The sequence below is a fragment of the Camelus dromedarius genome, chromosome 26 (genome assembly GCF_036321535.1).
Source record: "Camelus dromedarius isolate mCamDro1 chromosome 26, mCamDro1.pat, whole genome shotgun sequence".
Lineage (NCBI taxonomy): Eukaryota > Metazoa > Chordata > Mammalia > Artiodactyla > Camelidae > Camelus > Camelus dromedarius.
In genome coordinates, this window is record NC_087461.1 from 3,212,545 (window position 1) to 3,266,418 (window position 53,874).

General features: G+C 51.9%; 2 protein-coding genes across 7 annotated transcripts; one reads left to right on the forward strand and one right to left on the reverse strand.

Annotated features, from left to right (window-relative positions):
• Positions 1 to 307: 307 nt before the first annotated feature.
• On the reverse strand, positions 308 to 10,934 carry ANKRD16 (ankyrin repeat domain 16). Of its 3 annotated transcripts, XM_064479299.1 has the most exons (8): positions 10,256 to 10,933; positions 7,930 to 8,150; positions 6,484 to 6,526; positions 3,996 to 4,104; positions 3,367 to 3,528; positions 2,129 to 2,225; positions 927 to 1,105; positions 308 to 741 (listed from the first exon to the last, which is right to left on the reverse strand). In XM_064479299.1, exons 1-7 carry the CDS (start codon positions 10,573 to 10,575, stop codon positions 936 to 938), a joined length of 1,122 nt encoding a protein of 373 aa, XP_064335369.1. In that variant the 5' UTR covers positions 10,576 to 10,933; the 3' UTR covers positions 308 to 741; positions 927 to 935. The 3 variants fall into 3 exon arrangements, with proteins under 3 accessions (XP_064335369.1, XP_064335368.1, XP_031300640.2); XM_064479298.1 differs by having other exon boundaries at positions 308 to 1,105; positions 10,256 to 10,934; XM_031444780.2 differs by having other exon boundaries at positions 308 to 1,105; positions 2,129 to 2,207; positions 10,256 to 10,932.
• Positions 10,935 to 11,233: 299 nt separating this feature from the next.
• FBH1 (F-box DNA helicase 1) lies at positions 11,234 to 50,419 on the forward strand. Of its 4 annotated transcripts, XR_004134270.2 has the most exons (23): positions 11,234 to 11,374; positions 20,338 to 20,493; positions 22,426 to 23,027; positions 25,816 to 25,946; positions 26,051 to 26,186; positions 27,645 to 27,835; positions 30,110 to 30,202; positions 30,553 to 30,647; positions 32,221 to 32,389; positions 33,055 to 33,277; positions 33,809 to 33,896; positions 33,977 to 34,063; positions 34,537 to 34,614; positions 34,732 to 34,868; positions 35,800 to 35,899; positions 35,994 to 36,115; positions 37,151 to 37,226; positions 37,794 to 37,991; positions 38,451 to 38,576; positions 39,991 to 40,097; positions 46,957 to 47,088; positions 47,566 to 47,893; positions 48,561 to 50,419. XR_004134270.2 is itself a non-coding variant. In XM_031444772.2 (22 exons), coding segments are annotated over exons 1-22 (3,219 nt in total). In that variant the 5' UTR covers positions 11,234 to 11,373; the 3' UTR covers positions 47,737 to 48,029. The 4 variants fall into 4 exon arrangements, 3 of the variants coding, with proteins under 3 accessions (XP_031300632.2, XP_031300633.2, XP_031300635.2); XM_031444772.2 differs by lacking the exon at positions 48,561 to 50,419 and having other exon boundaries at positions 47,566 to 48,029; XM_031444773.2 differs by lacking the exons at positions 34,537 to 34,614; positions 48,561 to 50,419 and having other exon boundaries at positions 47,566 to 48,029.
• Positions 50,420 to 53,874: the final 3,455 nt, after the last annotated feature.

A 53,874-nucleotide genomic window follows, 5' to 3' on the forward strand; every position in this document is an offset into this window, starting at 1 on the left:
GACACGGCTGTGGGACACCAGCACAGGGGACAGCAGTCAGCGGGGACAGAAGCGCCGACGGGACCAGTCCTGCCAAGGCGCTCAGGACGGACATGGAAACGGAAGGTCAGAAAGGAAAACCCAGAAGTGTGTTGTCAGAAGTGACGGGAAACGAGATTCCAGAAGGTGGGGGTGAGTAATCGAACTGTGAGGGCGACAAGCACATTACTTGATTTGGCAACTTGGTCCCCGGTGACCTGTGGGTTCAAGAACAAACCCTCTTCGTTCTTCAAATGAGGTCATGGAAAAGTTCTGAAAATATCTTAGATGTTTTTAGATGCATTTATTATCCAAAGGGAGCCAATACAGACTTGTCTATCAAAAAAATAATAACCTTAAGTTTAAAACATTTCGGCTTAACTAGCAGTGCTTAGAATAAAGAAATGTTTTCGTTATTCCTTGTAAACGTCTGTCTAAACAGAACATAAGCATTTCCTTCCTGGCTTCAAAATCAAAAGGTAAACCATCGTCAGGGCCAATGAAAAGCCTCTGAAAGAAGCAAGTCAACAGGCTGTTTACGTTTCAGACTCCAGGCAACAGCAGCTTGCGACATTCTCCACGTCGCCATCACTACCTCACCGTAGTGCCAGTGATGAACGTCTCACACCCGTGTACGACTGCATGTTTGCTGCCGTGTTTGCGCGCGTGACGTGCTTCTCCAAGGACCCCAGACACTGACTCATCAACGCCACCCGACTCGGCCTGAAGGCAGAAAGCGCGAGAGAAACTCGGGGGAGCTTGAGATGGCGCCACATGCAGTCGCCTGGCCAGGAAGCCCCCTCTCCTGGGAACGCTCAGCTGCGGTGGGGAGAGCGGAGGTGGGAACGCAGGGTGCGGACCCATTTCCCCGGCCCGAAGCAGCAGGCCAGGAGGGGCCATGGGCTTACCGTCTTCCTCTAGGAACGCCCTCCTGTTGCCCGGCTGTGGTCGAAGCACTGCAGGACGTCCGCACTCCGTGCGAGCTGCTCGGCCAGGGTGCCCGCCTTGTCCGGAGAGTCCCCGAGCCCAGAGCGCAGGAGGAACTCGACGCAAGCCGCGTGCTGCCCGGCGCAGGCCAGGTGCAGGGCTGGGGGGACAGGGTCACACAGCTCGGGGCGCTGCCCACGGCCACACGGACGCAGGAACAGGCTGCCCCCGATACACACACAGACTTTTTCAATTAACCCAGATTTTATATTTCCGTGTTCATCCCTCTCACTTTGCCTGTACGGGATCAAAGCTTTTTTCCTTTTAACCTGACTTGGTCGGAAACGGTTTCCAAAGGAACAAAACCACCTGGAGAGGGTTTAGGAGACGTGTCTAAAGCAGCACAGCAAGCAAACGAGAAGCAGGAGAGCTTGCGTGTAAGCGGTGCGGGAGGCGTCTTCAAAGCTTTGTGAATGCTCTCTGTGTGTAAAAATAGCTCCATGAGTGAGAATGATGCAACAACAACAACAAACCGCTGACAAATCTTCCCTCCCTGGTTGGAAACTGCTGCTGCGGGTTTCTGCTGCACACTGAGCCCAGCGACCCCGAGTCCGGCCCCCCTGACTCTAGGAGCATGTCCGTGCGTGGGATTTTGTGACTTCCCTCTGCTGCTCTGCAGTGAGCACCTGGTTCCCCGTGAGCCCAGCACGATGGCACGCAAACACCAGGGCTTACTCTGGAGTCCAAGCCTACAGATCTGAAACCAGCTTTCTGAGCCCTCAGTCTAAAAAGTTATAGTGGATGAGGTTTTAAAATACATTGCAGAGAGAGATGGCCGGTGAAGAATCTGCGTGGCACCTGGAGAGCTGCAGCCATCAGGGACTGAGACCAAAGGTGCTCTGATCTCACATACGTCGTGTGGCTCAAAATAATAAAAACAACAACAGCAGCAACCGGGGCAGGAAGGAGACAGGCAGCACCGTTGCCACGGAGACAGCAGCAGCCCTGTAAGCGGAGGAGGAGGACCCGGGTGACAGCCTCAGCCCTGCAGCCCTGCAGGCGGAGGGGGAGGTGCTCTGGGGACAGGCCGCTGAGCTAGCAGAGGAACAACGTTCAGACCAGCGTCACTGTTTACACTCAGTTTGCTAACAATTTTCAAAGTGCACGTAAAACGAGGCCGTACCTGATCGATCTCTTTCATCCTTAGAGCTGATGTCGGCGCCCAAGGACAAGAGCGTCTGGACTGTGCTTACATGTCCCTCCTGAGTGTTGAGACAAACCTGTCACCGGTGTATGAGGACAACAGCAGGGCTTAAACACAAACTCTAACGCGTGTTAGGTTCTTCTGAAACCCGCAACTGCTGAGACTGAATTCTCACGTCCAAAGGAAGGCTTGTCCTATTACTCCTGAAATCCAGGATAAATCACTACACACAGATCTAGGGGACGTTCAGTTATTAGAGTGTAGATGATCAGCTTTTTGGCCAAATTATTGGCTGAGATGGTTGGGTTTCCATATTCATGTAAGGAGTGTAAATCCTATGATTTATGCAGAACACACAGTTCCAAGATCTCCCAAGCATACACATTCTTTGCTAAATCTTCAGGGGAGAGAGAAACTAGAGAAGACCGTAGCCTCCCCGGGTGGGGTTCTCAGCACCCCCGGCACTGTCGTCTGTGAAGCCACTGACACACTTGCCCAGCCAGTTAGCCAGTCAGTGAGACTGAACCCAGGGTCGCAGGTTCCACCTGCCACGGGGGACCCACTCGCTTTTAGCTTTGGCCCCAGACCACACTCTTCGCCCACCCGTGACTCCCTAGTCACGTTCTCACAGGGGAACACAGGCAGGGTGTGGTTCACCAGAAAAACATTTATTCCTGTTGCTCGAAGCACCAGCAAAGGTGGGTGGCCAACAGCATTAAGGACGAAGTGCAGAAGGCCCCCAGCATTTGAAACAGGAGGGTGTAAGGAGACACTTTCTCAGCAAAAACTGTTTGCGCATCTTCAATATTTTGTACGCCGGAGAGCCCAGTGCCTGCAACCCCCTTGCCTTAGAGAAAACCGAACCTCTGAAATCCAGTAAAAGAGCAGAGAGCTAGGAATTTTGTACAGTGGATTTTTTATGGCTTCAAATGACATTATTTCTGAAAACCAAAAAGGGTGAGAGGCAACAGAGAGCACGGGCGTTACACGGAGTAAAGGGCTTTTCTCAGTTTTACCCAGAAACAAACAGAGGCAGGTTTCTATTTAAAGGGACACAGGGCTTCAGAAGCATGATCACGTCAAGAGCACGTCAGGGCAATCTCCTTCCACAGGGGTGGAGCCAACCGCCCTGCCGCCAGGGTTATCCCCCCCACCCCGAGCCACTGGGGCCGGGCCGGCCCCCGGGGTCAGGAGCAGCACTCCAAGAAGGAACAAACCTTGGCTGCGAGGTGAAGCGCTGTGAGGTGGGTGGAGGCTGCTCTCACGTCCACATCAACGCCGAGCTCAGAGACCAGGAATCGGATGGCATCATTCTGCCCCGTGACAGCGGCCCGGTGGACAGCCTGAGCCCCCAGGGAATCCTCGGCAGAAACGCAGGCCTAGTAGATTGGGAGAGATCCAAACAGAAGGAAGGGTCAGAGACACCTGGGGCCACAGACCTTCTGACATTTTGGCAAAACTCTGTTGTCTGCAGACATTTTTTTGGGCAGATGACATGTAGCTGTTGTCAGATTCTCATAGGACGCTCTGACCAAAAACATGGTTAAGATGCAGTGCTGCAGGCCAATGTGACAAAATACAGCACATCTACTGATGACTGAATACGTATTCTGCTAACTGCCTTGTGCACGTTGTTACTTAATCCTTAGAGTAACCCTCTGAAGAAGTTAAACTTCTGTTGTACAAATGGAAACACTGGCATTTAAAGAGGTAAAGAGGGTTCCCCAGGGGAACACGGCAGAGTCCAGGTTAGAATCCATGATCTGAGTAACTCTGCTTTCTGTTTATCCTGTGGCCTAAAACTTGTAGGAACCTCCAAAGGAATAAAACCAAACCATTTCTCTACCTTGTGTTTTTGGAGCAGCAGCCTGGCCACGTTGATGTGACCACACTGAATCGCGTCCATAAAGGGCGTGAGGCCACACTTGTCTCTGCCGTCGGGTTCATACTGGCACCTGGAGCCCAAACCCAAAGTCACAGCTGAGAGAAGTCACTGCTTCAAACCCAAAGGACAGCTGACTCTGACCCCCTGTGGCAGACGTCCAGCCTTACAGCTGACTGCGCCTCTGCAACCCCAGTGTCTGAACCGAGCTCTCCAAGGGTCTGCTGGTTTTCCCCAGCAAGTCTGCCCACCTCCAACATCCCAGTTATAAAGGGCCCTTCTCTCTCCAGCTTCTCATGCAGAAGTTAGCCCTTATCCCTCACAGCCAACCTATTACCCAAATCTCTCAATTCTACATCCAAAATATATCAAAACCAAAACAAAACTCTGTATCCTTCTCTCCGAGATCACCTTCACCCCTTAAGACCAACCCAACAGGCAACCACCTTGTAACCATGTTTCTCACTCTGGTTCCTGCCCGGCCACTCCACTCTCACCGCCACCAGAGCAACCTTTCCACCAGGTAATCTGGCCGCGGCCACTCCTGTTTTAACATCTTTACCACCTCCCAACCATACAGGACAAAACCCGAAAACTCAACATGACCTCCCATGGTCAGGATGACGTGGTACCTACTTTCTCCTCTGGGCTCCCCCGGCCCCTCCTCTCTTCTCGGTCCCACGGTCCACCTGCCCTGCCCTCTTCCGTTCCTCCCCTCTTCATGGTCCTACCTGCTTCCAGTCCCGCCTGTCTTCCCTTCTCCCGTTCCTCCCTTCCTGGTCCTACATCCTCCCCGCCCTCCCTTCCTCAGGGTCCTACCTCCTGCGTGCCCTCCCCTCTTCCGTTCCTCACAGTCATGCCTGTGCCCACTTCTGCTCTTCCGGCCGCCCAGCTCCCTGCTGCCTATGCACCTGCTGGTTCCCTCTGTTGGAACGTTGCGTCTCCATCGTGCATTTGGAACTCCAGCTCATCCTTCAAACTGCAGCTTCAACGTGACCTCACAGAGGCCCAGATCTGCAGGGCGCACAGTGCTGAGTACTTGACTTTTGCAGTATGATCACAATTTGTAACTTTATGTTCTTTCTGCGATTGTCTCTACCCGGCTTCCACACCAGCCTATGGGCCGTCGGGGAAAGGACTGTGTTTACTGCTAATTGCTCAGCACCTGACACACAGGAGGCGCCTGAAACATGTTTGCTGAGTGAACGAAGGAGTTTATGAATCTGCAGACAACCAGCATGTCCAACGTGCAGGAGGCGGGTCCTGCACGAGCGATGCTTTCAGGGCGCTCCATCAGGCCTTCTCTCCTTGCTCTCGGCGTCTCCCCAGGCGACCTCTTCCACTCCTACGGATCTGATCATTTCTACTTTGACGGGGCCCACTTTGGGCTTCAGATCTGTGTCTAACTGCCTGCTGGGCATCTCCGCTTGCTTGTCTCACAGCTACAGGCAACTCAACGTGTCCCGAAGCGGGATCGCCATCTTCTCCCCCAAACCCGCACCTCCTCTGGCGTTGTTTATCTCATCTGGCGGCAGCAGCAGCATCATGAGAGAAACCGGGACGTCCTCCTCGACCTCTCCTTCTCCCCAGCTTCCTTCGTTGAGTTACTCACCGAGATCTGGTGATTCTCCTTAAGTACCTCCAGATCCTTCTCTTCACTCGGACAGTCAGCATCTTGGTCCAGCCCCCATGAGTGTCCTATTTAAGTGCAACAGCCCCCCTCCAGTCCGTTCTCTGCTTTGCAACCAGAGGGACTTTGAAAAATGCAAACCTCTTATTCAGTGGTGTCTTAGATGCTTAGAACCAGAATCTGAACTCCTTCAAGTGGTGTCCAGTGTCCCACCTGGTCTGAATCAGGCCTTTCTCTCTGGCCTCCCCGCCACCCTTTAGGACATAGCGCACACAGATCTTCTCTCGGTTTCTTCACTGCACTGTGTCTTCCCTGGCTCTGAGCACTCACGGGGACTGTTACCTCTGCCTGGAATGCCTCCCCACCACCTCTCACCTCCAGCCTCCTTCAGGTAGTAGCTAAAGTGTCCCTGGGGCTGAGACTCCTCACTCCCATGCCAAGTCCTATGCTGCTGGAGGGACCCCGAAATCCCTTGTGACGCGTCTCTGACTCACACGCCTTGGGCAGAGTCTGTCTTCCCTGCCCACCTGAGTTCCGTGATGGGGAAACCACGTTACCTGATTTCTGTAGTAGCCCCTCTGCCAGGTACAGTGAGTGCTGAATGAATATATGAATATTTGTTGAATGAATATGTAAAAGAATGATTTTTCCCCATGTTTGTTACTTATTTTTGTTTTCCCTTCTTTATCTGCTGTGTTCTTTGTTCATTTCCCTGGTGGCAACTTAGGTTCCTTCTGAACAATCTGAGCTCTTTACGGAGCATCGATATCAACTCTGACATAATCAGTGAACATTTTCCTCCATTTGCTGTTTTGTTCTTACCTCTCAAGAAGCACCTTTACTGCCTCTAAACAGCCATGCATTGCTGGGGGAAGAGAGTCAAGAATTAGAGCTTTTTCATGCAAAAATAAAACGCTGCTTTCCTCCGGGCACTGCTGTCTGCCCCACATTTCTACCTGCGCTTTACGGGAAGGAGTGTTAAATTAGGTACGTGGCTACTGCCTCAGAAAAGTAAAAATGTCACTGGTAAGTGGTAAAGAGAGATGTTTTCACTTCACAGGGACGTAGCCAACACTCGATTATCCTCTCTTTATGAGACTCTCACAGCAAACTTTCCATCCTAAGCCTGCCTCCTCACTCGGGTGCTACAAATCCCAAGGGCCTGTCAGTTGTTGCCCAGGACGTGTGAAACATGTTAACAGTAATCTACGACAAAGTAACCAGGAATTCACTCCTTCTGCTAAAAATAACAGTCCTCTGTCCTAAAGATTTGGACTCTCTGTTCTCCACTACTTCGTGTGAGTGACTGGGTGCGGGCGGTTTCTCCAGACGAGTCGGGGAGCTTGTCAAACAACTGGTGGGCAGAGAAAAGTTTTTCCACGATTGTGCAAAGTTTTAAGAAGGATCCTCCAGTCCCTGACGGCCTGCTGTGGCCAGAATAACTGTGCGCGTACCTCCCGAGCCACGTCATGTCGCAGGTACTGATTTCAGAGAAACCAAGAGCCCTGAACTGCAATTCAGCGAACTCCCCAGGAGGCTCAAGAGGATGTTCTAAATGTCTCACTCTGGACTCCTGGGCTGTTTAACGCCCACTTCTCTTTCACGACCACACTTCTGCTTTTCACTAATTGAAGATAAGCCACAAATAGAAATTCAAGGTTAAGGATAATTACTCCAAACAATGAAAACTGCAGCCCAGATTTACCTTATCAATAGGTAGGTCACAGCCACTGACCTACATGAAGGGCCAGGCATATTTAATTATAAGACCTGTATTTATCTAAGCGACCAGCACTGAGGATACAAGGAAATAGTCTCCCTGCCTCCTGCCTTTAATGGTGACAATGTGAAATGGTCATGAAAACAGCAGGCCTGGGTCACTGCATGTCGAGCTCTGTGCTGAGGAGCTCACGTGCTCCTTGAACCCTTCAACAACCTTGTGATTAGGGCACCATCACTACCATTGTTATTCTGGGGTCGTGGGAACCTGCTCAAGAGACTAAGTTCCTCGCCCAAGGTCAAAGACTTAGTAAGGCACGGAACCAGCCTGCCATCTAACTAACTGGGGAGGAGAGGACAGATACACATGGACAGTCACCTAAAGCAAGAAAGGAGAGTGTGTTAAGGGCCCAGTGACGTTAGCTATAGAAACTAAGTGTTTGCCGAAAGACCCCAAAGCTGCTCGTACCCCTTGCCCCCAATTCCCCAATGCCTGCGAGCCCCTGCGGGCGGGCCCCCGACCGCCCCCTGCGCAGCCCTAGCCCACACCTGCCGTGTGCAGCGGGGTCCGCCCGGTCTTGCTCTCCGTCTTCCAGGCAGCTGGGCAAACATCGAGCAGGTACTGGAGGATCAGAGGGTCACCCTCCCGGCTAGCAATGTGGAAACTGTTCCAGCCGTCTTTGTTCTTCAGAAGCGGATTGGCACCATGCTCCACGAGGTCCTGGACCACCTCGAGGTTCCTCCTCGTGCAAGCCATCATCAGAGGGGTCCTAGGGCCAACCAGGACAAGCAGTCAGATGGAAGGGCAGCTGAGATGTCAGAAGCACGCGACCAGGTCCTCAGGAAAATGCACATACTAGGCAGAGACTGAAGACCTAAAGGACGCAGGGATGGGAAGGGGGTGCAGAAAAACTGGTTTGGCTGGGATGGGGGGGGAGTAACAAGGGGAAAGCGACTGTGACGTAGGGGCGGCTATGGGAGAAGAATCCCGAGGCGGCAAAGCTGCTTCTGAGCCGGTTTTCGGTATAGCACTGAAATGGGACAGACGAGACCAAACTGTAATTTGTCCTGAATATCTGCATAAGGGGTATTCCACTGGACTTAATGCCGTTCACATTGACCAGTAACCATTTACTAATTAAACTGTGCTGAAAAGGAGTCAAACAAGAGCATCTGACATAGTGCCTTACCACAGGGAGCCTACACTGGTGAAGCAAAAGAAAACAGCGTGATTACGCTAAGTTTCTGAACTGACGTGTGTCCCCAGCTACGGGGGAGTGAACTACGTTGCTACCAACTCTCCTCCCACGGCCATGATTTTGGGCTTCTTGATAGGAACCGAACAGTCAGGAAAAAGCAGGCAGGGGAACGAGGAATTCAAAATAAAGAACCTGAAAAGACCTTGAAGAAGACCAATAAAATAGATGTTCTGGGGCCCCAGTTTACACCCCTCTTCTTTTTTCCTTCCCACATACAAACAAGGGCTTTCTAGATACAAGTGAGCATGCGCTCGCGAGCTGGAAAAATTCCATGGGGTGGGGTGCATGAAAAAGCCCTTGCAGACACCTGCAGACTCAGCTCGGCTGCTGTCCACTGGGGTCCTGTCCCTCTGTGCTGTCGCTTCAACTAATAAAAACCTGCCATGTGCTGTGACTCAAGTCTCCTGTGATTTCTTTCACTGGGGACCATTGGTCATCGACCCCTTAACCACACACAACACTTCTGCCTTCTAATATGACACGACTCCTGGAAAGCCGAGGCAGGCCTTGTTAATTTTATCTCCTATTCCCGGGCTCTGGGCTGTGGCGGGAGCTTACTGTAACAAGGTGATCCCTAAGGTCTCATCCAGGGTCAGTCCTCTCAGACTGCTTTGATATTTCTTAATCACCAACACTTTTTTAAAATTTTTGATAACATCATAATGAAAGTGAATGAGAGATCCAGAGGGAGAAACCCAGATAAATGAAGGCTGGAATGTTCAAGAAGGACTTCACAGAGAGAATGAATCCTGAACAGGGAAGGAAGGCTGGAGGAGCAGGGAAGAAGGGTTTCAGAAAGCCCAGCAAGGCGAGAACGGGCAAATACGTTTTACTGTAACAGCACTTCCTAAATACAAGATCAAATGAGACCTGCCCTTTTAATGGCTGTTGGGGGGGGCGGGGGTATGGCGGTTTCCTCACCCAGAGAGCTGTTTCGAGAAGTCTGAGAGGTAATACGCCCCCACTGTCCTTAGACCAATTCACTAGGAGCACAAGAAAATCAGCCTTGTGCTTAATCACAGCCAAAGCGCAAACCTCAAAACATAACCAGGCCTCCTCTCCCAGGCCAGCAGGCAAGACGCACTTTATCTAGCTATATGGCTGTCTGATGTGTTCTTTATTTATATCAGATCGGGAATCCCTTGCGGGCAGGAACTTCATTGTTAGGAATCTTCAGATGTTCATAACCTCTAAGAAGGAGGACAGAGGTACCGAGTACTGAAAACCACGTGGATTGAACAAAATTCAATTGCTTTGTGTGAGGGTGACAGGTGAGCATGGTGACTGGAGGTGGCCATGCAAGGCTACAGTGTGATAAAATCACCAAGAACACACACTCAAGTGTATGCATACCCGGTGAAAACTGAGCAAGTATGTCGACTGCGGCGATGTCAGTTTCCTCGTTCTATACCCTTCTCTGCGTTATAATGGGAAGCAGTCTAGAACAGAAGATTGAACAGTTAAGCCCGCAAGGGTAGCAACAATGTTGGCTGGGGTCGTCTGCTCCACTGCGAAAGGTGGAGGAGCTCTGGGCAGACAAGGGCGTGGGAACTTTTGATTCTGCGGGGAAGGGTGGACAGTGGGGCGGGCGTCGCTCCGCAAGTCCCGCCACCTACCAGTCGGCCTTCTTCAGGCAGTCCACCGCGGCTCCTCGGCCCAGCAGGTACCGCACGCAGTCCCGGTGGCCCATGGAGGCAGCCTCGTGCAGAGGCCGCTTGTAGTCCCGGTTGGCGACCTCGATGTCCATGTCCCAGGCCTCGACCAGATAGGCCAGGACGTCCCGACGGCCGTGGCGGGCGGCGTAGTGCAGGAGCGTGTCTCCGGCCGGCCCCGGGCAGCCGGCGCGCCCCGCCGCCCGCAGCTCCTCCCGCAGGGCGCACAGCTGGCCTTCCTGCACCAGCCGGCACAGCCGCCGCGGGTCCGCGGGAGCGGCCATGGGCACCGGCTCCTCCGCGGGGCCGCCCCGGGACCCTCCCGGCCCGCCCTACGCCCGGCGCCGAGGCCTCTCCGGACCACGCGGCCCGCGGTTCGCCGCGAACGGACGCTCGGAGGCTGTCGCGCGCACTGGTTTCACTTTGGGGAGAAACATTAGGTAGTGGGGGCGCCTGCCCCGGGCCCGAGCTCACCCCACCGCCGGGTGACCGGGAGGCCGGCGAGGCACCCGCACCGCTGAGGGCCTGATCCGCGCTGACTGGACAGCAGCCGGGGTCCCGCGCGGACACCGCCGCCGGCCCAGGTCACCAGGCGCAGCCGCATCGCCCACAGGCGCGCCTTCCGCAACCGGCCCCACCCACGGCCCCGCCGACCACAACCGGCCCCGCCCTCGGTCCCGCCCTCGGTCCCGCCCCGCCCGCCTCTGCCCCACCGCGGGTCCCCGAGCTCGCAGGAACTCTGGGAAAGTTTCCACTCGCCTCCTCAGCCTTAGCGGAAGCACGGACGGGGCGGGGCCCGCTGTCGGTGGCCGCCCCTCCATCGGGTTCGCATTCCGATTGTTCAGCGGAGCAGTCCATCAGCGCGCCCCTCCGAACACATGTTCTGATTGGCCGCAGGCTCAGTCCATCAGCGCCGGCGGCGGGCTCTTCCCGCGGCTGCGGCGGGGGCGGAGCTGGCGGAGGAAGTCCGAGGCCTGCTCGGGCTCGCGCTGCCCGGGGGACGCCGGGACTGAGAGGCCGGGCGGCCGGGGCCCTGCGGTGGCGGCGGCGGTGGCGGCAGGACCCCCTGTGCGGAGCGCCATAGTGCGTGAGCCCGGCGACGTGGCGGGGGCCGCGGGCGGGCCCTGCCTGTGGACGCTTCCTCTTGGGGTCCTTAGCGGGGTCCGGCGGAGCGTCCGCGAGGGGCGTGGGGCCCGGGCCGGGTCGGCCGGTCGGCGGGCGCGGTGCAGGGGCGCGGCGGGGCGGCACGCGTGAGGCCCAGGGGCGCCCCGGGCCGCGCGCCGGTGCCCGGTGGTGTGGGGGTCGCGGGGGACGTGGCCTCCGCTACTGGCCGGCCAGCATTTCCTTTCCTTCTGCTCTGGTGTTTTGACCTTGGGCGAGTCATTTAGTTGTATCCTTTTTGCTGCTTTCATTTGCAGTCGCCCTCCCCCTTCCCTGAATATTGAGAAAATGAAGGTGACGTGGAGGGGCCCTGAGCCGGTGGAGGGCACTGACATCTGAGCAGGCAGGTGGGGTGATGGGGGAGCTGAGGGTGGGTGTGGAGTTCTTACAGGTGCTAGTTATTCAGCCCCCTGGTGTTTTCAGTTCCACGGCTCTTGGTGTCCCTTTAGAAATAAAATGGGAGTAGCCACGATTTGCAAGGCCTGGAAACGATTATGCTTAACGTCTTGTATTGCACTCTGGTGTGAAAAGCACTTTACATTAATTATCTGATCTTCGAACAGCCGTGTCAGGCATCGTGATAGGTGGGGAAGTTGAGGCCTAAACAAGTTAGAGATTTTCCCGTGGAAGTGTAGGTAATCATGAATACCACTCTGGAATGAAGAGTGGTAGCACCCAGTGAGGATTTGCGAATGCCTGGCACTCTGCTCAGGTAAATCAAGGGAGATGCAATGAAAAAAGACCTCTGGTGTGGGCACCCGAAAACAAGCCCACTTTCCTAATGAGCAGGTTGAATTTGGTGTACTGGGTAATACAGATAGTCACTGGAGACAAAACCAGGTCCCCATCAGCTTTACCAAAGTTACTGTTGCATTGTATCTTGCCACTTCAGAAAAAAAGAACTACGTAAGTGCTCTGAAGTGCATAAAGTGTTAGAAGGTGCCAGGCAGTGGTCTCACTGCAGCTGTTGGTGTTTGGTGGCAAATGGAAAGTGAGGTATCTGGTAGTTTCACACCTTTTGCTGCTAATCCGCCCCCACCGCATCCTAATTGTCAGTGACCCCACCTTTTCTTATGCCTTCAGTTTCCTTGTTTTTAAAAACAAAACTGGGACATGTGGTTGCACAGTAGTACAGAGTATTTTAAATCCAGGGGATTGATTATTTAAGTGGTGTCCCGAATGTAGTTCTATTCCTCCTGTCATTTTCAGCAACTTAATTTGGTCTGTATCCCCCTTTAGACAACTAGGTGGTAACTTATGTGGCTCTGTCCACAGCCCCTGTGATTCTCTAGGGCGGAAGTTTGGTGTCGAGGGGACAGGTCTTGCCAGTAAGGTAGTGGGTGGAGCTCTCCTGGGGTCTTAACTGGTTTCCTGGTTGGTCTGCTCACCCCTCCTGTGCAGGCGTTTGGAATTTGCAGTGTGCCCTTTAGTGTCTCTTTTCTCATGTGGCGTCTTTGGCGTTTTGATGTGCTACTTGACTGTCCTCTTTCCTTTCTCTCTCACTGTATTTCGGGGTTCCATAGTGTTCAGCGACGGTCTTCAGTGTCCTGATGGTTTGACATGTTTTGTGACCTGTGGGTGTGTGAACACCAAACTATTGGTATTGGACTGAGAAGTCTAATTTCACATTTGTTGACATCATCTTTCTCTGCTTGTCCTCCCTCTGTGTCCTTCCTAGGCTGCGTTTATTTGAAGATGGAATGTGAATCCTGTCTTTGCCCGTCTGTGGAATCACCTGCCCTTAGAGCATCTCACCAAAGCTTCTCAAATCTAATGTCTCCAGCTGTCACTCACATACGTTTTGAGGAGCAGTCTCATAGTTCAAAGTACCTCCTAGAGCTTAACCTGGCTTCCTACAGATAATTTTGAAACAAAACAAACAACTATTTTCAAAGCTGGAAACTTTCATTCTTCCTTCACTCCAGAAAGAAGTGCCTAAAGTGAAAGCACTGTTTTTCTTTTCCTCCTCAGCGAGGTCACTGATGTCACCATTGAGTTCTGGCTGCAAATGTCAGTTACCTGTGTTCTTTCTCTTCCAGTCTCTCCAGTCAGAACAGGCAAGCTGGTCTTCGCTTTCCCCTTCCCCCTGTTCTTGCTGCCGCTGCCCTCAGGCCTCGGCCAGCAACCCTCTCCTGGGCTAGTAAAGCTTCCTGCCTTGTTTTCCTGACAGTCTGCATGTTTACTGATCCTTGATCCTGCCTCCACTTGCAAATTTGATCGTGCATTGACCCTGCTTAAGAAAGCTAGGGGATTCTCTGACTCGCCTACCTAATAAAGTCCAAAATTCTTTAGCTTTATATTTAAGGACCTTTATACTCCATGCTTCCGGATTGTTTATCCACCTTTGTCCCCAATCCGTGAGCCTTTCGTTCCGATGAAACCCGGCTTCTCGCCACACCAGTGCTGTGCTTTTTCTCTGTGTTTTTGCACATATTTCTTTTCCTTCCCAGATCTTACTCATCTGGCAAGGCTGAACTCCTCATAAATCCTTTTTTGTCTTTCCAAACCGTTCACTTTTCTTTGGTCCCACGAGTTTCATATGTGCATTTGTATGACACTTATATTGCATTATGTATAGTAGTTCGTTTGGAGAGCTGCCTTATGGACAGGTGACAGCATTCATTTTTGTATCCTCAGTGACTCAAATAGCACTTGGCACCGGAGAGGCCAAGAGAGGAAGCCCTCATGGTGTTTGTCATGAACCTAGGGCATCATAGGAATGTAAAATTGGCTGTGGGGTGAATTGACAGTAGGAAAAAACCTTTCAAATCTATAAAAATAAATCCTAGCCTGTAAATAGTGATCATTTTCTTGTTTTTCCTTTCTTTCACCATTCCTTCTTTCCCTTGCAAGAAACAGACGTAGGACAGCTCTCTCCATCCTCGTTTGCTGTAATAAGTGAGGGCAGTTCCGAGGGAGGAGCAGGTGTTTGCGGGTGTGAGAGGACCCACGTGAGGCTGAGCCTGTGGGTTTATAGGGGAGCGGCGTGTGGGGCTGGGAGGGACATGGCTCTGCATCAAGAGTGAGTCCTTTCTGTTTGCTGCTTTCAGAGCTCATGGGGACAAAAGATGTTGACGTTTTTCCATTTTGAGTCTGCAGTATTTAGTGATACCTTCCTTTTGTTTTCTGAAAACTTGCTGTTAAGTCTTTGGTAATGATGTTCCACAATGGTTTTTAAAAAGGGACAGAGAAATTAAACCTGGGGTTTTAGAAGGTGCTTTGAACCTTCCTGGATATGGAAGGGAGCCTGTTACAGCAGAAGGAACTCTGGACTCGAGGAGTCAGGAGACCCAAGTTCCATCGCCTACAAGCTATGCTGTGACATCAAGCACGTCTTCACCGAGCCCCGGGTCAGTCATGGCGCCATCGGAGGATTGTGCAAGGATCAAGGGGGATCATGTGCAAGCACTTCAGAAGCTGTGGGGCTCGTCGGAGCTGTGAGACAGGGTGGGGTTTCAGAGCCAGGGAGGAAAGCGGGCTTCTGCAGAGGAGAGTGCTGCATTTGTGCGTTTCTTCGTTTCATTCACTCATTCATTTCGTTCCTGTTTACGGAGCAGTGCGTGTTGGGCATTGGGGCTGAGCCAGTTCCTTGCTCCTCTGCCCAACAGACTCGAGAGCTTTCCTCCAGGGGCGGAAGACAGCAATACACTCTTCAGCAGTTGTTAAGGCTGTGTCAATAAAATATGCTGTATGGTGACAGTAGTTTGTCCATGGCTGGTAGAGATGCGTCGTACGGTAATTGTTGCAGGTATCTGAGAGACACAGGGCGGTTTTATCACTGCGCAGCCCTGCCTGGGTGGAGTGAGTGCTCTCTGCGGCGCTGGATTTGGGGACGAGCACCGTTAACTGTGCTGGCATCGCACTCTTGGGTCTCCCGGGTTGCAGTTAGAGCTGTGAGTTCCTGACCCCTCGTGATAGCGGGCCGCCCCCCCGTGCACCTCTGCCAGCGTCTGCTTGGACTTTGCCAAGCCCCTCTGCCAAGAGCGGGAGGTTTGTGGGGGACGAACCCGATGAGGCTGGGTGGCTCAGGATGTTCCCTGGGTTAGCAAGGGCCTGCTGCCGCTTTTGTTAGGGGCTGGTTCTCCCCCGGGCACCTTGTGCTGCACTTGCCTTGATTTTTTTTTAAGTCACTGTTTCATAATCTTTCCCTCCAGGAGTCGCAGGCACGTATTATCTTCATCTTGTCCACTTAGGTTTGTAACCTGTAAAGTTTGGAGGACATTTTGATATAAATTCTGACTAATGAAAGTAGGGGAAGAAAGAAAGTGACTTGGTATCAATTTCAAATGATCCTGGAATGGTGAGGGCAGGTGTCGCCGCAGGAACAAGCAGATCCACACGTGTAATGCCCTCATGGTCCAAGCTCGCTTCTCAACGCCTTAACTGTCTCAGGTTGTTGGAGTGTGTGCGTGTGTGTGTGTGTTGGTGGGGAAGTGACCCTCTTTAAAGTGATAATCCAAGGTCCCAGACTGCTGGAGGGTCTTCCTGTTTGAACGTGTGGCTTCTAGGTTTCCCTGGGGTTCACCTTCCCATTAACTGGACGTGGAGCGGAGGGTGGAGGAAGGAGCAGGGCCAGGCCTGGAAAAGGCATGTGTCCCTCTTGGACCCAGTCTGGTGGTGGCATCCAGCCCCCAGCAGGACAGGGACACTGGGCTCGCTGTGTGCCAGGAAGAGGAGGAATAGCTGTCTTTGCCTCACAGCCCGGAGCACTCTTCCACTTTGTGTGACTTGTTTTATAAATTGTCTTGCAGTAATTAAGTCTACAGAGTGAAGCTGGGCTGTTGGGAGCAGAATTGAAGAGTCATAGCACATCCTTCTCATTCGCTGAGTGTTGGAGTATGCATTATTTGCAGAGTGCTGTGCTGAGTGCTTTGAGGAATGAAGTGGTGCTCCCTGCCTTTGAGGGGCTGGCAGTCTCCTAGAGGTTCAGTAATAATTATCCCAGGAGGCTGAGAGGAATCTAATCTCCACCCGTGGGCCTGGCTGGGGGAGTGGGGAGTGGGGCCGGGAGGGGACAGGTCGTCCTCAGGGCGAAGAGGTTGGTGATGGCAGAGGGCCGGAAGTTGGGCGCAGGGTGGGAACCTGGGGCGCCCGTGGTCTGCTGAGCTGACTGAGGGGCTCTAGGAGGGGGGCCCAGGAAGGGGGAATCCATCCGGAAAAGCAGCGTGGGAATGGGCAAAACCCTGTTTGGCAGATGGCCTTTATACTTTCCCAGTGCTTTCTGTCCTGACATCGGGGGGGTGTGACCCGTTTCTGTTAGTCACAGTGGTGGGCTCTCCGGCAGGGGTGCAGGGGTGCCCGCTGTGGCGGGGAGATGGTTCAGCCGCATCTCTGGGGCCTCCCATAGTTTGAGAGCCCACAAGTGTAGTGGTTGTCATCCGCCTCCATCTCCTGAACTGTGCACATTCGTCATGGAGCACTTTGCTCCTTAAAGAATCGTGAGCAGTTTCTAGTCATAAGTGCCCTTCGAGAGAGGTGTGAAGGGCACCTGCTCAGCTGCCGCTTGGAGGAGGGAGCAGCACTGTGAGGTCTGGGTGACTCAGAAGGAAGAGGTACCATCTGAGCATCTTCATTCTGATAAAGTTATATTTGAGCTGCTGGTTTGGAAGTACATTAAGAAGAGAATCGTGCTTAGAGTTTTACTGTAGTATTTTACAATAACTTCGCAGAAGCATCGATGCTGTTAAAATACAGGCACCTTCAGGGAGACCCTCAGCTCGGCGTGGTCCACGTGTAATTCTAACGTGTCAGCTGATGGGCTCCGTCCACCTCACTCGGGTTGTTGCTAGGCACTTTCCCCTGTCTTGTCTGGTTTGAACCGCTTGTCTGGGTGTGAACTCCACCTGGGAGCTTATCAAGGTCCCCGCTGTGCTGAGAAGGGAGCCCCAGGTTGTCAGTGATCAGTGCACCCTCCGAGGGAGGAGGCCTTCCAGCTCCGAATCCGAACACCTCACACAGCCTTTGACTTGAATGACTTGTTAACTCCAGAGACGGATGCGAGGCCTCCCGGCTCCCCGTTCCTTGAATCACATGCTTCATCTCAGAGACCCGAGAGGCAGAAGGAAATGCGGTCTGGGCTTCCGACCTCTCGCTGAAGGCACAGAAGTCGGCACAGTGACAGCTAGCTCTGCCTCCCAGGTGGGCGGTCAGGGCTCCGGTGACCACTCCGGACGGACAGCGTAGGCGGCTGCGTTCGTGCCCGAGGCCGCGCGACCCAGTCTAGATGCCCCAGCCCCCTGCTGCTGGCCTCGGCGGCGGCGGTGGCCACGGGCAGGAGCGCCCGGGATGGGCCAGAGCTCTCCCCGCAGGTCTGCGCCGGCACCAGGGGCACAGGAATTTGAGTGCTTTGATATTGTTAGTCTTATTTTTTGGTGATGTTAACTGAAAACTTCTCCTCTCCAGGCCAGTTTAGCCCTAGACTGTCACTTTTGTTAAATAAGATACTCTCTACAGGTAACTTTTCTCAGCTGTCTCCAGCTCTTGCTGTAGACACTGTACGTGCCAGCTCTGGGACACCTGGAGAGGAAGCGCTCCCCAGCTGCACGTCTGGTGTGCATGGGCTGGCTTGGCAGGGTCACCGGCTGGGATTCTTGAGCTGCTCCCGTACTTGAGCCAAGTGAGTTTGGAGCACCTGAAACAGGGGCCAGGGTTTGTCAGTGTAATTGTTCCGAGGTGTCTGCAGGGAACTTGTTCCAGGACCCCCAGTACTAACAGATTTCATCGGGGCTCAGGTCCATTGTTAGAGTCCACCCCACGGACCAGGACTGGCGGGGCCCAGGTGGCGTTCTCCATCCGTGTTTGGCTGAACCCGTGGCTCTGGGAGTCGCAGTCCTGTTCTGCAAGCCCGTTGACAGTGCTGCCTTGTCTCTTGCCGGAGCGACCAGGGGTCCCCATTCAGAGAAGGTGGCAGTTAGGCTGTTGGCTTTGTAATCTGAAAGGTTTTGAGTGGAAGAGGCAAACTTTAGTGTCTTATTTTTAAAAAGAATAATCAGGCTTTAAGCTTATTTTTTTCAATATAGAAAATTTTCAAGATTTTAATTTTGTTAATATAGAAAAATTGCACATTTTTTTTTTTTTTTTTTTAATCTCTGTAAGCAGGACTGAGACTTGGTGTTTAGCGTAGAGGAATGTTTGACAACAAAATAATGAAATTTGTAGAACCATGACAACGGAGGGGATATTTTCTGTTCACAGTAAGTAATTGAGACACATTACTTGGTGATACAGAAAAGGCTGAAGTCGGGGTGCTGGGGTGCTGCATGCCTTACCACTGGGGACATCTTTCTAACTTGGAAGTTATTTCAATGTGTTATGCAAATCAGTCCCTTCTAAGCTTCCTTCAGTAGAATAAGCAGATGGGTGTACTTGTGTCAGGTCTTAGAGTTTGACAACTATTTGGTGTGTGTTTTCTCATTTAATCAGTTTAATGCCCCTGGATCTCAGGGAAGCTAAGCGACCTGGCGTCCCCTGGTGTCTGAGTGGCCGGCTGAGGGCTCACACCCAGCTTTTCTCCCCGTCCAGTCCATGGCCCTGTGCATCCCTGCTTTTGTCCGCCTAGGCATGTTTTTAACACTGCTCCACGGCATCTTAACTCTGAATTCAGGTAGTGGAAAGGTCTCTGGCATCCTTTCAGAGGGTCTTGTAGAACTGATTCTGTGTGTAGGAGGAATTTTTTTAAATTTTTTAAAAGTCTGAAAATATCCATGAGGCTTTTTTAAACTTCTGTTAAACCTTGAAAGAATAAACGGAAATTTGGAGGGATCATTTCTGAAGACGCGAAGGGCCGAGGGGGGTTCATGATTGAGCATGTAGACTGTGCAGGGCATACCCATCGGTGTCTTGGTTTTAGACATTTTCAGTCTTAAGGAAATGTTGAGTGCGATTCTGGCATTTGATACTACAGTTTACTTGAGTGTTTTTAGGACCTGTGAAAATACAGTACGGGCAGAAACTGGTTTCTCTCGACCATCTCCTGTAAAGCATCACTTTAATTCTCTTATATCTGTTCTTGTCCTCTCTTTTTTTTTTTTAAAGTGTAACTGTTCTGTTTTATTGTAGTGTAACTGTCTATTTAATGCCGTAAGGAGATAGTTAGGTCTTACATGCAATAAGATACAGAACGGTGGAGAGTCTCAGTTAAATACGAAAAAGAATTACCTGGCAGAAAGTGACTAACATAAACCCAAATATCTCAGTTCTCTGAGACAGAGTTCTAGGTACAGTTGCTGCTCTTGTGTGTCATTAAGGGAGAAAATGAAACGTCCTCCTCGGAAGATGCTGGGAAGTGGACTCGATTCTCCTCTCCCGGGGGGGGGGGGCTCGTTCCCGTCCACTTACCTCAGTGCCCAGTACTGGGATGCTCGGGGGGGGGGGGCGGGGTGCACGGGGCGGGGCGTACAGGGAGTCTCCATGACTGTTCCATTAGTGTGTTCTGCTTCTGCGACTTGGGGAAGCCGGTATATTCCAGGGATGATGAACAAGTTTATTTCTGGAAAGCTATAGCCAACTCTTAAATATTTATGGGTGTTAGCGGGAATATAAGTGGCCTGGCTAAAGTCAAGGAAAAGAGGCCAACTTGTCCACTAGTGGCAACCTTTTTCTGAATGAGCATTTCAGGATCAGGGCCTCTAGAAAGTTTGACAGGTGAAAAGCAAGGTTATTTTAGGATCTTGTTTTAGGATCTTTTCTAAAATTTTAAGGAAGAAATGCTAAGAAACTATGAAATGACTGAAAGTTGATGGGAGCACAGGGAGGAGGGGAAGGGCTGGCTGGGGTGGCCCACAGTCACTGTGTTCCTGCAGAGTACGTTTAATTTGCCGGCCAGCTTGTAGAATTGGTGATAACTAACAAATGTCCCATTTCTTCTGCCTGTTGGTACAAAACAGTGAGACGGTTTCAGCGGAAGCACCTCACAGCTGTCGACTGCCAGCACCTGGCTCGGAGTCACTTGGCTGCGACGCAGCCCTTCTCTCAAAGATGGACACACAGAGACCCGAACCACGGTCTCTATCCTAGACCCAGAACAAGAACAGGGACTAGGGGTACGTCTTCCAGAAAAGCCCTTGCATTTCAGAACCTGTAGCTTCTGTGGCCTTTGAACATCTCGCAGTGTTTGTAGACGTTGCTGCTGTGGTTTCGGAGTCCAGTTTCGGTAGTTTGTGAGTTTTCTGTGAAAGTTCTGTCCTATCAGAACTTTCAGTCGGTAAAAGCCCCAGGGAAGCGTGGCAGGATGAGTTCCGTTAGCTTAGTTGTAACGTGGTAGGAGACACGGACCAGCATCACCACGATTCCAGTCGAGACCCGTGGTGATCCTTCACTCGCAGTGGCCCTCTGTCCAGTCTGTCGCTAGGCCCACTGGGCCGCTGTTTTTCTCCCCAGTGTCCCCTCATCAGTGCTTTTATGGTAGACTGTGCCCTTGGTCACCTTGAACCTGGGCTGCTGCAGTAAACCGTCTCCTTGCCTTAGACTTTGTTTCTTCTAAATCAGCTGGGACATAGGCCATCAAGGCAGTGTTCCTGGGTACCATTTTCTGCCATGTCGCTGCCACTCCTTTCCTTTAGCGGACCCAGCGCTCAGGCGCCCGCCATTGTTACATGCAGCTTTACCTCTGGCGGTTTGGTTTTCTTAGTACCTGACTGTGCCAAGTGAATGCCCGCTGTTGTGAACACCTGTTGGTATAATCCAGGCTTATTTCCCTGCGATATATGTAATCTCAGAGTCCAGCTCAGATCTGCCCTAGTTGTCTTTCAGTATTGTGGTATGACTGTGGTGTGTGTGCATCACTTAGAACCACTGTGATCAGTTGTATGAGGCAGTTTTAAACTCAGTGATTTTATGTTGTTTGATATTTTGTCTGTTTTGTGTGTACAGGTCAGCTTCTCTTCTGTGTTGTGAGTTCTCTACTGATAAACACTTGTTGGCATGTGTGTGTTTCAGCGTGGAATCCTTGCATCGAACTAGCAGTTGCTCTTTGTAAATGTTAGTGTGATTAATTCCACAGTTAGAAAATATTAGAATTTAACCCAGGCCTATTGACTTCAAAACTTGGACTTTTGTCAAATTGCCCTAGAAGCAGTTGAAAAATTTTTTCTAATATATAAAAAATACTCAATTTTATTTTCTATTAAAGGCTAAACTTTGTTTTGTTCCTCACTTATTTAAACTGAGTTCTTGCTACAACTGTTTCAGGAAGGTACCATGTATTTTGTTGTATATTGATAAGATACTTAAGTACTTCACTGGCATTTTCAAATAATTTATAGGAGTTTAAAAACGCCATGGTAACGTGTGAAGTCACCATTTGGACTCCTCTGAGTGCCTGAGAAGTCTGTGAAGTGAAGGACTATACACACTGTTCTGTTGTACAATTTACATTTGTCTCAGAATCATGGGTGCTTAGTAAATACCTATTGAGTAAATATATAGACTAGGTACCACTGAAATAATATGAAGAGAATTCTGACTTTTATATTTTAAAATAATGTGTCAGTTTCACAGGAGGAAATAAAAATCAAAAGGTTTTAACTCTCGTCAAGTGAGAAGAGTGGGTTTTACTGAATCCTGATAATCTAAAGCATTTTTCTTTCTGTTTGCATAAACTTAGTTTTTTGTTGTTGTCAGAGCAGGCCAGGAGAGGTGAACTTGGTGAGCAGGTGTGTGCATGTGAGTCATCATGTGCTCACTGTCCGTTCAGGTATTCGGTTTGTAGACATCGCAATGTGTGATGTGGTCCTCACACCATCTGCAGGCTGGTGGTCTTTTTCTCTTGCTAGATGTGTGTCTCACTGTACGATAGGGCCCAATATAAATACTTTTTGGATTAGCTATTTATTATAATCAGTTGACCAGTGGGTATATCCTCGTCCCTCTCTTCTATTAAAATAGATCATTGAAAATTAATTTGTCTCATTTGGGTCAACAGTGGGTCGTCTGTCATTCATTTCTCATTGGTTCTGTTTGGGTTCTCTGGGCAGGTCGAGGATGCCCAAGATACGGCCCTGAATTCTTCCTCGCCGGCCAGCAGTGGTGCACCAATGACATGGCCAAGAGCAATCCTGTGGGCCAGGACAGTTCTAAGGACTTGGAAGACGGAATGATCTTTGCCGCGGAGAGCAGTTGTGGCCTCCCTCGGGACAGCGATGGAGAAGCAGGGCTGGGCTCGTTCGGGGCGGCTCTGCCTGCAAGGAAGCGGTCTTGGTCCTTCGAGGACGAGAGGAATCCGGCCACAGGGACCAGTCAGTGGGACGGGGTTTCTAAGAAGACCCCACGGCATCGTTGGTCCCCGTCGTGCCCAAGGCCCCAGGAAGCCAGGCAGGAAGCAGAGGACTCTGTGCCACAGCTCTCTGCGCCGCTTGGAGAATCCAGCCAGGTGGTGGAGGACATCGGTCCTGACCCCATCCCTGACTGTTACTATGGGCTTCTTGGGACCTTGCCTGGCCAGGAGCCCCAGAGCCACATCTGTAGCCTGCCCAGCGAGGTCCTGAGGCACATCTTTGCCTTCCTCCCCGTGGAGGACCTCTACTGGAACCTGAGCCTGGTGTGCCACCTCTGGAGGGAGATCATCAGTGACCCGCTGGTACGGAGAGTGCGCCCATATTGTCACTGGCGTTTCCTCTCAGAGTGCATAGATTCACCTTACTCACAAGAGTGTTTCTTCAGAACCGTTAGTTTCCATTTGCCAAAATCCAATCCACATCCCCCAAAGGCCTCCCATGTTTGTCTCACCTTATTATTCCTGGTCCATTGCTGACTTCTCTTCACCCTGTCCCCGTATTCTGTCCACAACGAGCAGTTTGCTGCATCCCACGTGTAGACTGCATGTGCTTTCCTGATGTTGGTCTAATCTGCCCCTCTCCCAGCTAAAGGGCCCCTCGTATCTGTGCTGAGGCTTCACTCCTAGACTGACTACTCTTTCCCAGTCCCTCCCACTGAAAGCTCTCTCTCCTGGTTCTGTAGCGACTCACACCCCTGTTCGAGCTCATCATGTTCTGAGTTAGGGTTTTAGAGAGCCTTCCTCCTCTCTTGAAATTGATTGACAGAAGGCAGGTTGTCCTGTTTGTTTTTGCATTCTGCACTGTGTCTCACGATATTTTCTACACAGTAGGTGATTAATAATAATAGTGAGGGTTGCGTTGAGTCACCCACGAGGACCTTTCCAGGTTGATACAGCCAGTGGCCGTGCTCCAGTGAAGGATTTCTCTGTGCTGCCGTTACCCTGTGTTGCATGATCATACTTCCCAGGTTCAGGTCTCCAGTAAGCCCGAGGACTTGGAGAACATTCTGCTTAGCTTGTATGTCCCTTAGGCCAGCCAGGGGATAAACCAGCGGTAGGGAGTTTAACTCAGTCTTCAAGTATATTGACGTTTAAAAACTTAACGGTACAGTGCAAGGTGGATATACATATCTTCTAAACACAGAAGATTTCAGAGGAAATTTCCCATCACTCTTGCTTCATTCTTTGCATGGGGTCTTGTCCCCTACTTTCTGAGAAATAGCTTTCTGTTTTTAAATGTGAATTTGGGGTCAGTATTTCTACCCACTTCACTGAGATCTCTCTGATGTGAGCTGAATAGCCCTAGATGAAGACAGTGAGGGTTCCCTTCATTCTGCTTGAAAAGACATGGAGAGATGTCCCAATTTAACCTTCCTTCTTGAAGTGTCAGGATAATGCCCTTTCTGTCATCATCAGCGAGGCCACAATGCGGTTATTTTCAGTGGCCTATCACAGCTCTTGTTTGCCTTTTGTTTCTTAGACCATCTCTGTCTGGCTTTGGCCTAAGGTTATGCTGGCCTCAGAATAAGTTTGGAAGTACTCCTTCCTCTTCAGTTTTTTTGAAGAGTTTTGGAGGATTGATATTAATTCCTGTTTAAATGTTCAGCAGAATTCAGTGAAGCCACCCGGTCCTGGGCTCTTTGTTTTTGGGAGGATGCTAGTGATGATTCAGTCTCCTTAACTCATTATTGGTCTGTTCAGATTTTCTGGGTTTTTTTCATGGTTCAGTCTTCATAGGTGGTGTGTTCGTAGGAATTTATCATTTCTTCTTGGTTGTCCAATTCGTTCATCTCCAGGTGTTCATAGTACTCTTATAACCCTTCTTATTTCTGTGACAGCAGTTGTAATGTCTCCCTTTCATTTCTGATTTCAGTTTTTTGAATCTTTTTTCCTTAATATGCTTAAGGGTTGTCAGTTTTGTTGATTTAAAAAAAAAAAACCCAGCTCTTAGTTTCATTGATTTTTTTTTTTTGTATTTTTATGTTCTCCATTTCATTGATCTCTGCTACGTAGTCTGTATTATTTCCTCCCTTCTGCTAGCTTTGTGTTTAGTTTGTTCTTTTTCTGTTTTCTTTAGGTGTAAAGTTAGGGTGTTGATTTGTGATCTTCTTTTTTGATGTAAGTTTTTATGGCTGTACACTTAACTCTTAGTGCTGCTTGCACTTCATCCTGTGTATTTTGATGTGCTGTGTTTTTGTTTTCGTTTGTCTCAAGGTATTTTCTAATTTCTTTGTCACTTCATTTTTGACCCATTGGTGGTTTTAAGAGTGTTGTTTAATTTCCACATGTTTGTGGGTTTTCCAGTTCTCTTTCTGCTACTGATTCCTAGTTTCATTCTATAGTGATTGAAAAACATACTTTCTATAATTTCAGTCTTTTAAAAAATGTGTTAAGTCTTGTTTTGTGGCCCAGCATGTGATCTATCCCAGGAAATGTTCCATGTGTGCTTGAGAAAAGACTATATTCTGCTGCTGGGTGGATTGTTCAGTGTATGTCTGTTAGGTCCAGCTGGTCTAGTGCTGTTCCTTCTACATGTTCTTGGAAGTGGAGTATTGAAGTCTCCTGTTACGTTGTTGCCATCTATTTCTCCTTTTAATTCTGTCAGTGTTTGCTTTCAAGGTTTAGGAGCTCTGATACTTGGTCCATGTGCGTTTATAATTGTTGTATCTTCTTGATGAATTGACCCTTTTATCGTTATATAATCTCCTTGTTTGTCTCTTCTAATAATTTTTGACTTAGTCTATCTTGTCTGATATTATTGTAGCCACAGCTCTCACATTATTTAATCCTCATTGAAACTCTGAGCCATTAGTTTCCTGACAGAGGCAGGATGCTATTTCAGATAGAGAAATTGAAGCACTAGCATTTCCCAGATTCTGTGACAAGTTAATGTTGGAACCAAAACCAAGGTCCCGTTCTAGTTTCCAGCTAAAGTTTGTGTGATGTTTCTACCCTATTTGCCCAGTGTTTGAATTGTGAGCTATAATTGTTTCTCAGTTGGTAGAAAGTTAGATATCTGTGTCATTGTGGCCTCGTCTGTGCTCTGATCACAATTGCCTGCATGTCATTTTGAGTTTTTTAAACTGCACAGTTCATTCCTTGGAAAAAGCTGTATCACCGATACCTGATGAATGAAGAGCAAGCTGTCAGCAAGGTGGACGGCATCCTGTCCAGCTATGGTATAGAGAAGGAGTCGGACCTCTGTGTGCTGAACCTCATCCGGTGAGTCGCTTTACTCCTGGGAGGAAGTCATTTCCAAAGTCCTTTCCCACGTGTCGGCACGTGCGATCGTCTCTCTCACGGACGCTGCTGTGAATACCTTCCAGCTACACAGCCACCACTAAGTGCTCCCCGAGTGTGGACCCCGGGCGGGCGTTGTGGAGTCTGCGGGATCACCTCCTCCTCCCCGAGGCAGAGGCCTGCGTGCGCCAGCACCTGCCCGATCTCTACGCTGCCCCTGCGGTACGTGAGGGGCCGCGGGGGTGCTTGGGGAGGTGACCCCTTTTCTCACTGGAAGAAAATGTGTTGGTGACCAAGTTTGGCTGAAGGTTATTTTAGATTTATTTTCAAAATCTCCTTTAATCTCTGCTTTGAAGCCTTAATCTTGTCATTGGTCCCGTAGAGAAATAAAAGGCCACGTTGTAGATTCTTTTTTTTTTTTTTTAAAGATTCTTAAATTCTTAAGTAGAAGGAACTTTATTCTTTAAATTTTTTTGGAGGGGGCAGGTAATTAGGTTTATTTATTTCTTTATTTTTAGTGGAAGTGCTGGGGATTGAACCCAGGACCTCATGCATGCTAAGCATGCACTCCTATCACTTGAGCTATACCCTCCCCCGGAAGGAACTTTAAAGAGCGTTTTGTCCGAATTCTTACTCTGTTGAGCGGTGCTCCACAGAGGGGGGTCATCTAGCCTCTGAACACTTTTGATTGTTGAGGATTTCTTTACCGGGCAGCCCAGGGTATTGCAGACCACTTGGGTTACTTGAAAGGACCAGAGAAATGAAGGGTTTTGCTCCAGACACACAATTAGTTAATGAGAAGCTGGAAATAGTCCCGCGCTTCCTGCTTCCAGTCCTGCGGCTCCTCGTCTGGGGCAGGGATTCTCCTTACATTTTGTCTTGGAAGCTGCGGGCCATACCCAGCCTTATTCTGCAGCCAGCAGAGGGTTGGAAGTCCAGCCACATGCATTTCTCTGTCTTCAGTGGAGTGGCTGCTGGTGGTGGAGTGAGATTGCTTTCGCAGACAGTTGCAGTAAGAACTTTCCTGTTGTGGAATGCATTTTTTAACAGAGAGACTTGCAGTAAAGGACGACAGATGCATGTCTGTTATCGATATTTCTGTGGTAGTGAACGTTTTATTAGACATTAATAAATGGAGCATAATGTGTCCATAATAATACACTTTCAGTAATTTATTTAACATTTATTTAACGTTTAATAAGCATTAAATAATGATAACGTGAGGGAAATAGTACATTAGCGTCCTAATGGCAGGGGATTTCACTCTTGATTTCCCCGAGGCTGCCGTCTCCCTTTGTGCTGCCCCCCAGGTGGGCACCCACTTAATACTGAGCTTGTTCGACCCGAGTGTCCGGACTCCAGAGCTCACGCTGACCTTGAGGGGAGGCCAGGGAGGCGGGAGGATCATCTCTGTACAGGGTCCTCTTTCAGGTACTTTAGAAATGTTTTAATCAAAGTAAACTAAGAACTCGGAAGTGATGAGAAGGACAGAGTCCCGGGTAGAAGGAAACGTTCCCACTGTTTCCCAAATGTCACTCGGGAAGTTTGCACTCGGTTGGGATGGCCCGGGAGGCACCCACACCCCGAGCCCAGCTTCCTTTGCCTGCTGTCCCATGTGGTTCTTATCGGTTGCTTTTGGGGTCTTGTCTCCCACCCCGTCCCGTCCGCCTTCCCCTGCAGGGCGTCAACGTGTGGGCCCTGGTAGCGGCCATTGTCCTCCTGTCCAGCAGCGTCCAGGATATCCAGCAGCTGCTCTTCTGCCTCCGGCGGCCCGGCTCCACCGTGACCATGCCGGACGTTGCTGAGACCCTGTACTGCATCGCTGTGCTGCTCTACGCCATGCGGGAGAAGGGCATTAACATCAGCAACCGGTACAGCAGTGCGGGGACAGGCGGGCGCGGCGGGGGCGGGGGGGCCTGGCCTGGCCGCAGGTCCCAGCGCCACCCTGCCCCGCGGTGCTGCTCCACCCGGGTCCCTGTGCAGGGAGGTGTTGTGAGGTCTGAGTGTGCGGCGCAGGTGAGGCTCTGAGAGGGTGCAGTGTGGACGGTTGTGCGCTGTCCTTAGGGCTGTGGTTCCTTCAAGGGAAGTCAGGCCTGGAGTGGAAGGAGCCTTCTGTGTTCATACGTTCCTCAGTTTCCTGGGAAGACATTGGGATTTGGTCCCTCCATTTCTTGCTTTTTTGCGCTAGGCTGTAGGAATCATGGTGAAGCCTTGTTTGCCCTGTCTTAGTGCGGGAAAGGCTGTAGCGTGTGGCTTGCCCGTTCAGAGTGGCCTTGCTGGTTTCAGTCGCCAGCAGGTCTGCAGAGGTCAGTCCGGGGAGGGACTTGTGCATCCCGCATCTTTTTCAGGTCAGGTCGTTTTCCAGGTGCCAGGGATGCCACTGTGGAAGGCGCCCTTGCTCTTGGGGACTGAATGCACGAGTGAGGGAGACGGGTGCTGCACAGATGAGGGTGTCAGACAAGAAAAACCAGGGCGATGGGTGAGGGAGGGGGGCGTGACCTCAGACTGCGTGAGGAAAGCTGCTCTGAGGAAACCTGAACATCAGGGAGGGGCCGGCCGGTTAAGATGTGGGGGAGAGCAGTTTTGCAGAAGGAACAGATCATTTAAGTCCCAAAGAGGGGAATGAGTTTAGTGTCTGCGTGGAACGGAAGGAGCTAGCCTGGCAGGAACGTGGTGACTGGGAGGGCGGCAGGTGCAGGAAGGTGATACGGGCCCCGGAGACACGTCAGGGTGAGCTCCAAGGATCCAGAGTCTGACCAGGAGCTCCTGGAGGCCCGGACGCTGACCTGGAGATGGTCCTGGAGAAGCAGAAGTCCAGAGAGGATTTCCTCTCTCTGGAAGAAGTGAACCCCGGGGGCCCCGGTGAGCCAAAGCCCGGCCTTCCCTGGTGACATTCAGGGATGGAGCGTTCATCCTCCAGAAATGGCAGAGTATTTGCTCAGTGTCTCTGAGATAAGTTTCAGTTCATCGAGGCTGGTTTGCGTTGTGTCCCAGTCCGCGGCACGGAGGCACGGCGCACGGAGCTTTCTGCTGTCGTCGAACGAGATGGTGCCCAGATGGTGAATGACTCCTTAGGTGCAGATACGAGCCCACAAATGATCTGCACGTTGACGTGGATGTGGGTGAGGAAGGGGAGGTGTGTGTTGAGGTTACTGTGTTTGGATATTTCTTCCTGCTTTACCTGGGAGACAATTGTAACGTGCCCAGAGGCTGAAACGCATTCATGAAGGTATTTGTCGCATTAGAAAGGCTGATGCTCAGAGACCGCCCCTTCTCACTCTGGGGGTGAGAGACAGCACCCTGGGTTGTGGGCGACGGGTCACAGAGGGAGAGGAACTTGGGTTCAGTGTGAACGTGGGGGTCTGGGCTGGACGTGGCGGCCGTCTGGCCTTGTCCCGTGCTTCTGGCGGGCGTGCTGCGTCCCCGGTGCCCCTCCTGGTGACCTGGAGGCACTGCTGTATCTTCTGGCCCTTGGTAGTTTCGTCTTATTATCAGTACAGCCCCATCCTTTGGGACCTTCAAAGGTAGAATGTTCTTCATGCCTCTCAACCCGCATCACGCACAGGGTGCAGAGCGGCGGAGGCTCAGAAGGGGAAGCTGGCTCTAAGTTGGTGTTGAACAGGGGTCCCCTGCCAGGAGCAGGGTTTACAGTTGTGTTCTGCGGGTCCTTACTGCTTTTGTGACCGTTAGTCTCTTAAGGTCACAGCTAGTGCCTTGTTCCCCAAAGAGCACGTCCTGGTCTCTTTCTCTTATCTACCTACCTACCTACCTACCTACCTACCTATCTTGGAGAGGAAGTAATAAGGTATTTATTTATATATGTACGTATGTATTTTAGTGGAGGCACTGGGGATTGAACCCAGGACCTCATGCATACTAAGCACACGCTCTGCCACTGAGCCACCCCCCCCCCACCACCTCCCGGTCTCTCACCTTTGGCCTCTGCCCACCGTGGACAGCAGTCTCCCCCAGAATGGTGCTAAGGGTGCTTTGGTCAGCTCTAGGTGTACTTAAACCCCTTTCCTTTCTTTTTCCCAGAAAATTATGGCAGGAGTTCTATTTTTAAGCAATGGTAAGGAGTCTAAAAATATCTGAGGAAGTTTGAGCTTAATTTGAAAATCTCTAATCTGCTTTTTTCCTACTAGGATTCACTACAACATTTTCTATTGCCTGTATCTTCAGGAGAATTCCTGTGCTCAGGCCACGGACGTCAAGGAGGAACCGTCGGTCTGGCCAGGGTGCGTGTGTGTGTGGGGGGTGTGTGTATGTATTTTGTCGCTTCATGACTCTCAGACCTAAGGAGGAAAGATGTTTTGTTTTAACCACTTTTTTGAGGTGTAATTTATGTGACATAAAATACACCCGTAGTAATTGTATAATTCAATAACTTTTAGTACATTTACTGAGTGTAGCCAACATCATAATCTTGTTTTAGAACATTTTATTGTCTTAAGGGTAAGCAAGCCCCCCACCTTTTTGATTAAATTTTGTTCGTCCAGCTTGGTTCCCTGTTTGGTTTTGACAGTCCTTTGCCTGGTCTCTTCTGTTTCTTGCTCTTTTCCCGATTTCCCTTCTGTGACGATTACAGTAAGAAGACCACCATCCAACTCACACATGAACAGCAGCTGATTCTGAGCCATAAGATGGAGCCCCTCCAGGTGGTGAAAATCATGGCCTTTGCGGGTAAGGGGGCCGCCACCGCTGGAACGTCCCTTCCCCGTCCACACGTCCCCCTGCCACCTGCCCGAAGGGCTTTACCTTAATCCGTTACTGAACTGCCGCTATGAATCCTCTAAGAAGCGGTCCCCGGGGAGTGCCTGCTCTTCCTCACCCCTCCAGGGAGCGTCCACACCGGAGTTCCTGGTGAACAGACAGCCCATAGGAGTTGCTTTGTGGGGTAGATGCCACTGGGCCGACCCAGCCTGTGACACTGTATGTGCTTGGACGCTGGTTGCCTGCAGGGTGCCCGGTGGTGTCAGTCTCCTGTTCAGAGAGTTTCAGCAGCTCCCCAGCTTCTGTAGGGTGACGTCCCACCGCTCAGTGGTCACCTGCATCCCTGGACGAGTTGCCTAGTTTTCTGCCTCGGTTAGCTTGCTGTGGTAACCGTCCCCTGAGCTGTTCTTTGCCTGAATTTCGCTCGTGCTATTTTCTCCCCCCGGAGCCCCTTCCTGCTGCTTTTCTGACAAAGTGCCCTCCTAAAAGCAGCAGCCACCGTTCACTAGATGCCCGCCCTGGGCTGGTCCTGACAGTCTGTGAGCTTGGTCCCTTTTATAGGTAAGGTTTTGAAGCTCAGAGAAATTAAAGTGACGTGGCCCAGATTAAATAAGCAAATAAGTGGTGGAGGTTGAATTCAGAGCTGGATCTGTCTCCCTCCAGGAACGTGCCTTGCCCTCGCCCCTGCCTCTCCCCACTCCTCCGTCTCTCTGCCGTCCCATGTTGACCTCCGCCGTCTCTCTCTCCTTCATGGAGGCTTCCTTGGCTCTTTGAGTCCTTGTGACCTCTGAACTCTTAACTTTTTTTTTCAAGTATCACAATATTTGTTGATAGATACACGTGTGTGGAATCAGGGCCTGAACATGACTTGATGAATTAAGTAACTGATCATCTGTATTAAGTGTCTGGTGTCTAATTACTTGGTAAGGACAGCTGACACACGTGTAAACACGTCCACAGTGTCCTTGACCTTCAGGCAGCCCTGGTGGGTGGGGAGGACGTGCTACTTGTCTTCTTTCACAGGTGAGGTTTTTTTGTTTCCAGGTCCATACTCTTTTTCACTCCACTATGTTATTATATTTTTTCTTTCTTTTTTTGGTGCCAGTTGTTCTGTGTTGGTGTTTTATTCCCAACTAGAGTGTAATGTGGGAACCCTGCTTTGTTTTTAACGTACTCGCCTTGCCTCGCATACAGCTGAGTGTGCAGTAGGTGCTCAGTAAACACTTGTTAAGTGAGCGGCAGTTGACTGAATTGCCCAGTGGAAGGCGGGGGCGGGGCCGACAGGAGAGTTTGCACAGGCCGGAAGGACCCCTGAACCTCATTTGTGCGCTCTTGGGGCCTCGGCCAGTGTAGCTTCCATTTATGTATCCCAGCCCCGGGAGCTGACTGCGAGCCTGCTGCTCCCTTCCCCGCACCGCTGTGGTTTTCATTGGTGTCAGGAAACTTGCTGCTGGCTAGTCTCAGGCAGGCGGGAGGTGAGCCTGGGTGGGACCTGATCAGGGCATCAGCTGGAGCCGTTCTCCCTCTCTCTTGGCTTCCCCAGGCACCGGGAAGACCTCCACTCTGGTCAAGTATGCCGAGAAGTGGTCCGAGAGCAGGTTTCTGTACGTGACCTTTAACAAGAGCATCGCCAAGCAGGCCGAGCTCGTCTTCCCCAGCAACGTCATCTGCAAGACCTTCCACTCCATGGCCTACGGCCACGTCGGGCGAAAGTGAGCACCGCTGACCCCTCGCCATGGCCACGCTGCGGTCCTCACTCCACGGTGACGCTGAGAAAACTCAGTGCTTTTGTCTCCCTCTGCAGGCAGGGAGTGTAACTGTAGATTTAGCACTTGGTACTCTCACCCGGTGGAAACACGTCATTTCCAATAACAGCATCGTGCTGAGGGAGGTGCTCTCATGTCTCTGCATTTGAGCCACAGAAAGTCACAGTGACTTGTCTGACGTTCGTGTCACCAGTCCGGTTGGTCAGTGTAGATTTTCTTCGAAACGGGAGGGGAGAAGAGGGAGCTGAAGGGCCCTTGGCCCAGGGTTTCCAGGGCTTCTGAGCCAGTGTCCCCTCGGACGTGAGGGCTTCAGGAAGCTTCGAGCGTCCCCCCTGGGGCCTCCTGGACTTTGGTCCACACCTTGGAGTCATGGTGTCTGCCTTAGCCACTTTGTCTTCTGGGTTCTTAGGTGTGGATTCCAGAGAGCCTAACAAAGCCCTTTCCAGTCCTTCGAGGACCTTACTTGGTGCCTCTGGCTTTGTTTCTTCTCCCGTATGTGCCACTTTGTGACACGGTGGTCTCGTTGGAGAGAAGAGGGTGGGGGTGGGGAGACACTCAACACCACATTGCTGGGGAAGTCCAATCCTGTTCCTCTGGGCTGTGCCTTTCAGGTACCAATTAAAGAAGAAACTGAATCTCTTCAAGTTAACACCCTTCATGGTCAACTCTGTCCTTGCAGAAGGGAAGGGTGGCTTCATCAGGGCCAAGCTAGTATGTAAGACTCTGGAGAACTTTTTCGCCTCGGCTGACGAGGAACTGACCATCGACCACGTGCCCATCTGGTGTAAGAACAGCCAAGGACAGAGAGTCATGGTCGAGCAGAGCGAGAAACTGGTGCGTGTCCCGATCTCCCTGGGGCAGAGGCCTGCGGAGCACTGACGTGGTGCGGGGTGTTTGATTCCTTCAGAGCCGCAGGCAGGAGGGAGAGGTGGAGGGGAGCCTGCAGTCACAATGGCTGCGAAGTGCGCAGGGTTTTCTGTGGGGAACGTGCATCTCCCTCCATCCTCACCCTGGTTCCCCCAGCCAGTGAGGCTCCTGCCATGGTTTACAAGGGCTTGTCCTAGGGTCTGCTGGTCCTAGGATCAAGGGTGGAAATCTCTTTTCTAGTTTTTATCAAGTCTTTTCTGTCATTTGCCACCCTTTTTATGAATTGACCGTAAATCCAGAGGAATCACCCAGCCTTTCCTGGTTCATCAGATGCTGTGTCCTCTGAGTGACATTCGACCCCAGGCTGTGGTCCAGCCCCAGCTTTTTGCCCGTGTCGTGGAGCTAGGGGAGGTGAGGGAGGCGGTGACCTCTGTACCTGGGGGTGAACGCCTGATTTCAGGGTCCTCACTTGTGTGTCACCGTGTCACTTGGTTCTAGAACGGTGTCCTCGAAGCCAGCCGGCTCTGGGACAATATGCGGAAGCTGGGAGAGTGCAGGGAGGAGGCCTACCAGATGACGCATGATGGTACGCCACCTGCCGCCCTGCCCGCCACCCGCCCAGCGCAGCCGCCCCTGCCGGGTCCTGACGCGTCTACCCCCTTGCAGGCTACTTGAAGCTCTGGCAGCTCAGCAAGCCTCTGCTGGCCTCTTTTGATGCCATCTTCGTGGACGAGGCCCAGGACTGCACCCCAGGTGAGGAGCCGTCAGGACGAGGGGGTCCCACACACGCAGGAGGATGCCTGTGGTGAGGGGGGACGTCCATTATTCCCGGCTGTTGGAAGGAGGAGCACGTGATACGTGGTGGTTCAGAGATCCTTTGTTCTCTGACTTCGGATGTCAGCAGTTGCCCCCTCCTCCCACCCAAAGCAGACTTACTTCCCTCTAGACGATTTGCTAGGGTTGTTCTTAAACTACTGGCCAAGCACAGGTCATCAGGTGATCAGGACCTGGGCTCATGCCCAGGGGGAGAGGTAGTCAAGTTGGAGCGAAAAGTTTGTGTTGTACGTTTTTCAAGGGGCTGATAGAAAATAGTGTGACTTTGTAGGTCAACTTGGGGCCTTACATTTATAATAATAGAGAAGGTAATTTGCCTCATTTTATATTTGCCTGTGTGGTTTCTTATATTTAATAATTTATTCAGAAGTAAAAATAGCTTGCATTCCTAGGATTAGAAACAGCTGCTTCTGTCTGTCATAAAATCGTCTCTTTGGTTGAGAACACAGCTCTCCTTTCCGGGAGGGAAGGTAACTCTTGTCCAGTGTGTGAACGTCTTCGCCCTTTTCTCTCTCCAGTTTGGCTTCTTTTTGCTCCGTGGGGGGGTGTTCCTCCCGCTCCCTTACCCTCCCTCTCGTTGGTTGCAGCTATCATGAACATCGTCCTGTCTCAGCCTTGCGGGAAGATCTTTGTAGGGGACCCACACCAGCAGATCTATACCTTCCGGGGTGCAGTCAATGCTCTGTTCACAGTCCCCCACACACACGTCTTCTATCTCACTCAGGTAAGAGCTCTCTCTGCTTCTGAGCCCCCATACGTGTGCGTGCGAGCGCGGTGGCTCTGCCCGGTTCCCCAGTGTTTCTGGAGGGCCGGGCACCGTGCGGGCTTTGGCATCAGGCTCACAGCAGGTGGCACATCTGTGCTTCTAAGCGGTGGCTCCCCCTGCTTCTCAGGGGTCTGCAGAGTCAGAACTGTTTCCATAGTAGCCATCTGACTTTTTCAGTGTGTTGACATTTGCACTGATGACGCGGGAGTCCACGCTGGTCCCAGCCTGCAATGTGCTCAGAGTCAGAAAGAAAGAAATCAGTTCATTTCAGAACGTCCTTGATGTGCAGGAAAAACGGTGACACTCATTCCTGCAGACCCTTGAGTGCGTATCCCCAGCAGTCTGGGTGTGATTTGGAGAGCAGGGTAGATTTGCTTAGAAGAGACATTTGCTGGTCCCAGGGAACGAAGGGACCAAGGCCGCCCAGGCTGCGAGGCTCCTGCAGGGCCACACGCCGCCTCTGTCTCCGTGGATTGCTCTTCCGTTTGTGTGACTTGAACGTGTGTGGGGAGACTCCTCGGACGGAGGGAGAGATGAGGGAGCGAGACCAGTGGGTGAGGCGTGAGGTGGGGTCTCTGAGCTGAGCGGGGGCAGTGGTAAGAAAAAGAGTATAGAAAACATGGTGGAGGAGTTGTCAAGGTTTGGGCTTGGGGGCACGAGGCAAAAACGTGTAGCTCTCAGGTCTCCAGATAGGACGTGCTGTTCTGGGAGCTCAGAGGGAGCCAGCGCGTCTCTGCAGGCAGGCCCCTGTTCCGCACGGGGGTCGCCGCAGGGCGTCTCCGGGCGCCCTCCCAGGCGGAGCGGGGTGGCGGGGCCAGGCCTCGGCGGTGACGGTGCTGCGCTCACATGCTCAGGGGCCGCTCACTCCTCTCGTCCTGTCTGACAACAGAGCTTCAGGTTTGGTGTGGAAATCGCGTACGTGGGAGCTACCATCCTGGACGTCTGCAAGAGAGTGAGAAAGAAGACGCTGGTGGGAGGGAACCATCAGAGTAAGGCTTTCGGTCCCTCTTCTTGTGTTTGTTACCAAGGTTAGTTTTCCTCTTTATTTGGATTCGCCGTAGAGTTTGTGCTCTCTCCCCAAAGGTGGCATCAGAGGTGACACCAAGGGGCAGGTGGCCCTGCTGTCCCGAACCAACGCCAACGTGTTTGACGAGGCCGTCCGGGTGACAGAAGGAGAGGTGCCCGCCCGCATCCACTTGATCGGGGTAAGAGCGCCTTCCCGTCCTGCGCCCACAATCAGCCGGGGAAAACGCCCGGCGTCCCCAGGGTTGTTCTGCGGGCGCGCATGCAGGCTGTGGCTTCCCGCCGCCTGCGCTGTGACTGGCACCCTCCCCCGGGCACGCCGGCGAAGCAAGCCTCCTGGTGTAGGGCCAGGCAGGGCTGCGGCCCTCTCCCTCCAGTCCTTAAGGAGAACGAAGGCCCTCCTGCCCTTTGTGCACACGAGGCTGCCCACTCCCTGCGCGTGTCCCGCTGTGTTACTTTTGTTTTGTTTTGTTTTTCTCTGGGAGGTAATTAGTTTTATTTACTTATTGTATTTATTATTATGATTTTTTATTTAACTGGAGGTACTGGGGATCAAACCCGTAACCTCATGCATGCTGAGCAGGCGCTCTCCCACCGAGCTGTTCCTCCCCTGTGTTGGTCGTTTCTGTAAGACGACTGAGCCTTCGTCCGTGTCCTGGGCCCAGTCAGCGCTCAGCTCACTCCCCCAGATGGAGCAAGGCCGGATGGGGCCAGTCAGGCCCTCTCCCTCAGCCGCTGACCTTGTCACACACAGTAACCTGGACCCGTAGGTGGTCTCTGGTTCTTTTCTCGAGAAATGGTGAGTGTGTGTGCCGCACACTCGCTGTTCGGGTCTCTTCTGTAGTCTTTGGTGCACCTCTGTTACGTGTCTGGAAAGTAGCTGACTTCAATTGCATTTTTGACCAGAAGGCAGCGTGCAGCTGGTTCTTGCCTTTTTCTGAAACATAGGAGGCTCTGAGGGAGCAGCCTGAGCTCAGCACCTGGGAGCGCTGGGTTTGCAGACCACGCTGTAGCCTCGTGCATTTGTGCCTGATGGGGGTTCCCGCTCGCTGTCTTTATGCCTTGGGTGCAGTTTGAGATCCGTTTCCAAGAAACCATCTCATTTCAGAATCCCACCTCTACATTAGCTTTGCTTTGTTAAGAAGAGCATCAAAAAAAAAAAAAAAAAAAAAAAGGAAAACTGCAAAACAAAAATCCTACCTGAAAAACTTTTTCAGGGAATTAGGTCATTTGGATTGGACAGAATCATCGATATTTGGACCCTTCTGCAGCCGGAGGAGGAACGGAAGAAACGTGAGCCCCTCCTGGCGGTGGGGTGGCAGCCCTAGGGGGCGAGGGCAGGCGCTGGTCGGGCTGGTCTGGGTCAGTTTTCTTGCTCCGGAGCAGGGGAGCTAGCGTTGCTCCTTTCCCAGTAAGGGTGGGATGCCCAAGGCCGCCTGTTTTCAGAGGGACCCATAGCTCTCTCCAGATCTTTCCCCGGGTCTGGATTTCTCACTCACGCCGGACCCACTGTCTCTGTCCGCCTGGCAACTTCACACACGAGACCTGTGCGGGGACCCCACGCCAGCGTTTCTCACATTCTCAGGCACCTTTCTTTTTCTCATTGCTGCGCTGTTTCGAGTCCCTGAGACAGGGCAGGATCTCAAGGGTAGGGCTGTTGACCCTCAGTTTGGAGCCGGAGAGGCTGCCAACCAGGTCGCCAAGCTGACTTGCCCAGGAGCACAGGGCAGGCTGGGACGTGGTTGGTCCAGAACCGGAACCCAGTCTCCCAGCCCTGAGACCCTGGTCTCCACGCGTTGGGTCAGGACCGTGGAGCTGGCACAGCAGGTGTCACCCTGACCTGCCATGTGTTCTGTCTAGAAAACTTGGTCATCAAAGACAAGTTCATTAGAAGGTGGGCACACAGAGAGGGCTTCAGCGGCTTCAAGCGGTACGTGACCGCCGCCGAGGACAAGGAGCTGGAAGCCAAGATCGCGGTGGTGGAGAAGTACAACGTCCGGATCCCGGAGCTGGTGCAGCGCATCGAGCGGTGCCACATCGAGGACTTGGACTTTGCAGGTTTGGCTCTGCCCCTTGCCCCTCTCAGTGCTTCCTGCCTGCTGGGCATCACGCACAACCACGACTGGGGTGGGGAGCAGGGCTGCCTTCTCCCCGGCCCCCATTTCTGTTCTTCCCGCCGGCAGGAGGGGCTCCCACGTTCCGGCTCTGCCCCATGGGGCCCCTGGCCCTCTTCTCGCCTCTGTCTCTTCGTGTGTAGGAAATGGGCGGTGGGCCAGTGGCCATGAGCACTGGGCCATGACTCTGACGTGTCCTTGCCGGCTGCGGATTTCTCCTTTCCCCTCATCTGTTTATTTCGCTTGCTGTTTTTTTCCCGACCGAGGTTTCCTCTTCCTCCTTGTCTCTGCAGCACTGCCGCCGGCACAAGAGCATAGTTGGGGAGTGTGGTGGGAAGGGGACCCCCCTCTCCTTCTGTTCTCCTTCTGGCCCCCCGTCTGACCAACTTCTGTTTCCTTCCAGAGTACATTCTGGGCACCGTGCACAAGGCCAAAGGCCTGGAGTTTGACACTGTGCATGTCCTGGACGATTTCGTGAAAGTGCCTTGTGCCCGGCACAACCTGGCTCAGCTGCCCCACTTCAGAGTCGGTAAGGAGACCGCCGGGCCCGAGGCCCTCTGGGAGGCTCCACTGCGGGATGCCTTGCTGTTTCTGGATGGTGTGGCCTCTTGGAAGGGTCCCTCTGAAACAGAAAGTTCTCCTACTCCGACGTTCATTACTCTTAGACTGTGCTTTTGGGTAGCTAGGCTTCTGGGGCCCGCTGCTTGCGGGGCGCTGCGCCGATCGCGCCTGTCTGACCCGCACCAGCTCTTCAGCTGCGGGTTTCTCACCAGCAGACGGAAGCTCTAAAACATACCAGTTTGCCTGTTCACCAAGGGGTTTTCTTTTTTTTTTTCCTTTCATCATCTCCTTTTTATTGAAGAAGCTTGAAAATCATAAAAGGTGACATCGTAAACGTTCTGTTGTTTGTCTGCTTTTGTATCAGTTTATGCTCAAGGCTGGTTGTTAAACTCTAAGCGTCAATGCTGTTGCTTTGGTTTTAAATTGTAGAATAAAACCATTTGAAGTTTTCCTACAAATAAACCCTGTTAGTCACGGATTCAAAATTTGGGGCATAGCATACATTGGCAGGCCGAAAGTAGAAATACTAAAAATTCCTTATCTCTGATGAAAAGATTCATCAAATGAGAGAAAGACACAGTATTGAACATAAATTGGAGTGGAGCGGGGAAGGAAGTGGCCGTGGGAGACACCGCTGCTTTATGCTGAGGAAGAGAAGTGCATTTAACATACTGCTGCCTTTTGCCCTCTAGTCATTGCAGGTTTGCATTTTTATGTTTTTTGGTAGCAGCTTTATATGAGATATGATTCACGTACCACACAGTCCACCCATTTAAGGTGCAGTTTAGTGGCTTTTCGTATATTCATGCTCAGCTGCTCTTTTATCAAGAGCTCGCCTTCATCCTGTGACCGAGAGGAGAGGGGGGTGAGGCCGGCAGCAGAGACCTGTAGTAAAGACCACATGAGACGCTGCAGACTGGACTGAGAGGTGGTGTCGGGAGAAGGAAGAGATGTGGCCTTTGAGACGATAAGGCTCGGGTTTGGCGCCTGGCCCTCGCTGAGCCGGGGCCTGTCTGTTGAAGTGGTGTCACCCTGTAGGCCTCAGTCTCCCCCGAGCCCTCCGGGGTGGCCGTGGCAAGCAGTGGGAGAGACAGCGGGCCACACCGCAGGCACATCACCCATGTCCCATGACCGGTCAGTGGGCCCCCAGGGTTTTCTAGAAGCAGCACAAACGAAAACTCAGTGTTTGGTGCCCCTAGTCTGTCGGGGATCTGTTTGTTCTTGGAGTTGGTGTCTGGAGGACAATTTTGTTTATAAAGCCAGCAAATCTGGAAGGTTTTTTCAGGAGGGAGATGGGGAGAGTAGTAAACGTTAAGATGAGAACATAAATTTTTGTCAGCAGGCTTCTGTGTTGATACGTTTTTTCCCGTTGCTTTCTTCAGAGTCGTTCTCTGAGGACGAATGGAACTTACTGTACGTGGCGGTAACTCGTGCCAGGAGGCGTCTCATCATGACCAAGTCCTTGGAGAACATCCTGACGTTGGCTGGGGTGAGAGGCACCGGCAGCGCAGGCCGACTGAACGGTGTCTTGACTTGAACGCTTGAGTGAAGGGCCCTCGGGGCCGTGGGTTGGGGGCCTGCATCAGAGGAGAAGGGCTTTCCTTTCCTGGGCGCGGAGGCTGCTTGCCAGTGGGGAAGGGCCCTTCCTCCCCGAAGAAACAAAAACCTGGATTCTTTTCTAAAGTCATTCTTAATTCAGTTTGGAAAGTTCTTTTAAAAACATCAGCTGTGCACCTGTCTGTCTGAGCTGCTCCCACTCAGTCGGCGCTCCGCGCCCCCAGGGAGAGAGCAGCACGGGTGCCCTGTGTCTGCACTCGCTCCCTCCCGCTTCCCGGTCCCCTTTGAACTGGCAGCAGCTGCTGCCACCAGTATCCGGAAGGAACATGTCCTTGCTGGGGGAGCGGGTGTCCAGGCACCTCCTGTCCTTGTCACTAGCTGAGAGGTGGGACCGTGTCAGCCGCTCACTGCAGCCCCGCAGACCAGCCTTCTCCCCTACGCCCTTGTTTCCACATCTTTCCTGCCTTTCAAGGTCTGGGGTATAAGCTGTTTAGTTTTTTCAACCCTGTTGGGTTGAAACTAGAACAGAAATTTGACTGACAGTTACGAGTTGGTCCATCCTTCCCTGAAGCAAAGGTCCTTAAGTCTGAAACCTGAAACTTACATGTCACAGTGACCATAGATCCTGTTTCTTCCGTAGCGGGCTCTGACACGTGTAAGATTGTGCGCAGGGGATGGTTTAGTTCCCGGGCTGTAGTGTGTGTTCTCCCAGGAGGTGAGGGCATGGGAGCCAGGAGTCTCAGAATCACTGCCGATGGCTTTGACCCTGGGCGATGGGGGTGTGTGTGTGTGTGGGGCACAGGAGGCAGTTTCCAGTAAGGGGTGTCCAGAGTCTCCGAGTTGTTGGGTGCTGGTCCGACAGAAGCCGCATACTCGTCACTGAATATTCACCGCGTGCCTGGTGCACTGCACGCACGTGTCCGGGCCGCGAAGGTGGGAGAGTGGGCGGGAGAACCCTCTCCCCTCGCAGAGCCGGGTTCCCAGAGAGGAGAGGGATGGCAAAGCAGGAAGCCCAGTTTTGAGGAGCGCGTCGGTGCTTAAGAGGCAGACAGGGCAGAGAAGACGTGACCTGTCCCGATAGTGAAACCTTCTAGCGCGAGACCGGTTTCCTTGCGATTCAGTCGCACTTTCCTGTCTCAGCCCGCCTCGTCGCCGGTCTTCCACGCCTCTCGGAGGCAGGCCTGTTAGGCCATGAGGACACTTCTGGAATTTGACACCAGCTGTGGGTCTCCCAGCAGCTTGGCTTTGCCTTGTGTGACAGCTCACGTTTTCTCTGGCTGCACTGCTGGTGGCACCGGCGACACCCCGCGGGGTCTCCAGGGAGGAATTAGGGCAAGCTCCTGCAGACTCTTTCTGCCAAGGGCCCGACAGTAAGTCCGCGAGGCTTTGCAGGCCGCATGGCCCTGCCACTCCTGCTCAGCCCTGCACCGCCACCGCGCCCAGACGCGGGCCTCTGTCAGCCACCCGTGTGGCCGCGTCCCGGGGAACGTGACTGCCAGCAGCAGGCGCGGGCCTGGAATTGGCCCATGGTGGTAGTTTGCTGACTCCCGGTTTAGAGATGAGTGTGGCTTTTCTTAGTCTCTAAACCAGCACCCCAGGGCGTGGTGCAGGAGAGTAACTTCTATGTACAGGTAATCCCTACTTTCTGTGAGTCTTTGTATACACTTTGATTGTATGTATATATTTTTTTAGAACCTGTAGTATGATTTTCTTGTACAAACTGTGTCACACTTGGTTAGATCTGTAACAATATCAAGTTGTCATGTTGGTGACTTTTAATGGAGGCCTTACAGAGCAGTGATACCGCTTCACAACACGGGCTACATAGGATTGCTTGTCTTTAAGGGAAATTTTGAGACATTTAAAAGTTGAGAAAATACTGTATCTAGCTCCCATACACAAACCACCCTGTGTGTGTGTGTGGAGCACGCCTCTCTAAAACGCCACAGGCCTTCTTTCCATAACCACAGGGCCATTGTTACATCTTAATCACATTTATGATTCCATGTGGCCTCTAAGCTCAACCCATGGTCATACTTTTATGATTATCTCAGAAACGTCTTTTTTACAGTTGATTTGGTCAAATCAGGATCCAGACAAATATTTGGTTCTTAGGGCTCTTAAGCTTCCTAATTTAGAGCAGTTCCTCACTGATGCTACAGTGCAGACTCTTAGCACAGGTCCTTTTCTGGTTTCGCCAGTGCATCTTGGGGATACTTTCCTACAACCTAAACTTCTGGGTAAAGGGTAAATGGGTGTGTGAGTTTTCTAGATACCGGGGGTTGTATATCTGAAAGTCCCACAAGTATTTATTAAGAGTCAAATAGGCTTTTTGAAGCTGACTGGATGCTTATCAGCCAGTTACTGCATATATTTTATGGGGAAAATGAGATTTGTCTGTGAAGAACAGAACACAGGATGCAGAGAAGTGCTTCCGCCTTCCTGAGACTGGACTGGGAAACATCTGTTGGCCCCTGGCCAGGGGTGCTGAGGAAGCCCCGGAAATACGGCCTGTTTGCATGAGCAGATGTTCACAAAAGTCCGAGAGCCCTTGTGTGAGGGGCAGGACTTCTGCTTTCTCCTTACCACAGCTTATGAGTCAGTTTGGGGACATCCTGTTTCAGAAGCAGCTGAGTCCACCGCCTGCTCATAGGGGATCCTGGAGGCACTAGGGGAGGGGAGGAGGGTAGAGGATGTGGAAGCAGGCTGTGAACAGTGGTGTTGTGCTTGGTGAGGACTTAGAACAAACGTGAGCCGTAGTACCCTAGTCCCCCGGGGTGGTGAGCCCTTCTGACCTCCCCACGAGTAGGTCAGGTGGCCTCCTTTTTCTTTGATCCCAGGAGAAAATCTAGCTCTTCACCCAGTGGCCTTTTGGTCCTTCTGTTTCTTGAAGTTTGGAGAAAGTAAAGGGAGCCGTTATGTTACTCAATTATTACGTGGCACGAAGTTACGCTAGTTTCTGAAAGACAGCTTCTCCGCCTCCTAGAATCTTCGACTCTTACCCGGCTCTCACAGGCATGTCCTTAGAACACTGCCTGGCACATAGTAGGTGTCCAGGAAGTGTTTGTGGCATGCGCGACAGCAGAGTCCCCTCCCGTAGTGAGTCTGGGAGCGCCTGAGTCCACAGACCCGGGTCAGACCTGTCGTTCACACGCCGGGGCCGTCCAGTGGGGCGCCCCGAGACTGGGAAGTTGCTTATGACACTGCTTCTGCTCCCTAGTCAGCAAAGCTGGCAGGACGGCTGTGACCGCGTGCAGAGGCGGCGGTTGGAGAGGGTGCTGATGGTGACAGGGAACTGCGCTCCAGCCGCCGGGGGAGCCTGGGGGCCTGCGGGGGCTGCTGCTTGTGTTTGGAAGGGAGGGCCTGGGGAGACCTGGCCTTTAGCGGGGGCTGTGCGGTCTGGCAGGTGGCCACTTTCCCTCCACGTGTGCTTCCTTGTCACTTAGATTTGTGTCTGGAGCTTCTGAGGACAGAGACGCACTGTCGCTTGCGCTCAGGAGCATGGGCTCGGTGTGTACAGACCGGGTTTGAGCCCCAGGTCCGCTGCCGTCGAGCCCTGCAGTCGTTTGTGTAGGTGACCTGAGTGCTCAGCTCCCGTGCCTTTGTGCAGTGGGTCGGTGACAGTGTCGTGTGTCTGGTGAGGGTTATGTGTACAGTGCTCCAAAAGCAGAGGACCTGACTGCTGGGCAGGACCCGATGCCTCTAAAAACGGAACAGCCTGGCATTTCAAGGTAGGGGTTGGATGGCGACATCACGTGTCGTTGGGTTCCTGAAGGCCGGGGTTTCGGGTGAAGCTTTGGGGATGGGTTTGTGCTTTTCTCCGTGGGGCAGGATTTGCAGCAGCTGGCAGTGGTCGCTCTGCCAGCACTTGACATGACTGGAAGGCAGCCCATGCGCAGTTCCTCAGGGATGGTGTCTCCTCCCAGTTACTGGTCTGCGCACCTGCCAACCTGTTGGATGCCCAAGTTGTCACTAGAGGGTGGAGGCGGCTTGATTAGCTGATTTACCTGTTCATTGGCTTGACAACTAATTAGATTTACAGAACCTCTGTTGTGTACCAAGCACCATAGTTAGTGCTGGGAGGCACAGGGAACAGCAAGCCTCGTGGTCCGTGATCTCACAGAATTGCCAGTCTTGGAGGGAAGACGGGAGGCAGCCTTAGATCTGCCAGCAGGGACTTGGGGCTGGAGACGGTGCCCCGTGCCAGCTGCCGGAAGACCCATCGCAGAGTGCAGGGGATGCCTCTCCTGTCCGTCCCGCACGCGCTCACAGATGCCAGCAGTGTGTGGGTGCTGCCCCAAGGCCTGGCAGCGAGCAGAGCAAATCTCCAACTGCACTTTCCCACGAAACAGACGGCCTGGTAGGCACCTGGGCAAAGGGTCTGAACAAGGAGTTCACAGCACAGGAAACCCCAGTGGCCAGGGAACCTGTTAGGGGGAAGAAGAGGTATGCAACTTCCTTGGTGGTCAGGGAGGTGCAAACTGAAATGACCAGATGGGCGAGAATGAAGACGTCTGCCCCGTTCAGGGACCGCGAGGCCGGCGGGGAGCCGGTGGGAAGACACGCAACTGCCGCTCTGGATTCCTTTCTCAGTGGGTACCAGTTCTCAGAGTGTGGGCGGGGCCCCTTCCAGGAACCTTTCCAGAACGTGTTCTACACAACACATGCCTCGTGATACTGGGTGGTCACCTGCCTCTTTCCCGCAGCGCTCTCCCAGCTGCGCGGCGGCGTTCTCCAGAGGCCACGTGACGCGGTATCGCCACAGACTGAACCCCAAAGCAGAAACGAGAGCCCAGGTGTCTTCTGTTAATTAAGCTGGATGTGAATGAGATTTACAAAAGTGTAACACATTGTTAGTCTTCTCGTTAAAGGTCTTTTAAAAATATACTTATTTTTCATAAAAATATACAGGTTAATGTGAAAAGTTTATTATTATGTTTTAAATGGATTAATACACTTACAAACTTTCCTGGTTTAAATTTCTAATCCGGCAAACATTAGTGGCTATAACTCACGTAAGCAAAACTTCCTGGGAGCCCTTAATGTGCAACTCTCAGCGTAAAGGGTCCCGAGACCAAATGTTTGAGAATTGTGCTTTGGGGCAGTGCTTTTCCAGCTGTAGGTTGCAGTTCATGAATGATTTAGGAACCTAGTTAGCAGATTATGATAAGCTTTTAAAAGAAAAGTGAAGTGTAATAAAATCTGAAGGAGAATTCACAGTACACTGGATGTGAGGTTAGAAACTTCCGTAAGACTGATTTCAGCGTCTTACACATTCGTGTGTGTGTGTAGAACGGTAATGCTGAATGGGTTTCTGGGCACGGATCATGGTCAGGAAAGTTAGAAAGCCCTGGGGGAATCCGTGCGCGTGTTGAGGGGAAATATGTGCAAGGATATTCACTGCTGCGTTGTTGGAAGTAATTTGGAAACAGCGTGAGCCTCCACACAAAGGGGGTGGTGAAGAGAGACGGCTGAATCCTGTGCAGCACTAAAGAGGTGAACTAGGTGAGAAGCAAAGCGACTGTGTAGCACAGACGTAGATAATTACCGGTAAGATGCCTCCTTGTGTTCTTGGAAACATAGGAATCGTGAATCCATTTTAGAATGAACTGGACTCCATGGAAATCTGTAATTCCATTTTAGAAAGGGTTTCCCACAGTTAGTTGTCAGTACGTGTTGGTGGGAACGTGAGTGCATATTTTCTGTTCTTTTCTGTAGCGGGTAGGCACATCCTGAAAGTGAGAAAACCAAATAAATCAGAATCCTGGACACAGATTTTGCAAAAATTGGATGAACAGCCAATTGTAATCCAGAGAACATGAAATCCTGGTTATTGGGTCAGCAAATATTTGCGGTCTTGCTGGAATGCCAGAACCTTGGTGATCTCCTGTGGGGCAGCAGCAGACTGGACCCTGGTCCCTCCTCTTGTGGAATTTCCAGCCTCGGAGGTGACTGGTGTGTGACTGGGGTGCCCACTGTGTGCCAGGCTCTGAGCACGTCACATGCAGTGCCGGACATCAGGCTCACAGCCCCAGGAGGAAGCAGGTGCCGTGTTCTGTGCGTTTCACAGGTGAAGAAGCTGAGGCTTAGAGAGGTTGGGTGTCTGCCCGTTCGTAGAGCCATGGGCTTGGGAAGATGGAAACGGGCAGGGTGGACATGGGCAGGCTTGGTAAGCTCACCTGGGCTGTAAGGAGCGTAGACAGATCACTCCTAGTGATGCAGGGACAGGCCAGCCGAAGGTCAAGTCCAGAAATGGTCCTGAAATACCATATAGCCGGTAGTTCCACGTGTTTGTCCACTAAACCTTTAATTTTAATTTAATTTTTGTTTTTCATTTTTATTTTTTATTGACATGTAGTTGATTTACAGTGTTAGTTTCAGGTGTGCAGCAAAGCAATTCCATTATACATATACAAACATATATATATGTATGTATGTATATTTTTTCAGATTCTTTTCCATTATATGTTGTTATAAGACATTGAATAGAATTCCCTGTGCTCTACAGTAGGTCCCTGTTGTTTATCTATTTTATATCCAGGATCTCTTAATCCCAAACTCCTAATGTATTCCTCCCTCGGCCCTAAACTTTTGTTTTTTAAACTAGCCATTTTAGCAGGAAGCCGGCTGAACTGAGGCAGTGTTACAGGCAGGGACGAGGTGGAGACACAGGGCAGACGCAGCCGTCTGTTCTGGGACTCGGGCGGCGTCTGAAGGCCCCCCGAGCTGCTGGAGTTTCTGGGAAGAATGCGGCCGAGGCTTTGCGCTCATTCTCTTACTCTTTCCCTCAGGAGTACTTCTTGCAAGTGGAGCTGACGAGTAACGTGTTAAAGACGGGCGTGGTTCGCTGCTGCGTGGGGCAGTGCAGCAACGCCATCCCAGTGGACACCGTGCTCACCATGCGGAAGCTCCCCATCACCTACGTACGTGGGTGCGGCCGCAGCCCTGCGTGCCGTGGTGTTCGATGCAGTCTTGTCTCACTGCGCGGCGGGGCTGTGGGGGTGGGAGGTAGAGGGGATCAGACCAGCCTCGTTAGGGCTTTGTGCGGACGAGGCAAGCCTGGTGTCAGGGGGACCGGATGGAGTCAGGGCGCAGGAAGCAGCCGGGAGGTCGGGTTGAGCAGACATCCGGACCCGGGGGCCAGGTTCAGGTTTTCTCAGCTCTTCATCCCTTGCTCTGATAAATTCAAGATCTGCTCTAGGGCATATACAGAGCAGGGCCCAGGGAGTGATGGTGCTGGGGGTGGGGTAACCTCGCCTGGCTACCCTGGTCTAAAGCATTGGGGTCCAGACGCGCGGCCCCTCTGTGGTGCTGACGGCGGTTGGGCCACGCTACTTGGTGGCAAACACTTGTCCTCCATCCAACGTCCACCTCCCCATTCTCTCGTCCTCCCCCTGCAGAGCAACAGGAAGGAGAACAAGGGCGGGTACCTCTGCCACTCGTGCGCGGAGCAGCGCATCGGGCCTCTGGCCTTCCTGACCGCCTCCCCGGAGCAGGTGCGCGCCATGGACCGCACCGTGGAGGACGTCGTGCTGCCGCGGCACGAAGCCCTGCTCTTCCTCGTGTTCTGACGTCAGGGAGGAGCGCTCCTCGGGCCGGGGCCGGGCGGGCTCCTGCCCCGCAGACGGCGCATCGGGGCCTCCCTGCCCTGACCCCGGACTCACTCGTGGAGCGTTTTCTGAGGACGACGAAGCCAACCAGAGTTGGACCTGCGGTTTCTCCGCCCCTGTAGGTAGCCAGGCCCCGCTGCCCTCTGCGCAGCAGGCTGGGGACCCGGGGATATTCTTTTGATATAAAAAAAAGATTTTATGTATTTAAACTTTTATTACGAGCTTCCGATTAAACAGGCATATTAGCCCTGGCAGACCACGGTGTGACGGCCCCTGCCTTCAGCCCTGCTGTTCCCAAACCTACCCCAGCTTTCTCCTCCTCCCCGCCGCCTCTTTGCGCCAGCTCTGTGACCGTGCAGTGACGCACCAGGCAGAGTGTGAGGCCTAACGTCCAGGGTGACGTGATGACTGACGCAGCAGATGGGCGTTTCCGTGCCGCGGGGAGTCGCACGTGTATACAGTGTGTGCCTCGGTCATCACGGGGTTCACAGGCTAAACAGGGAGGCCACGTAAAACATAAAAAGCCAAGTACCCAGGGACACTACTGGCCAGACTTCCGTGTCCCCACAGGTGGAACTGAAGATAGGACGTACCTGAGAGGGAGGCGCAGCGGCGCCTGCGGCGGCGGGGGGGGGGGGGGTCTGTGGAGAAAGGAGGGTGGTAGCTGGGTCATGCCGGGGGTGCCGGTGGACGTTGTAATAAAGCTATTCTTATAGAAACCAGTGGAAACACTCAGGTCGCGTCGACGTACAAGGAGCTGGTATTTTTACGTTTCTGCCGTGCAGCGCTTCAGGGATGCAGATGGCAGGTGGGGGAGCTGGCCCGGCCGTGCCCAGAGCTCGCCGCATCTAGTTCGCGCCTGGCCCGCGGAGTGGAGAGCAGACCTCGTGGCTTGAGCCGCTGCAGCCTCCCCTAACCCCTCCTCCGTCAGGCCTCTAGTGGACATAGCGGGCGGCCGGTGAGTAAAGCGAGGTGCTGGGGCGGGGAGCGCCGAGTTAACGGCTGCACCTGGCGGAGGACAGCGGTGAACGCGTTGCCGGAAAGGGACTGGCTGGGGCATCCACTCCACCACCACGCCTGGCCTTCCTTACTTGGTGCTTTTGGATAACTGAACAAAACAGTGAGTGAAGGGAAATGATGTGGATGTGGACCCGGCACAGTGTCCAGGGTCGTTGGAAAGAGGGGTTTGGGGGATGAGTGGTGATAGGGAGTGGGGATGTTGGTTTATGGACGCATTTACTGGAAACCTCGTTTTACCAACCAGAGAGGAGGCAGCTTATTTACCGGAGACATCACGGCTCACTGGGCCTTCACGGAGCACCTGCTGTGGGGCAGGGGCCCTGGGAGTGGGCGTCTGGAATGGGAAGTGGTCCTGGCTTACGGAGGTGGCAGTGAGCAGTGTGATTGCAGAGAGGGGCCCGCAGCGCACCTGGGGCGGGAGGGGTGTCCTGCCAGAGCAGGTGGGGCTGGGGCCGAGCTTAGTAACAGGGCGGTGGTTAGCTGGCTCTTCAGGAAGGAACGAGGGAAAGAAGGTTCCTGGAAGAAAGGGGAACGTGAAGGGAAAAAAGTGTGTGTGGTAACAGTACTGTCAGAGCAAACGTCAGCGCTGGTATTTTGGTACTTATTTAAAAAAAAAACCAGAATCTAGGAGTTGACAGTGGTATTTAATTTTTAAGTGTTAAGAATTTCTTAAAAAAATTATTAAAACCAAATGGTTGTTTCAAATAGAAAAATAATTTTTAAATAAGCAGTAAAAATAGAAATTATATTTATTTAAGTCTCTTAAGGAACTCAGTAGTTTATGAAGATAGAAATTCCTATATAAAATTTAGTTTTGTTAAATATACTTACAAAGTTAATTGTATTTTATTTATGTATTTTTATTAAATTTTTCTTAATTGAAATATAGTTGTTTTACAATGCTAGTTTCAGGTGTACAAGATAATGATTTAACATTTTTATAGATGGTACTCCATTTGAAATTATTACAAACTAGTGGCTATAATTTCCCTGTGCTGGCTGATACGTTCTTGTTTGTTTTATATGTAGTAGTTCACATCTCTTAATCTCATGTCCATATGTATGAAGTTAAGTATCTATTATGATTTAATATAAGTAATTAGATGGAAAAAATAAAAGCGTTATTGAAAAAATATAAACTAAATACTAGATGAAAATGAAAATCTTTTAGCTCTTTTTAAAAGTATAGTCTTTAAGACATGAGGCTTCCATGGTTTCATTTAGTTGTGAACATGTTTTTGTGTAAGACTTTCTGTAGAAGTTTGGTTTTTTTGGTTGGTTTTGATTTTATACCACATAAATTGGGAGAAAAATAAGGGAAATAATTATAAGCTAGTTCCTGATATTTTTCTTTGGTTCATTAGTTTTTTAATAATCCCTTTATTTGATAACTTGGAGATCTTTTTTTATTTTTCTAAGAATTCAAAGACCACTGATAGCAAGTTCTAGTTTTTTGTTTCAGAGAAAGGATTTCTGATTTGTCTCCATCTTCTTTGTTTTTTTCTTGTATATAGAGATTTTGATGCAGTTACCCATATAAAAACAAATTCTGTTATGTCATGTTCCATTCGTCTAGATGATATTTGAAATACAATAAAAACTATTCTTGGAATAGAAGCATTCAGATACCATAGTGCATTGTGGACTATGCATTAGTTTGTCCTTCCACATAATTATTCTGAAGACATATTTCAGACTTTAGATTAAAAAAAAATAGGTGATAGTATTAGACCAACCTAAAATACTGATCAGGGGGTGTTTTAAAATACCACAGAATCTCAGCAGCTGAAATTGCCATCACTAAAGGTCTGACACTGCAGGAAATACCTGGGTAGATGAGAAAATGCGTGTGGCTGGAGGGTGTATACAGTAGGAGCAGGCGAGTGAGGGGCCAGGCAGTAAAGGACCCTGGACACACGGGAGTTCACATGGTTTCCTGAAAAACTACGAGGAATGAGTGAAAAATTTTAAGACATCAGATTTTCTATTCAGGAAGAACATTCCAGTTGTAGGTGGGAGGGTGCTTTAAGAAGGTCAGATAAATTAAGAGGCCTAGAGTCGTCGTTGCAGCAAGAAATGACAGCTGATGGGCTGGACCAGGACAGCTGGAGTGGGTCTGGCGAGGAGGGGGTGGGTGCTGGAGGGGTGGGGCTCACAGTGCGGCCCCCAGGGGAGCGGCGTGAGCCTCGCCCAGGAACTTGATGCACATGCACATTCTCGGCCCTCGCCCCACATCTGCTGGACCAGAAGCCGTGAGGTTGAGGCCCGGCAGTCGGTGTTGGACACGCCCTGTGAGAGGTTCTGATGCGCACCAAGTCTGGGCAACGTCTGCCCTCGGGATCAAGAGGTAGAGTCAGCAGGATGCGGGCAGTGCTTCGATGGGGGCGGTGAGTCAGTGATAGGAATCCCAGCGGAACCTCCGGTTTCCTGGCTCGTTTGCAGGGAGGTGAGGGTGCCCTTCAATGGGGGCTGCTGCTGAGGGCAGGGGAGGGTCCGTGGGGGTGGTCTCTGGGCCGCTGGGAGACTGAGCCTCCAGCTTTCCCCTGTATCTTCATCCCAGTACTGGGGCCTCATCCGTATCCAGTCAGTGCTTTACCTTCCAGCTTTCAGATTTCCTAAACCTGGTGCTGCTGTTAAATCCAGCTAATGTGACTCAACACGTTTAAGACCCAGGCTCATAAGTGGGGTTTCCGGCTCTCTGGCCTTGCATCTCTAAGGGATGCGACTCAGCATGGCTATGAAGTCTCTCGGTTCCAGTCTCCAGTGGCTCAAGTTGAGACTTCAGGGATTTGGGCTCGTTGTTCTCTACCTGAATTGTTCAGGGCCGTTAGTGGTAGCCGCCCATCTGCGGCCTTGGGTGTCTCTCCCCGTAGTATTTGAGGCGGGCAGAGGTGCTGTCTCTCGGGGCCGGGCCTACGGGGCAGCCATTCAGGCCACCTCTGAGGAGCGAATTCCCTGCCGCTAGAGTCCCACCTCAGACGGTGAGCAGAACCTAGCGCTGTTTGCTACCGTCTCCGAGGCAGAGAACCAGCCGAAGCTGTACTTTATTTCCCTACTTCTCTGTAATTGGCAGTACCCACTCCTAGTACCAAATTATTGGTTGGGACCTTTGAATAACAAGTAATGAAAATGGAATTTGTAATAAGGAAAAAGAAAATTTGCTGGAGAAATGTGGGGGGCTCAGAGAATCACAGGAAGATGAAGGTTTAGGTCTGGAAACTGGGTAGGAACCAAAGCAGTGTGGAGAATTCAGAAACGGGCAGCTTGACAGCCGTGTGATGCCGGAATCGTTGCCGGTGCGGCTCCGTGGTCCCGTCGTGTTCATCCAGTCCGTACTCAGTGCGTCCAATGGGCCTCGCGGGGGTCAGGGGTCACCCCTGCCCTGGGGAGGGGCGGGGAGAGGGGATATCAGCCTCTGCGTTGGTGGGTGGTGAGGCTCACCAACAGAATGGCGGGTCCCCAAAACTGGAGAAGAGGGAGTGTTATATCCTGGATACCTGAAAACAGCAAAAGTAGAATGGGTAGACGGGAGAAAAGTGTGAACCAGAATTCCTGCATAAATGTAGCACCGTATATTTAGAAATTCTGGGCAAACAGTCACACATTGAAGTCCTGATATGTCCCCGGCCGTGCGAGGTGGTGGAGATGCTGTGGTTTGAATCTGACTGGTCTTGCCTTCAAGGACACAGGCTGATGGGGAAACAAGCAAGTAAACTCAGAATTCTCAGCTGCGTTCTTGAAATTCTGAGGCCAGAAAGGAAGAAAGCAGAGTGAGCAATTAGAAACACGGAGAAACTCTTCAGTGTGCCTTTTTGGTCCCTGGTCTCTTACTTCCTAATGTCTAGAGGAGGGCTTCAGAAGAGGAGAGAACAAGTCTTACTTATTGGTCAAGGAAAATCAAGTGAAGATAAAAAAGATGAAGGCCACTTGGCGTTCCTCGTGACGAATGTGGAGGGAGAAATGTGAATTATGTCGCTCTGTAGCCAGCTGACAGTGTCATCCGGGCCAGGGACTTCACAGCTGTGGAACTCACAAATCCTGCTGAGTGCTGTGTACTTTCCTGCTGAGAAACAGAAATACAAAGACGGACCCTTCTCAGCACCTGGCAGATGCAGACCCCGGGCATTCTCTGCACTCATTCATCCAACATTCCTTGGCATTTATGGAGTACCGAGATTGAAAGATGAATGCCACTCCCCTGGTGGCCCTGGGAAGGACTGTGGTGGACAGTCTCCAAAGATGGTTTCCCTTGGTTCCTTGCCTCCTTTTTTGTCATTCCTCCCTCTCCTTGAGGCTGGGTGGCCTGGTGGCTTGCTTTGACCAATACAGTGCAACAGATGTGCCCATAAAATGTGCCAGTTCCTGGCCTGGTGGTATCTTTTTTCGGTCATTTGTAAGTGGTCTGGCTGCCATGCTGTGAGGAAGCTCAGGCTAGCCACGTGGACAGTTCCTGCAGAGGAGCACTGGGGCCCCAGGCGCTGAGTGACGCCGCCTTAGGCCGCCGAGCCCAGCCTAGCCCCGCCCCTGGCTGAGTGTAGCCGGGTGAGTGGTCCCAGCTGGTCACACGTAGAGCAGGACCGCCTGGCTAAGCCCACCGCCCCTGGAGACGGGAACCAGTGAGGTCTGGAGCTGCAGTGGGAGGTGGTTTCTGTTAGGCAGCAGCAGGTAACCAGAGGAAGCAGCGTCCTACCAGGTCAGCCCGCAGGGCCCTTCCCAGGCCGCTGGGTCGAGGCTTTCAGGCAGGATAGAGGAGAGTGGTGGTTTTGCAGAACTCTAGCAGGCAGCCTGTGATGGGGTGGGGCAGGCGGGGAGGGGTGAGGAGGGGGGTCCTGAGATCCCCGCGTGGTCCGTCTGCCCTGCCAGCCTAGTTTGTTGCGGCTGCCCGTGCCCTCCCCCCCACCTCCTGGCCCCACTGTGTCCTCCTGAGCCAGACCTTCTGGACATCAGTCACTCTGTAAAAATGGGGGCAGATGTGGGACTTGAGGCAGCGCTTGGAACTGTCGAAGAAGGATGGGGAGATGGATGCAGAGAGAAGCGGCCGAGGGCCCCCAGACACCCCCTCCTCTGTAGCTTTGCCGG

What these genes read in the sequence shown, in the direction of transcription:
- ANKRD16 (XM_064479298.1), bottom strand. Translation starts at nt 10,575, where the DNA reads ATGGCCGCTCCCGCGGACCCGCGGCGGCTGTGCCGGCTGGTGCAGGAA. An exon ending in GTAAAGGTGCTTCTTGAGAG is followed by an intron (nt 4,105 to 6,483) that starts GTAAGAACAAAA and finishes TTTGGGCTCCAG; the next exon opens with GTGCCAGTATGAACCCGACG. An exon ending in TGCTGCTCCAAAAACACAAG is followed by an intron (nt 3,529 to 3,995) that starts GTAGAGAAATGG and finishes CCAATCTACTAG; the next exon opens with GCCTGCGTTTCTGCCGAGGA.
- FBH1 (XM_031444772.2), top strand. An exon ending in TCTCCTTTCCGGGAGGGAAG is followed by an intron (nt 34,615 to 34,731) that starts GTAACTCTTGTC and finishes CGTTGGTTGCAG; the next exon opens with CTATCATGAACATCGTCCTG. An exon ending in GGAAGCTCCCCATCACCTAC is followed by an intron (nt 47,089 to 47,565) that starts GTACGTGGGTGC and finishes CTCCCCCTGCAG; the next exon opens with AGCAACAGGAAGGAGAACAA.